This window comes from Sipha flava, unplaced genomic scaffold, assembly GCF_003268045.1.
Source record: "Sipha flava isolate LNK unplaced genomic scaffold, YSA_version1 50189_pilon_pilon, whole genome shotgun sequence".
Lineage (NCBI taxonomy): Eukaryota > Metazoa > Arthropoda > Insecta > Hemiptera > Aphididae > Sipha > Sipha flava.
Genome location: NW_020273371.1, coordinates 1 through 52,937, shown reverse-complemented (window position 1 = coordinate 52,937; position 52,937 = coordinate 1). Strand labels below are relative to the sequence as shown.

At 27.9% G+C, this 52,937-nt stretch overlaps 1 protein-coding gene across 1 annotated transcript; it reads right to left on the bottom strand.

Moving 5' to 3' along the window:
- Positions 1-2,546: 2,546 nt before the first annotated feature.
- On the bottom strand, positions 2,547-48,515 carry LOC112690379 (rap guanine nucleotide exchange factor-like). The gene is made up of 5 exons (XM_025564388.1): positions 48,101-48,515; positions 24,992-25,121; positions 21,932-22,059; positions 20,189-20,272; positions 2,547-2,646 (listed from the first exon to the last, which is right to left on the bottom strand). The coding sequence occupies exons 2-5, from the start codon at positions 25,052-25,054 to the stop codon at positions 2,547-2,549; spliced, it is 375 nt and encodes a 124-aa protein (XP_025420173.1). The 5' UTR covers positions 25,055-25,121; positions 48,101-48,515.
- Between the last annotated feature and the right edge of the window lie 4,422 nt (positions 48,516-52,937).

Below are 52,937 nucleotides of genomic sequence, written 5' to 3'. Positions count from 1 at the left end.
ATATATATATATATATATATATATATATATATATATATATATATATAAAATAGACGACGAGCTATAAATAATGAAATGCTCATGGAATTCCTATCTAAGGACTCCATTGTATAATATTTATCATTCTATACAATATATTTTACGAGCGGATCTGTTGGACAAGAAATATGAAATTTGGTTCAATAAAACAAACCAAATTTAATAATAAGAAACCGATTTAGTCATATGACAATATTTTTCACTCGAAACTTTTACAAGCGATATATATTCATAAGTTCACTAAAAATCCATCTATTAATATAAAAATTAATAACATATTTACAAGACGGTATTATAGATCATCATTACATCAAATATAAAAATCGACATAAAACTATAATAATTATTAATTCGAACAATTAGAATTTAATGACAGCTATTCAGGACACATGCCCGATTTTCAATAAATTCTTCAAATCAAAAGAATAAATATACTTTTATATACTTGAGTTTGGAGAAAACATGATATGAAAATTAGGAGCGAGGATAAATAAAAAAATTAATATGATATTATATACAATAGCTACCAACCAGTGCTCTCACAATATTCATCTCTCGTGATAGCGCACACTATTTCAATTTTAATAAAACAATTCAACGGAAAAATAGACATATAATAATCCCATTATCATGTATGTTTTAGCTAGTCATACGAACCTCGTGTAACCAGCTAAACTTTTTCAATTCTTCTTGTGAAACCAAAGTCTCGTAAAGTTACAAAAAATACAATAGGTAATCAATTTTCATAGCTTGCGTATCAGTTAATTACTTTATTGACATAATAGTCATTTAGATATTTCATACAACAATAATATAAGGACAAGTTCCTCAAAACTCTAAAACGACGGGCGATGGTCGATCACTCATTACCTCATTCAAATATGGTACAGATACCGATCGTGTTATATTTGAACGTTACTAATGGTGCAAATTGAGTACACGCCGTATATATTACACGAGTTTACTGACCAAAACGAGTAGCGACGATGCGGAGACAAGTCAACTGATAGATACGACGACGATTTTTCGGTCACGGAATCGGCGCGGATCGCCTTAATCCGGGGCACCGCGTCTTTGCACACTATCGGAGTATCGCCAACGGTAATGGCAAACGGAATTTTCGAAGAACCGGTCGCGTCCAACCCACTGCAACTGATATTAGATGCTAGCTGTTGTTGTTGGACGTAATGGTGCGGAGGAGGGGTTTTAGGCCGCCTAGCAGACCGACGGGGCGAATTCGTCAGGCTATTGCCACCGCTACATCCTGCACTCGCAACACCCTGTTGCCGGCGATCGTACACTAACAACAGGTTAGGGCTGGAATTTTGTTTTTTGGCCGGACATTCGGCAGCGATTTGCTGAAGCGACGACAGTGATTGAGCTTCGGCGGCCGAGGCACTAAGAACGGCCGTGCTGTCTACTCCTCGTGGCATTTTGGGCATCACCGATTGCGCGAGTCGGGCACAAGCGCTCTTCGACTCCCGCTGCAGATTGACCAAGGTCTGCAGGTACGGCAAATTGCTAACCGAGGACGACGAAGACGACGACGCGGCGGGGGTAACCGTGCCCGCGGAAGAGCCGGCTGCGGTAGCGGCGGTAGTGGACTTTCGTTCGCGGCTGTTGTGAAACGAGTTCCACCGGCGGATGGGCTCCAAGAAGTACTGCCTGGACTTCCGAGACGCGGGTCGTGACAGTTCGGGACTGGACTCGTTTTTCAGTATGCCGTTTTTGCATTTCGAAGACCTCCGTCTGTCGGCGGCGGCGGCGGCGGCGGCGGCCACCGCCACCGCCGTCCCCAATTTTTTTTGGGCTTCGATGCGTTCTTCGAGCTGCTTGGAATGTTTTTTCATCGTCGTCACCGGCACCCCGCATGTGTCGTGCGTAAATAGACAACGACGACGACGACGACGAACGCGACCCCCAAAAACCGCACGGACCGACGACGACGCGAACGCCACGCACGATTCACCACTGTCGGAACACAACGGTGGCACTGCGCGCACTGGCCAAAACGCATCCCCGGCGACGCCGTGCGAGTGTGTGCGGGCCGCGCGCTGCGGGCATGCTCACGCCAGATGGTACGTAGTGCGCCGGCGGCGGTGGCGGTAGGGTCGCCATATACCACCCCCGCCGACCCGTTTCACTCTCACGGATAATTTCGGCGCGCACTCTTCCCCTCTATTCCGGACATCAACTGTATTCATGTATACGTAAGGTATATATGTGTGTATGTGTGTGTGTGTGTGGGTGTGTGTGTATTCGATATGAGAAAGAGCTGAACAAGCGCGCATAACTGTATAAATTAATGAAATGTTTTCTGTGAAATTAGGTCGAAAAACCAAATATTATCAAAAAATGTGGCTATACAGTATCAATTCAATACATTATGTATCTTTTATTATACGTTAAATAATAATTGACTGCGATTTTAACGCGGAGTCCGAGGGACGAATAGTAGATGACATATCCGAATGGACAAACGGAGGACAGCCGCGTGATGAATCGATTTACTTGTCGTGCACGAGCCATGACGAGAATTTCGCGGGAAACGCCACAAATGAACGTATGTCGTACGCGGGACCATTTTCCCGACCAGGATACTGAACACTAAGAATTAAACAAGCATACATAATAACATTAGTGAATGTCTACAGTTGAATCTTATCACACCATATAAAAGTGTATACAAACGCGATGATTTTTATTGGTATTTTAAACGCGACACTCGCCCGCATCGATATCCCTTTTTGTAATACAGGGGGAATTACATTGTTTACATCTGTCAGTGTGGCTGAAAAAGTAATCTTTTCAACAACAATTATTTACATATAATTTTACGACCAAAACCAACGTATCTACGTTTCGTGGTCAACCTGGCCCTTATAATCAATCGTTTTTATAACATAGAAATCAGAGTAACATAGTAACCACTCTATTTATTATAATGTCAACATAATTCCCTTCGGGTAAGGAATGAGTAATCAATACTCTATATCCAATTCTATTAACTATTTTGAGTGTATAGCTGGCTATTTCTTTTTACACTAACAAGCCTACGGGTCCGATTAAATGGACTGACTTATAAAAATTTAAGTTATACCATTGATTTGCTAATAAACTTTTACTAATAAAATGTTATTTTAAAATCAATGGTTATACTTAATAGATCTTTGAAAATATGACTTGCTATGACTATTGAAATTTGCTCTAACTAAATAAAACACATCGCTGCAAATGGATGATTTATTTTTATAAAATATAAATTACACAAAAATAATTATATAAACACACTTTTACCCAATCGACCCTGTTCTAAATGGGTGAAGTGCGGTAGGAGTGAGCGATTTATTTTAAAATACTAACTCTAGTGATCGGATTGGATCTTAAACTCAACTAATTAAAATAAATACCTTATATACGTATTCTTATACTTCGTGTTTTGTCTGCTTTATAGGTGAAAAACTCCGAGAAAATAATATTGACAAATCAAAATAAATGTAAATTGTTATACAGTATACAATGTTAAAATGTGGGGCCTAAATCATACGACCACAAGTCGAATGACGTTCGTTTTCTTATTACGATATGGTCGGTCGACGTGCAATTCAACAAAAAAAATTTGCAGCGGTATTTCGATTCCACATCCACTTCCACCTCACATATAACTGTACACACAAGAAAATTGATATAATTATTGTGATATTTAACTGTAAAGTTAGAACACTGTATAATGAAAGCAATGGTAGTGTCGGATACCCAAAATATACATTTACGAAATAAAAGACCTTGGTTAGGTTAACAACTCGGATAACAATTAATTTCGTCCAATTTTATTGAATTAAGCATTTAATTCTTTTTTTTTTTTAACTAGCATTTTCTCAGTAATAATTAATAACAATTAACTATATAAACAACAGTATTAGATATAGTTTTTAATTTTAAGTATTACTACTAATTTTATAAAACGTTTATATTATATTTTAAAATAATAGCATTACCCAATAGAACGGGGTTCAGTAGTATAGTTATCACACGATGACGGTCCCCGGATGTTAGTGACATGGCGTGTTTTTTGTAGATAAAATAAATAAATATACTAATAATGGATGGTCTTTGGACATTATAAACATTTGTAGTTTTTAATTTAATATAATTTTTTTTTACTCAATTGTATGTGACAATGCGATTTAATTTACTATACATATTTATATTAGGTATCCAGAATAGTGATTATCAACTGTCTAACAGCTTAATTTTAATTAAAGTATATTTAAAATTAAAATTATATTACTGTTATAATGTAAATAATTTTACGGAATTAAAAAAATAGCACTAATTATTGTTTCATCGAGAGTAAACACATGAAATAGATTGTTTAAAACGACCCAACCAAACCAATATAATGATAATATGATATCGATAAAAACCTTGAGCAATATAAAACAGGAGTGTAACAAAAACTAACTATGCAAAAAATAAGTTGAAATTTGATTAGAATATTGACTACAATTTATTCAAAGTAATTGTAATATAAACGTTTCAATAAAAATTAGTAAATAATATTTAATAATTGTTGTTAGTATATTTGATTTTTCATAGAAAAATAAATTTCTGATCAATTTTCCATATTTTATTTGTACATGTGCATTATACTTAAGATCGAATACTATTAATTTTTTTATATATTATTAGGTCCCACATTTTCGCACACATATTTTTAATACCAAATATACATACATATATATTCGATTTCTTTACATTTTGTCGTTTTGTGGACCAATCTCATCCTAAAAAAAGAAAAATAAGTATAGATCGTATATTGTGTTTAAATTGAATATTACGATTACACACTGCGATTTAAAATCAATGAGTAAATTTGATAAAAAAAATAATAATGAACAATATGCAAACAATACAAATACGCACCCGACGTACTGATAATTTACACATTTAATATCGTCAAAAATTGCGTTAAGTGCGCATCAGAGCTGGTGTATAGAAAAGTACAAATTGTGAGCACTTAATAACATCTTTACAAGACAAATTTGTCCAAATACCAAAGACATGTAATTCTATAGATAAACATTACGTAAAAAATTATTATAAACATAAAACTTTATATATTGCGTGGATCACGTTTTTTCGTGCACATCATGTCCATTCACATTTATGATATATACAAATAATATGTGCATAATATAATACATTTACATACATCTACATAATATTATTAATATTATAATAACTACTGTTGGCGATAATACTTCCTTATTAGCGAAAAACCGCCCGCCAGTAAGATCTTCGCTAGTATTCAATTATTATAATTTACGACAAATAAAACGCTTTCTCTTGTATCACATTCTCCAGTTGCCGGGTTTCGGGGGATATCGTTTTTGAAAAAGTTTGTCAATTAAATGTATAACGCACGCACGCTCACGTGTGTGTGTGTGTGTGTACGACAATGGGTATATATTATTATATTATTATTATAAAATGAAGAATGCACTGAACGATCCGTGACGCCTCACCCAACAGTGCCATACTGGTGTCCGTCCCATCATTAGAACAGTAGTCACACACGTACAACACAATAATAATAATAATCATAAACATAGCGCAAAAATGTACAAGGAATATACGTACGTAAAGGTATAAGTAGACAACAATACTACAAATCAACAACATCGCGTCTATAAAAACTATTTTTATACATAATTGGACATTTACGCAAATAAATTATAATTTTCATCAAAATAATTATTTTTGAAAATATATTTTTAAATGATAATGACTGAATTATATTACACAAAATTAAATATACTTACAAAAACACATTAATTAAAAGATAAAATATAAGTAGAAAATAAATTATCACGTATAAAGTAAAAATTATAAAAGTCAAATGGCAACACGAAATATTTATGTCTAGTGACCTCAGATTGAAATGGGATTTTCATGGAGAGACAAGGGATACTGAAATATATTATTTTTTATGATTTTAAAATTTCTAACCCGTTCAGTGTACGCATGCGCAACACAACTTGCATTTTTTTTAAAAATAACAATATGTATTTTGACACCATATTTCAATATTTCAATGCTTTTTTTTAATTATACATTTTATACATAAACTATTTTTCTATTACAATAATAGGCTAATTTACAGCAAGTGAAAATTGAAAAAAAAAATTTCTCAATTTTTAAAAATCTAAAAATATCAGTATTTTGTCATCATAAAATTATTTATGATTGAAAACAAGTCACACATTAGAAGTATGTTAAGAATATAATGGACAAAACTTCGAACAATTCGTAAGATGATAATAAATATATTGTACCAAATTGTTTAAGATAAAAATGTAATTTTTACATTTTATTTTACATTTTAAATTGTAATTTAAGTAATCATAACAATTTATTTTTCCGTGTGCCCTGTTTTAAATCATAAATAATTTTATAATGACAAAAATACATTTTTAAATTTTTAAAAATCGTTTAATATATTTTTTTTTTTCAACTTTCACTCACAGTAAGTCTGCCAATTTTTGAGATAGGAAAATAGTTTATTTAAAAAAAATTAGATCTATTCGAACTTGGTGTTAAAAATACGTATTGCTATTTAAAAAAATGTTTTGTTAAAAAAGTTGTGTTGTGCATGCGTACAGTGATAAGGTTAGAAATTTAATTCCATCAAGAAAATTATATTTTAGTATTCCCTATCTTCTTCTGAAACTCCTATTTCAATCTAAGGTAATTTGAAAAAAATATTTCATGTTACTATTTGAATGAAACATACTGTATATATAAAGCAATATTATATTGCTACGTGTAATACAGAGAAGAGTACATGATGGCAGTCGGACGCGACATTTTCGGACCACGTAGATAGCCGTCGACCGGAAAACGTACGAGCACGTACGAGACGAGAAATCTCGATGAACAGATCCGTTATAATACAATCGCTACTACTTCATATATAGTTCATAACATACTCCGCAGTAATATGCAACAACAGCAACACAATTGCACTACAGCACACACGTCGATACGTTATATTATAGGCTGCCACCCAATTGAATTCCATAATTTTATTTTTTATTTTCACACGGTTGACCAAAGAAGTCACGTCGTAATGAACGAACAAAAAAATACCGTGCGCGGTATATTATAATAATATACTCGGCTAAACAGCGAACACACACGTCGGTGAGAAAAAATAATTTCTTGGCGAGGCTGTATCGTAAGATATTCTTGTACATCGGAAGAGCCATACTTTTTACTTGTAAATATTGATCTGTCTTGTATATATTGTCTTTAATGACGGTGGATCTTATACCACTTAACCGGCTTGTTACGCATGAAACGACGAGCAGAGCTTTTGTGTGTCTATAAAAATACACCATCACTATACGTTGACTGTTTTTTTTTTTTTTAAACAAATTGACCCACGTCGTAAAATAATGCCAGCCGCTTTTGACTATTCAATACACACGATCGTGTTTTTCGATATATAAAACAATTATAATTCTTAGTTTCTTTCGGAAATTATATACACATCATGTGGTCAGTGCGAAAACAATATTATTATACCCTAGTGCGACGCGGCTATCTTATATATACATATTATACGATATATGCGCATTAAAAACAATGATCGGTATACTTCCTAGGAAATCACCAAGTTTAATACACGTTTGCAATTTGGCAAGAAGTAACCTAACACATAAACAATGGAACAGTAACCCTTCTGAATACAATCATGCGTGTTATCTTTTATAAAAGAAAATGTATGTTTCATGTTTTTTTTTTTCAAATTCTTAATTCCTTAAAAGAAGTATAATGGCGACACACACAGTAAATAAAATTGAAAAATGTTATTCTTGCTACTACTCCAAAACAAATTCTAGGAGGCAAATATGAGAAACACAAAATTGCTTTTTGTTTAGTACGCAACTGAGGTTATTTGGAATTTAGGTTCCTTATGTATAATAAATTTAAATTAAAACGATTCAAAAAATTTGATACACCTAAATGTTAATTATACAAATGTTAGTATTTAATTTGGGTTGATTTAGGTAGAATGTGAGAAGAAAAAAAAAAATAAAATATTAAAAATTATCAACAATCATATTATATTTATAATAGCATTAACAAAATATATAGGTAAAAAATAAACGATTCACCGTGGAATTATAAACAATAATAATTATTAAAATAAATATACATAAAACATACAATTCTGCAATAATATTTACAAATGTTAATAAGTAGAAAAATATTTCCATTTATACAAATTAATTACCTACTATAGCTGTTCTAAATATAATACAAACATTTAAATATTATTTTAATTTTAAATGCATAGTTATAGAAATAAAATACTATCTATAGTTGAATGAATTTCATTCCTACATTATTATATTATTTATTATTTTCGTATATTTAAGTGAATACAGAAAAAAACGTTATTATGAAATATAAAACATAATATTATTTCCTCAAGTTCTAATAATTCAGAAATAATACTAACAATATTAGTTTATTTATATTAATCCTAAACACTTAATAATTATATATTCGATTATTGTAAATATGATATTAACTAACAAAAATAAAAATGTTACCCCAATTACTAGATCAACATTTATTACATGTATCATGGCTTAATACATGGTTAGCGATTTGCTTGTAGTATGTATAACAATAATTACAAATAATTATTAAAAAAATTTTTATACTATGAATTAAAAAAAAAAATGATGTAATGTAAAAATAGTAACGCGAAAATATAGTAGTCACATGTTTCAATCATCTGTATTCATATTAAATTTTATGTATTTTTTTTTCAAACAATAAAAGAAAAACATAAAGTTATATAATTGTAGAGTTTATGCTAGTTATTTATATACACACGAACAAAGAAAACTGCATCAACATCTAATTTTGAGCGATACTCGTATTTTAAAAAGTTAGCTGGCAAATTTTTTTTTTAATTTTCATTTGAGATCAAAATATAGAAAATACGATGCAGAAACCATGAATGTGCTTCAATATACAGAAACTATTAGAAAGTACGAATTACGATGGTTATTGGCGCAATCCACTTTCCCCCGACCACAGCATCATAATTTTACTGAATTCCGATACGAAAGCATATTGAATTCGAATTCGCTACGCATCCACAAAACGAGTTATGTTCACTTCCGCACTTAAAACCCTAACTAGAATCGATATTGACCGTATAAACCAAAGCAGTGGCAATACTATGTACGAGATTGAGTTAAATACTTAGAGACACTTTGTTCTCGTCAAATAGCAGTCTGTCGAAAAAGGGAAATGAGAGAAAGCACAATAAATGTGACAAACACTACCTATATGTTGACACAACATCATTATATTGATTTCTCCATTTAACAAAAACATTCCTTAACCCATCAGATATAAGTATCAAATTATAAATGGGATAAGAACAAGATACAAAATACAGAATACGTGTAAAAGTAAAATTTAAACATTTTTAAATTTTTGAATTTCGAAAATTATTATTATTATTTTTTAACAAAATAATTGGTATTCAATAATAAAATTAATCAATTATATATAAATCAGCACTCATCTAATATCGATCGACTTCTGATATTTCAAAATCTTTATACCTTTACTATTATAGTTCACGATTTTCCGATAGCTAGAATTTGTTGTATCTATAATGTATAAAAAAAATAAAACTTATTCCCATATTGCCAAACTTAATAACTTAATATTATCAATAAATCGTACCTATTATTTAGGATAAGAATATCCAAATTCATAGAAATGACTAGATAAGAATAATGATGATTATTTTTTATCAACGGATTCTTGCTTATTTTTCGTAAAAAAATCGAAAGTCAATAGAAGTAAACACAATATACAAGTATTTATATACGTGCATAATTTATGTATACGATATCACATATAATTCACACATGGTGATGCAGTTATGACTGCATTACATAAGCAAGAATAACGTGATCAAATTTATGTTTCAAACTTCGTCTATATTCTAACAAAAAAAAAGACTATGTTAGTATTTGTGTCATTCATTACTTACACCTTTCTACAATTAACGTGAAGAGACATAACTAATGCGTGAGAGGTTAGTTACTCTGTTAATTACATTTCTATCACATGCCAAGAATTGAAGAATCTCGAGCAATTGGTTCTCAGACTAGTTTGAAAAAATAAGAAGTAAGAACCGTTATTATAAAAGTACTATTTACTCTTAAATTTATAGTTTGGTAATATTTTAACTATATAGCTTATAGACAATAAACACAGTATTGAACCATTAAATTTAGTCTATTGTTAAATGGGTTTTCAGTAGAATAAATTACTCAAAATACTTGACGATAATAATTATTATAATATGACGAATCCAAGAACAAAAAAAGTTATGTTAATATACTATAATAAAGGTTTATATGTAGTTATATATAAAATGCATGACGTTTGTAACCGGTGTCGCGTATTTTAATTACTTACTATTTAGCATGTATTCACAAATATCAATTTTTCAAGTAGACTATATTATTAATTGATAAGCAACAAAAAAAAAAAAAAATACTTATCTAGTTTCAAATTATTTTCAGAATCTGAAATTTGATAATATAAAAAAAATGTTGATATTAAAATTACTTTTTAATATTAGCTACCAAAGGAATAATTCCTACCAAAGTTTGAAAATTATATTTACATTTAAATATTAGTATTATTTTTATTTAGAAATAGATGTTTAAAACTTGTATATTTTCCAAATAGTAAGTAATTCAGTGATCGATGTTGAGTATTTATTTTAAGTGATATTCTGTTCCGTTTCTAGTAAATTATTAAGCATTATAAGTAAGGCTAATATATTGTTTGTATATTAATCATCGTCATTTAAGTATAAGATAATGGCTTATAATATAGAAGTTTTACTCAGTACAATACAAATTAATAGTTAATAAGTAATAGCAATTAACGCTATGTTAAAGCGATCATATCATTTTTTCAAAAAGCCTCTGTAGCTATGAATTGCTGGGTTACTTTGAAAATCGTTTTTTTAATCTTATGAGTAATATAACGAAATACTAGCCTTAAGTGAAAATGTAATTAAAATAAACCCAAGTATAGTGGATCTGAATGCAAACGATAAACAATGTGTTCGGGTTGATTAATTTGAACTTTACCCATCATTGGTTTAAGAAAGTGATGCAATGTAGAAATAGTTAATAAAATTCCACTCTCAAGTTGAACTGATGATTCAAAGATACTATTTTAGTGCTCGCGTGTCCACATACTTAGGCGTAAACGGTTTCATTCGCATGGCATGTTCAACGCCATTGAAAATTATTAACAAAATCTTATATGAACGACTGAACCGTGTACTACCACGACAACAATGTTGAAACGCATACAATAGATTTTTGATAAAAACTAAAATAACATGTGTAAATAGTATCACATATTATTATTATTATAGTTATGCCAACTACTGGCCATAATAAATAATAATAATATAATAGCGGTTAATCGCGAACATTGTCAATATTTTATCCTATAGTAAACGAATGACGTCGATTCTCGGTATATAACCCATTTAACAATGATCAAAGCGAATTTTTCTCATTCGATGGTCATTAAATATTTGCTTTTCACCAACCAACACACATATACGTGTATAGTAAGTAGATATTGTGTATTTATGTGACGGAGAGAGCCATTAGCAACATTAAAGAACAAAATCACCAGCAACAACGTATACGACTAGCGTAGGGTGACCCGTCCTGTTTTACACAGTTTTTTTCATTAAAAAGTGATTTTAGCGATTAATTGATAGTCATCAATAATAAATAGCTTTAGATACTTTTATCTATGAAATCCAGTCATGTTAAGATGTTTATTTTTAGTTCAGGAATTTAATTTATTTTCCCTGATATTACGACGATTTCGATCGTCGATAATAATAATATTCATAACACTAGAAAGTCAATTATTATTGAAATTATAATTTATATTATCATAATATATTATAATTATAATGTAAACATATATATTATTTATATAAGTTTCTTGTTTTGATGACAATCAATAATCTTTTTTTACCTATAGCAAAAAATAGTGTCCCGTTTTTTTTTTTTTTTACATATAGTCACTCTGAGCTAGTGTATCTCGTAGGGCAATGGGTATATTGTATCTGTATGACGAAATTTGGGTACAACGTGTAACCCAACAATAATGTAATACAATATAAAACTGTTGTTTCTGTTAATGATTACACACGGCGCACGCAATACCACATGCGCATTGCACACGTCTTATCTTAAACGTGCACCGTTCAACTGTGGAACATTGATAAATCTAACTTCATCAATGACACTGCGGTGTACACGGTTTTACGAAATGATAAATAACACAATACGATACGTTATGTAAGAAAAACGCAAAGATCAGCAGTAGTACACAGATCACAAATCGTTTACCTTTCATTTTCCGAAGGCGACCGACGTTTATCCAGAATTCCACAGATCGTGAGTTTGTAAAAAAATGAAAATACGACGTATGTTTCGGTACGTATATGATATTATACACACAGATATGTGATATTATCTACGTACATATGTATTTATATATATGTGTATGCGTATACCGCACATGCACGGTCAAAATCCTTTCACCGTCGTCGACGTCGTCGAGCTGCTGCGGCGGCCGCAAACATTATTTTCGCATGTTAAATCACCACACGCAGCGCGCGCACAGTGTTATTATAATACACGCGCGCATGTCGGAATATAATAATATGCACAGCACAAACACACACACGGACGCGCGCGCGCGCACACACACAAATCTAAATGGTGTTTTATTAGGTTAAAAGTATTAATACGATTATAATAACACTACGAGAAGGCAAAACGACGGTAATCGGTGTGAAGTTGATAAAAAAAAAAAAAGTAAAAAAAAAAAAACCGATTTGTTGCGTTCACGGGAAATAATAATTTATGATTCACGTACACGCACGGCGAACGCGGAGAGTACACTAATTCGGTGAATACGCGTACAACGGAACGGAACGCGACGGACGGCCGACGAATGATAACGATAACGAAAAATTTGTCCCGTTCGGCTCCGTCGATGATAATAGACGAACGCGCGCGCACGCACGCACCCCGACCACGATAAACAAAGACGACGACGACGTGTTTTTTTTTTTTTTTTACATTACAATAATGTTGCACCGTAATAACGATACGATTATTCCGCGTTATTATCGTCGTGCGAAATTTACGTTTTGTCCACCGCACGGCGCACCACTGCTGGTATCTCCTCACTACTATCTACACTGCTGGCACACACTACGCCGCGGTCGTCGTCATTTCCATCCGAGTGCGTGCGTGCATGTGTGCATGTGTGCGTGCGTGAGTGCGCGCGCACGTGTGTGTGTGTGTGTGTTCGTGTGTTCGTGTGACAGCACACCGCCGCCGGACTGTTGCGCGTGCGTGCGTGCGACGGCTAGCAAGTCGTGTCGCGGCCGCGTGCATGTGTGCGTGCGTGCAACAGCCGGCGTTGGTTGATGGGCGCGACGAACGGCGGTGGGGATAGACACCGCTACGCGGTGGTGTTGTCCCGTGGCCGTGTTGGTGAGATGTGGTCCGTAAAACAACTCCCCACTTCACCTCCTGCTGCAGTAAATCACCTGGCGCACCGGTTGACGTCGTGCCCCATTCATTGCCGAAGGGCCCCTTCTCATGGAAACGCGCGCGCCGTCGCGCCGCGCACCGTGACGGGGATGACGTGTCTACTACAACTACTACTGCTGCTCCTATAGAATGATTACTATGCTACAACGCGGTGCTTCGGAGCGTGTGTATACATCGCATTTCGCGAGTTTACACTGCTGCTGCTACGTGAAGGTCGAGGTCGTTACTCGTGCACTACACTTTCTTTGTTATAAAGTTTTCCCGAACCTTTGTTGTAATTATATGTAACAAAATATTGCTTCGTATACGAGTTGAGAGTTATAAATCCCTTCAAGATTTTAGTATTTTTCAATATTAAACGTTATAAAACATTATCGACATACTTGACCATGACGTATGCCTATGGAGTATATCTTTTATGGTACAGTGGTGCGTTGAGACACACAATACTTTGTTGTCCAGTCTTGTATGGTATACCACTCAGTTGTCATAATACATACAATAGTTTTATAATCGTAAAACTATTTTTTTATTTTTTTTAAAACATATGACTCATGACATTTTATATTTTTAACTAATGTAGTAATACAGTAACTACCAACCAATTTTAAATTTAAGTGTCAGCCTCTGTTCAGCATGCCACTTATAAATGCATGTTGCTTACACACACACATATGTACCCGCACAGAGGTATTCACAGAAACATATACTTAATAGTAGGTATGATTTCAACGCATGCTCAATAAATCCTACACAGTAAAATTTTTAAATCTACTTGTCATAATATCGTTTAATAACACCGCAAAGCAGCCTTGATACAACGAATGTTTTGAGGGACGAACTACTGCATAAGACTATAATCATCACGTGAAGTTGTTTATTGAGACTTAGTATTGTATATGAAATCAAATAAATAAATAAATGTGCGAGAAATATAAGCGCGTTTTTTTTCTTTCTGACATAAAAGCAAAACTGTTCAAAAATTTTACAACTAAAGTAATATGGTATTGATACGACCAAATACAATGTAAACGATTTCGTCTATATGCTTACGTACTCACGCACACACACACACTAACCTATAGCTTTAATATAATGTTCAGTAGAATCCACTTAAACAATGCCGTATATAACGATATTCAGGATAAAACGATTTCCAGTCATAAATTGGATTGGTTTTATATCTCACGTGTAGTAATTTTGGACGGATATTACGATACCGGTTACAACGGTAATTCGGATATAACGATGTTATTTTTAAATAAAAATTTGTGTTTTTATTCGCCTATAACAGTAAAGTGGATTTGACAATCGTCCGGCCCATCATTCTGTACAAAATGTCGATTTCATGAAGCTGTTTTTTCCCTCCAAACACCATCTCTGTATTTCACCCTATGGATCAAGTTATTATACAATCATAACTAGTAAAATTTCGAAAAAGTTGATATTCAAAATTAAAAATTGAGAATAACATGAAAAATAATCAAAAATGTCATTATAGTTTTCAATTTTAATGCTCTCTAATGTATGGAATGACGTTTATACTACTACAATAAAGAACTGTTTTTACCATGCTGTGCTCCGGGCCGCAGTATATAATGAAACTGAATAAGAAACGATGTGTGATAAAATAGAATGATTTTCTGAAGAAGACTTACAAAATTTCATCGAGGTTGACGCTGCTTTATGAAACAAAGAAGAACCAAAACCAAGCAGAAATTGTCGATTATATTTTAAAGTATCTAGGGCATTGAAAAATATTGATAACTATGTTAAAAAATCTTATTGTTTCAGTTATATACAAAGTACTATAACTGACTTTTTCCCAAAAAAATTGTACGTACATATACATAATACATACTTTATTTTTAATAAATCAATTTTTAATAAATCAATTTTTAAAAAAAATCAAATTTTTTTAATTTTTTTTATTATGCGGATATAACGATCCGATTTTCTAGGTCTCTTGAATATCGTTATAAGCGGATTCTACTTTATTTTGAATTTATTTCTTAGGAAATTATTATTTCATCCCAAAGGATTAACTGTAGACATAGTTCATTGTTAATACCATATTAAATTCTTTACACATCTATGTTCTATGTAATTATTTGTGTATATAAAAAAAAAATAGAAATTATACCGATAATATAAGAATTATACTATATACTTATTTTGTTTTGAAATTGTTTTATCTCAAACCACTGGCGCCCATGTAAGGTACCAAGTGGTACAACTGCATTGAGTTCTCGTGGGTCCCGGGGCCTACATACATTTGAGGGCCTCACACTGATCTCTGGAGCAAACACTATAAATGCATAACTTTTTATTTGGATCTTTAGATCGTTTAATGAAACGTAAAGAATTGATAGTGTGCAAACAAATATAAATATAAAATAATTAATATAGATAACTATAATAATATTGATTGTGTTTGTAGTTACTGTCAGGGCTCAGAAAACCACCCCAAGATTTATACGCTACTATGTTAGTATGTTATGTAACTACTATATAAAAATAAATTGTGATGAAGTAATAGATATATTTTGTAAGACAAGTCAACACATATTCAATGCCTTAAATTAAATCACTGATCAAAATTATTACGAATGTTGTAGTATCATCTTTGAAATCTTTAATAATTAATAAGTTATTGTATTTGAAAAACTACCCTAAGCAATACAAACCTCTAAAGATTTTTTTTTGTAAAATTTTAAATTCAAACCCCTATTAAAATAATGTTTAACAGTAATTTGCAATATTTTTTAATTTATTTAAAGTAAATATGCATTTGAGAATGCTTTTGGAATAAAAAATTATTTTAATCAAACGAATATGGTCGTATGGATGTAGAACAAAATAAATTTGGGGTATCTATAATTATAACTACACTGGTTCATGGTAAACTTGTGGGCACCACTGTTCCAAACACCTATCGTATATTAAATTTTTACTTTTTTAATTTTATTTTAAGTAATTCAATACATCAAATAAAAGGATAATAAATGGTTTATAAAATGTTAAATACGTGTTTATGACCATCATTTATACAACATACTAAAAATATAAATCAATAATATGAAACACGATAATTTTTGTTGTAATTTTAATGATGAATAATTCTGCTTCGCAAAATATTGCTTAGAATTATTGTAACATAATAAGAATACTTAAATAAATAAATAGTTTATATATTAATTTACGAGTATTAACCATTTAATCATTTTTAATTTTAATTTAATTTTTATTATTTTATTAACATAATATGAATTTAATAAATATCTTTATATTAGAGTCCAATTATATTTAGTGATTTAAATATTTAATAATTATAGAAATACTGGCCCAAAATATAGAATCTTCTAATTTAAATAAATATAACTAAATAATAAATTTAATTAAATAATGGGTACCAAAAAAATATAATTTATCTAATATCATCGCTCATCAGTCATCTTCAATATGACGTGTCCATACATGACTAATACCTTAAAAGTTTTTCCTGATAAATATATGTAATAAGATAAAGTATAATAATTAACCGTAAAATATTAATTGTATTATATTTTTATAGAAACTAATAGCATTCTTAGATATCTATAAAAATGACATTTGTATGTCTTACTTTATGGTCTTACTCACCTATATCATATCATTAACTATATCATCACCCTGGGTATGAGTTTTTAAATTTTTACCATAATAGTATAGTTTTATTCAATAATGGAACATGTATACAAGGTATCGAATGCATGACAAGTAATATAATAATTTCTATATGCTAAATTTCAATTCCTTATTATATAATACTATTGTATGTAATTGCATTGTCTACAATGAATAATTATAATTTAATTAGAACAAAAATAAAAATTTAAAAACCATCGAATTTAAACTTTTAGTTTGAATTTTGATTGAATTAGATGTAATAATATACTTATAATTTACATTGAAATAAAAAACCTATATATAAAATATTTAAGTTAGTATAATGGGACATATATTTTATTTTGAATGCTACTTTCGTGTTAACATGGTATATATTAGTTATTTATACATTTATATATTTGTGTCTTGTTAATAATATTTCCGTGTGCCCATGAACGTTTTTTAACTCCCTTTGAAACAACACATGTAATAAGTTCCACATTACTTCCCACATGTTTTCCTAATGCATCGGAAAAAGAGACAAGTTATCTGTTGTTCTATTGCGTAGGAAGAAAATAAAAAAAATGTATTAACAGAGGTTGGTTTATCAGAGGCGTATTTTTTGGCCCGAATGTCAGTCCTACTTTGCACTCTTTAAAATCATTCATAATCTACATCCGCGTCGAGTGTTGATCCCTAAGTGGGCGAGTTTTTAGTTCACTTTAAGACCCCTATTGCACGTGTCTCATCACGTCAAGGGGATGCTTAATTAGATTCGATAATTATTCAACCGCTTATACTTGCATAAATTGATACTGATTGTAGAACGAATTAATTTAACAATATGAAAAAATTAAAATAAATACGAGTATATTTCGATAAAATTTAATGATTACAGTTTTAATTAAGTTTTAATAAACGTATTGATGAAGTATAATTCCATTATAATCACTAATAAAACAGGGATAAATATATATTTAGAAAAAATTAATAACCAAAATAATATAAATTGTGTGATAAAATAGCGGAAGAATTCTTAAACTTATGAAAAAATATTATTAAATAACATCTGAACTTTTCAACAAATACGTGCATTTTTTTTATTATTTTAATATCATCCGTACCAAAATAGTATTTCTTATTAAAAATAAAAATAAATTACTTAAAAAAAAATGTATCGTAAGTAAATCAAATATTGTGTATTCAATTATACCTAGACGTTTCTAACAAAAGAATATGTTATATTATAGCACCGCGCATGCAATTTCCGAGTACTGTAATACGGCGGTAAAATTTGTGAACATACATGACGTAATACTAATATGAGCTCCACAAGTTTCTTATTGCAAAAAAAAAAAAAAAATGAATATCTTTAAACATTACATATTAAACATTTAACATTAAACATTTAATAGTATATAATATTTTGAATTTATACATTTTCAAAAAATCATTATTTGCTTGATTGTTGTAACTCAAATAAAATTATATAATAAGCATAATTTCATACTATTGATTCATACATGTATATTTTTTATAATTAAATTATTTGCGTTTTAAATAAACAAAAGACAGAAGATTGTCAAATTCGACAATTTTTTTTTTATAATTATATACAATTATAAACGCAATGAAATAGGATTCTATTGGTGACAGTACATACAAGGGCGTTTTTGTTTGACGTATTTATATTAGCAGAGGGAATTGCAGGACGTCAGAACCAGATAAGAAAAAAACGGTAAAATTCACAGAATACATCAAATTCTAATCTATCTACACAGTTCACAAAATATGAAACATATAATATAATTAATATTATTATAATAATATTATAAATAAATATTATTAAAATATGTAATAAATATGTTCAAAAATGAATTCTATTGGTTTCGTTTATTGGTATATATGGAATAAACTATACATACATCACATGATTAGATGAAATAACTACCTAGTATATCAAATAGGATTATTTTTAATTATAAAGCCACTCAATAATAAGAGATTTGTATTATAAATAATATTTATTAAAATCCCTTCCATAATGATAGTTTGTATTGTAATTATATTACTAATATTAGAAATTAGGACTAACATTAAAATTGCAAAATACCTTAAAATATTTTTTTTTGAATGATGTATACAAAAATTAGATGGGGACTACATACATCAATAATTACCGAATAAAAATTAAACATACTTATATGTTTGTTTTCCCCTTAATATTTATACGATGCATCATACATAACATTACTGTACTACATAGCGGAACGCCTAATCTTTGCACTAGCTAGTATTGTGCTTGAATAAGTTATTTTAAAAATAGTTTATTATGTAATTAAAAAAAAAGAAAAAGTTAAAATCATTATCCAATTCATATTTATTATTCATTAAATAATTTTTATTATTGTTATGTATTAATTTAAATTAAAAACAAATCAACGATTTCATTCAAAAAATAATGAACCATAGGTACATCTATATATAGATAAATCAACGAACCTGATATATAATGTATGATATAATTTCTTTATTCTACCACTACTATACATAACCAAAAGATTCATTGCAGAAAGGAAATGATCATAGAGATTTTTAGAATCAGTACATTAATCGCTTTAGTATGAATCAAAGACACTAAAATTACAACACAACTACAAGAAATGTCACCATCAAATTTTAAAAATAAAGTTCGAAAGAGAACAAAAAAAACAATGTTGGTCAATGAAATTGATGACTAGAGATTTCAAGATAATCAAAATTTTTTTCTACCGACTTACCTGGACGTAGGCAGAAACAGTTTACCGTCAATGAACACAGAACCTGAGAGCAACACATACCAACACATTGCCAACTCGCCGGTACTGAAAATCACAAGTGAAAAATATAATACAATTTAAGTGTTTTATAATATTTATATAAGCTCTATAAAGGTATTTGTAACAAGTTTATAATCTATTTAGGTGGTAATTTATAATAATAATAAATATAAAATATACATATTTATTCATGAATGAAGTAATAATTTTACTTTTCAACCATTGAAGATTTATACACCATCTATCCATAAACATTTATATAGAATATATAATGTATATTAAATAACCTAGATGGCGGCACTAAGCTTATTTTCCAAGTAATATTTATTTTAAAATTAAATTAAAATTTATAAGAACTTTTAAATATACTTTATAATATAATTAATGTAAAATTTTAAACGTTAAACAAAAAATAAATATAAATATACAAAATTTATAAATGAAAAATCGCCAACTGATAAATTTAATTACTTGAAAATATTTTTGACACTAATAAAGACTACAATACACAGTGCCGTATTTAGTAATTTTGCGCCCCGGCGCAAAAAAAAAAAAAATTGGCGCCCTTCTAAGGGGCTTATCCACGGAAAATATAGGAAATACATCCTCATGAACCCTTTAGATATTCTAAAATCAATGCTATTTTTGCGTAGTAGACATGCCACCGCATGCCACACGCGATAACATAATACGCCGTATTATTATAAATCACTTATGTTTATTGACATTATCTCAACAAATTTGGGAACTGATATTAGGTATATTAGTTATATTCTGGATCGTTGATAGCTATATGGCTATAAATACATTAATAATATATATTAATAAATGAAATACATTAACATTAATTTATGAAATTGTTATTAAAAATAAAAATAAAATAATAATTTCAAAATGATTTTAAAAGTTCAATAATTCACAAGTGATCAAATTTTCGATCACAAAATTTTAGCACCCCCTAAAAACTGGCATCGGAGCAGTTGTAGCTAATGTCCTCCATTAAATGCGGTCCTGACAATACAATATTTATATTATAATATTAAAATAATAATTATTGAATACATTAGTTATTTGAGTCCAAAGGTATATTTTTAAAAATACCAAAACTTTGTAGTTAAATTTTATTAAGATAATACCATTACCTGAATTATGAATAAATCTAAATTAAATTATAATTCACTCATTTATTGAGTAGTTGTACGTGTGGTGTGAATTAAGGTACATCGCATTTATAGTCAGACAAGAATACCCCGATAACAACAAAATCAAGTAGTCATCATTTTTTTTTCTGTTTGTATTTAGGTTTTAAAGGATTGCCATTATACCAAATAGTCATTTAAATAACTTATGTAAAGTATTAAAATATGAAATAATCATAGAAGTTCAATGGACGTTGCAGAAAATTAATAAGTATGATACCATAAACTACTATTAGGTTCAATTGTTTAACTATTCAGAAAATATTATATATTTTAAAATGTCAACAATTGTTAAAAATATAACTTATTTGAAAAAAAAAAACCAATTTTTTTTTTAATTAAAAAGAACATAATTAATTAATTCAAGCTTTGTACATTTTTTTAAATTCTGAATATAATTTAATTAAGGAAAATAATTTTAACTAAATACAATTTAATAAAATCTGTTAAAGTCATAACTTATAGATTTTAAATATGAATAAATAATAAGTGAATATTAACTTACAAGTATAATACATCGTTTGCTTCATGGCGCTCATATTTGACTGTTTTGCATAGTGTACGCAATGAGGAATCTCTATAGGTATACAATGCTTCCAGACTTTGAAGTCCATAGTAAATTATTTGAAGATCCTAAAAACAAAAAAAATTATCATATGAAGTATAAATAATATAAATCAATGTATCATCTAATATGTATAAAATCATACCCAAAATATTTCTCTATATAACAATTTATAATTTTTATTTTAATTGTCACTCATCATATTTAGGATTTGTATGATACTTAGGAAAATCAGTTTTAGGCATGTATTTCTTTAGAAATATAGTATAATTAATATAAAATGTATATAATAGGTAATATTTAATATACATGAACATACCAGGATACCTAAATTTTATTTAATAAACGAAAAATTACTTCTAATAATATTCAATCAATACAATCAATCAATTATAAGGACCGTAAAGAAAACAACCCAGCAATAATAAACGGGTTTCTCTATGCATCCCTTGCCCGTCTCAGTCTTCCGACTAAGATTTATTTTGTGATGCTAGGTCGTTGAAAAAAGGTTCTGGAATTCTTGGTTATGTCGTTTCCTCAATTTACCAGTTTATTCATTCTTATACGATCAAAAAATCATTCTTAGAATTTATCTTTCGAAAACCTCTAACTTCATTTGTTCCGCTTTTCTGAGAGGCCAAGTCTCCGAACCGTATAGTACTATTGGACTAACAACGTCATGTATATCTGTATTTTAAGATTTTTTGAAAAAAAACTTTAGCGCTTAGTATTTTTCCCAACCCATAGTAGCAGTTATTCCCATTTTTTAGTCTAGTATCAATTTCTACTTTTATATTATTGTCATTAGTTAATATTGAATCTAAATAGTTGAAGTGAGACACTCTTTTAAAGCTGTGTTTTTCTACTTTCATTATTTCATCTTTTTGGTAACTGACCTCACTATTATTTACTATTATTTATTCCGTTTTTTTCATCATTGATTTGCAAAAACCAACTTTTCCCGCAATTTTTATGAGTATCATGTAGGCTTTCGATTTAATTTTTCTCTGTGATAGGAGTATCATCTGCGTAAGCTAGAAGGCCAACAATTATCTGCCCTAGCAAAAAACTTCCAGTGACATTTGATTCTCTGACGACCTTCTTCAACATTAAGTTAAAGAGAACGGGTGAGAGTGCATCTCCTTTTCTCAATTCCGTTATTACTCTGACTAGTTCTGAAACTCTTTTTGCTGTTTTCACTTTAATCTCGGTATATTTTAGGGTAGTTTCAACTATGTTTACTAATTTCTTGGTGAAATTAAATTATTTCATCATATTTATAAGACTAGGTCTATGGATCGAGTCATAGGCCTTCTTAAAGTCTACGTATACGAGACATATATATGCATATATTTTTATCGAATTCCCGTTTCCCTTTTAAAAAATTTGTCTTAAGTTGATAATCAGATCCGCGGTTGACCTGTTCCGTCTAAAACCAATAAATCCACCAGTAGCTCTTCTGTACGAGGTTTGATTCTATCTAGAATGTAGTACGCTAAAATCTTGTAGCTGACGTTCAGCAATGCAATACCTCTATAATTATTGCAGTCAAGAGGATCCCTTTTTTGTGTACTGAGCAAATTATTACTGAATTCCAATCCTGTGATATTATCTCCTCTTCCGAAATTTGCTCCATAAGCTTATGTATACCCGTAATTGTTTCATTATTTAGTGCTTTTAGAATCTCACTCTGAATCCCATCTAATCCAGATGATTTATTGTTCTTTAATCTTTTAATCTGCTATTCGATTTCTTGTTTTGTTGGTGGAGGGCAGTTGTCTTCGTTGTATACTATCTGTGTCTATATATATATATATATATATAATATATAAATAGTATAAAACAAAGTCGCTTCCAACGTCTGTCCCTATGTATGCTTAGATCTTTAAAACTACGCAACAGGTTTTGATGCGGGTTTTTTTAATTGATGGAGTGAAGGTTTTGTATATAAAAAAAAAGAGAAGAATGAAGACTGAAGACTGTATTATTGTACTATGTTTGTGGTACCATGACATAAGATTATATTATTATTATCATTTATTGAAATGAGTAAATAGTAGGTACTTTGTACAGCAATTATAGAGTCATGTTTAGAAGACGTCGTTATTAGAACGTTAGTCGTAGTATAGTGAATAACAAAAAAACACGACGTACAACCAAAACTACCATACCGATTCATTTGAACTTTCGTTTTATTTGTTTTATAATCAACAATCACACTAAAATTGACTTTAAATAGTGTAAGGTAATAATTCATTAAAACCTATGTACCTGTCAAGAATGTTTCGAGCAAAGCCGAGTAATTAAGCTAACGAGTGATCATCCGAAATCCAAAAAAATTGATGCGCAATATACGCCGTTATAATAACGTATTTCAAATGGCATCTTTCAAGAGTAAGCAAGTCGTTGAGCCAGGCGTGGATCTAGAACAGATTTACGGAGGGGGGGGGTCATCTTAAATAAAATTTCAGCCTGATAAAAACAGTGTACATACTATGTAAACTAATAGGTAAATATTATTATTTAAATCCCAGTTTATCATTACAAAAGAATAAATAAAATTAAATATGAATAATTCTTAGGTTAAATTAATTTTACATGAAATATAAAACATTGCGGGGGGGGGCATGGCCCCTTTCCCCCCCTTGAATCCGCGACTGCGTTGGGCGTGGTTTTATACGTACATTTAAAATTCAAGGGCAAGTATATCACTTAGCTGAGAGCTTGCTACCACATCGACCCGATGATCACAAATTTCTACAAATTTATTTTATTATAGGTCCAGATAATACCCGTGCGGAGCTGGGGCAGGTCGCTAGTATATATATATATATTTTTGCATTATGAGAAATTAAGGTCCTTGCAGTTTCTTTCTAATACATAATTGAAATCTATATACTATAGTTATTTATACCATTCTATTAAAATGCACAAAACTATAATTATCATTTATTCCGGATTATAATCGACTACTGTAGGAATTATTGTTCTGTTACATACTTGCAAAGTTCTTCTGTCTGGATGTCGTTTGAGAGCCTTTAAAAAGTGAGGATCACTGGTCATATTTATGATAGTTTGTCATTGCTGCTGTAGTATTTTTTCGTAATCCATTTATAATTCTCAGCAAAATCTGAAAATGTAGTATACTTATTAGTACATTGATTAACTGGAAATTATCCAAATTAAAATACATTAAAAATTATATATATATATATATTTGTATCAAATCCCAAAATGTGTGGGAATATTCCCATACATAGTCAAGTTATAACCGTTGAAATATGTAGACGTCATTTAGATAAAGCATTCATTAGAAAAGTAACCTTACTTAAGTATTAGTGTGAGATCCTCAAGTTATATAATATTAATTTAAAAATATATACAATTGTTCGGACAGCATATATTTATTCGTATACCGAAAATAATAAAAAAAAAACATCAACATTTCTTCAAAAACATGTATAGGAATATTAAAAATGTAATTTATTTTATTCTTCTATCATTAGCCGGTGAGATACAATTACAATATAAAATAGCTACTTTTCACGAACAAAACTTGATAAAATAAGAGTCTGAAATTCGTAGAATCATCGAAAAGAAATAGGATAATTAACACATCAATTAATGGAAATCTTATAGTTAAAATATTAATTTAATTGTTTGGTCTATTTTATTATTTAATATATTTATATTAGTAAATAAACTTTAAACATTATTTATAGAATAAAATTAATTTATGTATAGAATGTTGTCGGTAATTAACATTAAACCTTGATATTTATCATATACCTAATTGATTTAAAACGCTCACTTTCGAAAATTACTATAACTAAATTAGAATATTGTGAGTAGGATATTATTATTATTTTTATAGAATTTGTATTGGTAGAATAAAATCTGTATAATTTATTATATAATTGTATAATATAATTATTGATTGAAAATATTTATTTTCTAAGAAAATTTAAATAAAATTAGACTATTTTGAGTAATTAAATAATATTTTTTAGAATATTTTCATAAAATCTCAAAAATATCATACATTACCTGTCATAATTAACAAAAGTAATTTAATTTATATTATATTTTTCCTTATACCTTATATTAATTATTTAAAATTTGAATATTTATGAAAAATAATATATTTAAGTTACTACTAAACAATACTAAAAATAAAAAATCTTATAAACATTCAAAGTACAATTTATAACATTTTTATATCAAATCGTAATTTAATACTTTGTGAAAAACAGTTAAAAAATTTTTTTACTTACATTATCTATTATATACGTAGTGATGGGCAAATACCAGGTAAATACATTTATCCGATATTTACAGGGTATTTAGCCAATAAATTGGATATTTTATTTAATTTTTTTTTAATGCTAAAACCAATCCATGGATATCACAATACTTTTTTATGATTGTTTCCTGACTTTTTCATGTTTTAACACGACTGATGATTAGAGTATATAAATCATATTTATAAAGTTTTTGTTAATTTTATTCACTTTGAAATCAATATCACTTTTAATGGAGAAACAAATAAATCTAAGAATTTAAAAACTAACCAAAATGCTTCAAATTTTAAAATGAAATTTATTTATTAAAAATTATTATGTTTGACAATAAAAAAAATAAAATATTTACCCAAATTTTTGGTAGGTAAATAATATAGTGGTAAATACCCAAAATATTTACCTACCCGTCGGGTATTTACTCACGGCACATCAATAATACACACATCATAATACGTCTATTAAAATGATGAAAAATTGTAAAAAGTAATTTAAACTTTTATAAATGATTACTAGGAGAAAATTATATTCCATTAAAATCTGATTCTGGAATCATTAGTGTAGGGGTGAATCGTGAATGCATTAGTACTTTGTGCATAAATGTATTCATTAATTAAATTGAATTTCAAATCTATTTCCAGAATAGATTAGATTACATAGCAAATATTCCAGTTTTTAATCAATGTTTTAATTTACTTTCGGGACGATATTAACTAGAAGGCAGGAGAAATAAGCTTAATTTTCCACTTAAGTACTTTATATCTCATGACTTGGACGACTCAAAAGATTTGGCATTGAACTAAAAATTGTAGAGCATTTAATTGCATAACATAAAATTTATATAACATGTCAGCAATGATGTATAAATGTAATTATTGTAAAGTTGCGTTTAGAAAATGATCCGAATGCAAGCGAACGAGAACAAATGCTGCCGAATGAACCAGTGTAAACGGTCGAACCAATTGCGAATGAATGGATTCGGCAGAGTTTGGTCCTAGAGTGGTAATATCAAAGAAAATCATACTGGGGAATATTCAGAAGTAAACACGAACGAATAATTTGTATGGTGTGACAAAATGGCTAGCGAATGTACGAACATATTAGTTCGGTATCAGCATTTGGCAGCGTTCGAACTATAATCTAAACGCACTTTTATACTTGCCTAATATTGTTCTTTATATTTGATATATTTTATTGAATTTGCGAAAAACAATAAATTATTATATTTGCCAATTTTTTATTCAAGTAAACAATATAACTAACAATTATCTAGGTCTCATACACTTATTTTCTGAGTACATTTTAAATAGTTAACTAAATTTATGAATTGTAACGATTTACATAAATAGTATTTTAATTATTATTTTTAGCATCAGAATTAAATAGTATTTTAAATTTAGAAACATCAAAAATAATTTTTTTATCTAATCCTTGTTAGTAAACCGTCCTCCAATCACCAACATTTTATTAACATATCCATGGAATAAATGGCACGAAATTAACATTAGATAACGAAATGGTAATTACAAATTATTTACAATAATGAAATATTTTTTACAAAATAATTTATAAATTTTGATGGTATTAATTTTTGAGTTGTGCACAGTGGCGTAGCTAGGATTTTTTGAAGGATTATATATAATATGTACAAACTAAAACTTTTATTTTAATTAATTAATATGTATACACAATGTCTGTAATAGAGATGTAATGTATATTCGAAATCGGATAGCTTTACCATAAATTATTCGAATACTTGACTATTCAAATATCAGTATTCAATGCTACAATACCTATTATTATTAAACGTTTTGTGTTGCACGAAAACGTAAACGAATAATTTTCGTCACGTATTGTCGCAATCGCGATAATGTTAACCTGTATGTATGTAATTAGTATTGTGCATTATTTTATATTTCATATTGTATTATCGATTTACCTATATTCCTATAATAATGTAATATATGATACGGCTCAAGGGGGGTTAGGTTATATCTACCAAACATCCCCTTGTATACGCCACTGGTTGTGCATAACACATTTTATAATAAAAACTATTATTTTCTTTACCATAAATAATGTTGAGAATCATAATATTTATTTTATTTATAGGATTCTTATTTCCAGATATTTCATGTTAAATCAATGAAATACTTAGACCTGCATTGAGGATGGAGGCTTCAATTTACAAATTTTATTTTATTTATGTAATAACATAACTATTTATAATCCATTTATACTTAAATTCTTATGATTTTTATCTCTTATAATATCATATTGTATGGTTTTTAAATCACAATTTAAATGAATTCATTAATCTATATCTATTATTTATATGGATTTTTGGTGGGATGGATACTAAAATCAACTTGCGATGGTATTAATAGTGAAATTCAAATTTGTATATGTGTATAATTGTTTCCATTTGTCAACAATATTTAACTATACCTAGTTATTACCAAGAAACTCCGAACCGATTGGTTCGGGTTTGAAACCCATTCAAGATATTTGTTCGGATGCTGATAAGGTGTGTTTGGCTCTCATTCTACTGCAAGCATGTTATCACGCGTAATATTTATGTAGAAAGAACGTGTTTTTTCAATGTTCATATTTGATTTACTAGAGTGTTTTTTTAGATAAAATGTAATATAATTTAACATTCATAGGTACAAAATTGTATACATCTTAATGAGATCAGGCCAATATTTAATATTTTACATTTCATTACAATCATATTTGTACACATTTTCATTCATATACATAGGCATATTATTCAAGTATTTATTTGATATTGTATAGTTATTATTTTATTAGTAATACATTATTATTTATTAATTTATAACTCTTGAAAATATTACTCTACTACTTTTATTACGAGGTACTTTATAATTCTTTGGTTATTGAAATCCTTAAGATCTTACATACCACTGATGGTCATTATAATTAATACATTTAATTCATTTACATTTCTATGCATCGTATCAATTTGATACAATTGGAACAAAACTATGTACACGCACAAAAACATTCCTGCTAATTTTTCATTATATAAAAGTGAAATTCTGTTGCAGTGAGTCGGAAACACTCTTTGTTTTTACGGTAATTACACGGTCTCAAAACATTGGTCGACCGTTATTATAGCGTTTCCCGTCGTATGCAATCGTGTTTGTATACTACTTCAACATTCACCGTCTCAGTTCGCCAAACACACTGGGAATATTTTCTTTATGAGTTCTCAAGCATTTCCATGTATCATGTACGTATATGTATTATACATGTATCATCACATGTATAAATCTATATATGTATATATATATGAAATTCCATCCCTACCTCTTTTAAAATGATGGCTTCTTCAGAGGGATGCCACTCGCAAGACTGTATTAACCGAGGTATAATCTATTCTGTACATTTGAGAGATGTTTTAAAAACGTTTACCCAGTAGATGAAGATACGACATGGGTTGTCACAATTATCAGAATGCCAAGCTTTCAAACTGCTTATCTTTAATACGTCCTCGCAGTACAATGATCCTTATACGGTATATAAATATATATTAATTTTATTATAAAGTAAACGTGATATTCTATATATATATTTTTTTACTATAAATCAGCAAATTCTATAAACGATTCTGTAAATCGAATTTTTCATTAGATTTACAAAAATTTTATCTCAGTACAGTGATCCTTAATATTATTTACATAATATTTAAAATTTATTTAAGTTACTTTATATCAAATAATGTAAAGGTTTTATTTAAAAAAAAATTGTAATTATTTTTAATAACTTTATGTTATTATACAAGTACTAACTATTGAACATATATGCAAGAATACAAGATCTAAAAAAATTTCATTGTAATAGTTTCTTTTCGTTATTGCTTTCGTAAATGGCATATTTTTTAGTTTCATAAACAGAATATTTTTTTAAAAATATTAATGTATACAAAGGGAACATTCAAGTATTAGGTTAGCAGATGTAAAGAAGGAAGGGTTCAAAAAATCTGACAATACTTTACGTGTGGAGAAGGGGCTAAATCACAAAACTGATATCCTCATCATATCTATCAAAATTCGAATTAATGCGCGAAAAAAAGTAAGTCGATGAATTACAAAAAGCATTGAAGATGTGCCATCTACTGAGAAATATGAGTTCACCAGTTCCGTAGGTTGTCGAACTAAGCAAAATCCTCTAACGTACTCACCATTATGGGTCTACTACAGTGGCATGTTGAAGTCATTTGTGGAGAAATTAAAAGACGTATTTTTATTTTATATTATGTAAATAAAGCATAAATATTTATCAAGAAATTTAGAAATTTATTTTGATAATCGAAGAAATTAATTTTACTAATTAGAATAAAAAAACTAATTATATAAAAAATGTTGACATAATATAGGATATAGTCACTGACGAACGCTGATATGGGGAAGAGGAGTCGAACATGTTAAAAATGTGCTGACGTAATATTTTAATACTCCAAAATCCAATATAATATCTGTAGTTAATTATTTAAAAGAATTTAAAAATGTAGGTACAAGAGTGAAGCCAATATTTTGAAGAATTGTCTCTGTTTTCATTTTGATTTTTCAAATAATAATGATTTTCTGATTAAAAGTTTTGTTTTTATACATTTATGTTTACAGATAAATATTTTTCTTTAAAATATACAATTCAAAAAAAATAAAACCATTATGATATATAATTATAAAACAATAAATATATAAAACTTAGTCATTTGTATTGTAATTATTTCAAAGTATAAAAAATTAATTTATTAGAAACAAATTAAGTGAAAAAATTTGAGTTAAATATTGAAAATCATCTTGTAAATCAAATTCGTAATAAATAATAAATAAAATTATGGGTACATTACTATATTATTACTCGTATATTGTATGATAATTAGATTAAATAAATTAAATATTCACTATAAATAATTTGAATATTCAGACCAATGTGACGTTGAGTGTATATATGTCGCATCCACATAGTGAAATCATTCATTTCATGAACTGGATATCCAGATAGTAAAATTCATTCCGATCGTGAATTTTGACGAAAGTACATTATATGGACATCCATTTCATGAAACGGATAATACCTTTGTACTATCTCTATAACTAATATTGTGTGCTTTGTCCAATTGTTATAAAACAAAATTGTTATATTATTTAGTAATAAATAGTTATATTATATCATAATATTATAGCTACTTTTCTATATTGTTTTATGAACAAAAATATAATAATATCATATTACATTACATTACTTTTTTATTTAATTTTTCATAAACCATTATACTTGTATTATATTTTATTATATAAATAATTATACTTTAACAAAATAATTAATTGATTGATTTAAACATTTATTTATTTTTACATGACAATTGTTTATGACATCGACTGTTACATACCATATTTTTCAATATCAATAAAGATAATAACGTTTTATCCGTAATATATATTATATGAGAGAGATATCAAATTTAATCTCTGTAATTCCACATCCGATATCATATGAATATTTCCTTATCAGACATTCGGATGACGGTTGACGGATACCTGTATATAACTCTTAAGTTGTTCAACAAATAACATTTAGTGTTTGCGTGTAACACAGGTACTATTGTTTTTGCAGTTTGTTGTATAGTTAATATTTTAATAGCAGTGAAATGGAAGGAAGGAACGTATTCTATGAAAAACTAGATGAATATTATACATTGAAATCTAAAAAAAAAAAAAACATTCACTAAATGTACTCAATTACAGATGATGGTTAAAATAGAAATAGCACGTAAGGCAAAATGTACGCATTGGATTTAATTTTGTCCAATTCCAAAAATATAGTTAATTTTTTCGAATAATTAGACGTAGCCCTTATAAAAATTTATTTGGAAATAACCCAAAAATTAGACTAAGAACATCAAATTTGTCATCTGATCTGTTGAAGAAATTAACAGTGGAAGAAGATCTTGAACATACTTGTATATCTCAGATAAAGGAAATTGAAAAACAATCAATTGCCTGCAGCATTTGTAAAGTTGAAGGGAATTAGCTACCATCGGATATTGCTGAAAATGAAATTATTTGTAAACTATGCGATTCAAGTAAAAAAAATACAAATTCAACGTGAACTTGGACATAAAGGTCAAATTATAGATGCAGAAAAAATGATCAAGGTAGATAATAAAATACAGTTAAAATGTACTATTCTTTTTTAGAACGTAATTTAACTTTATTTTTAACAAGGAAACAACAAAATAACTGACGATTTTGAAATTAATCATTGTATTTTATTTGAAGTACCAAAAGTTGATAAGGGATCTACAGATCCTCCAAACATAATTTGTATGATAATGGAACAAAAAAAAAAGAAGGTTGTACAAACTTGCAATAAAATATGGTTTATTCAAAGGGTGGTTCAGTAGTGAATGTTTGAAAAAATCAACAACTCAATTTTTCACTATAAAAATGTTGAATTTTCGGTACGAGAAATGATTAAAAAAATGTCAGGAGGCCAAGGATTTTTATCTTGTTCGTGTAAGGCAAAAACTCCTTGCCAATCAAGTAGGTGTGCATGTTTTAAAAATAATATGCTATGTAACAGTTTATATCATTATTAGGACTGGGATTTCAATGCACCTTGCATTTTTTTTCTGTAGTTTTCTGTACGATGCTCGTTTTATTACAAATATGTTTTAGGTATTTTTAAATTAGAATAAGAAATTTAATTTTGCATTTTTTGATTTTAAGGTCATTTTTCTCATTTTTTATGAAATTTTTGGGGGATTAAAGTCATATCTGGTTTTTTTTGAATTTAAAATTATAGATTATGGATTTTTTCTACCGACGGATTAGTGTTGTTGTGTAAAGTATGTAATATCTGTTGAAAAACAATTGCTGTTGAAAAACGTTTTACCATACAACATATATCAAGTGACAAACATATAAATGGAGTACAACGAAGAGAACCAATTGAAGAACAAAAAAAAAAAATATGTACATTTACAAAAACTTATTTGGGAACAACGGAGGCGTGCTCTCGTGATTTAGTGTAACAATAATGAATATATTTTATTTATTAATATATGAAATAAAATAAAATATATATATATATGTACATTTAATGTAATTTTTATAAATTGTAAGCTATTTTAAATACAGTTTAAAGGCCTTTTTTTTTTTTTAATTTTTTAAGTCATTTTGTATTTTTTTAAGGTCATTTTTCGCGATTTTTAAGGTCATTAAAATCCCAGCACTAATCATAATCAATCGTCATGTAAAATTAAATAAATGTTTAAATCAATAAATTAATAAATAATAATAATATTATAAAATAATATAATTATTTATTGCTAAATAACAACAATTTTGTTTTATAACAATTACCCAAAGTACACAATATTAGGTATAGGTATAGTATTTAGGTATTGTCTATCTCATGAAATAGATGTCCATATGATGTATTTTCGTCAAAATTCACGATCTGAACGAACTTTACTATATGGAAGCGACATATAAATTAGAAAACCTTAGTAAAAAATAAAATACCAAGTCAAACAATACATAACTTTACAAAAATTAGTTTCATATAGTTTCGTGAACGAAATTCACGAGTATATATAATTTTAATTTACGGATTCAATAATAAATAATACTGATGTTATATTAGCTCACCAGATTTTATCTTGTTTATATAAATAGTCATTATCTAGTACTATGGAATAAAATATTAGAAATAATGGAGAAAAACAAACATAACAAACCAAAACGGCCTGAATTCTTGTTAAACAAATAAGATTTGTACACATTAATCCATCTAAAATCATGTATCTTAAACCGAAAATTTCACTTTATCACTATTTATTACTTATTTTAATAGTTTTATACCAAAATAATACATTATCTCATAAGTTCATATAAAAATGTTAATACTTGAATTTGAATATGTATTATATGATATTAAAACTAATATATTTTAAGTTTTATAAATAGTTTGCTCTACAATATTAAATAATTCAGCATTAGTGATTAGTCATCAGTAATCATTCATAATTTGATGCATTATAATATGAAGATATATATACTACGAAATACCTATTATCTCTACTAAGCTACGATTTCTTTAAATTTATTATGGTATTGTTACTGAGAAAAACAGTTATAAATTAAGAATATTTTGAGAATATTAATTTTATTTGTCTAAAATATAACACACATATTTTAATATTTCTGAGTAATGTATATTGGTTTTAACCTGTCTACATAAGATTAGAAGCCATTTCATGATTGGTAACACACCCTATTTTTTTATTTTTTTATAGCGTGATACAGTGTTATAAAAGATTATTCTGTAATTTAGAGAAACCTTTATAAATATTTTTACCTCAAAAGAAAATAAACACTGTACTACCTATTACATTAAATCTTATTACTTTTACTAGGAACTGAAACATTATATAAGTAATTAAGAATATTGTTGAAAATGTACTCATTCTTCTCAACAACACAATTAATAAAATAATCGAAAAAACCTATGAATTAACGATAAAAAAATTGTGATCGTATTATGATGTACTTATTCGATTTCGATATAATACATGTATATCTATAAATCATTATTCTAACTTTAATGCCATAGGTGTATACCACTTCACCTGTTATCATTATGTCGATAATAATAGTATTTTATTATTCAAGTAGTTAGTTTCATTAATTTATTGTTTATCACTATATTTTATAGTTCAGTCAAAGTTATGTAGTATAATTATTATGGCTGGTTAACCTGGGATTTATATGCAATAAAAAAAATTGTATAATAAGCATTTTATTTACCAAAATGAGCAAAAATATGCAATAACAAATTTTATTATTTTTAAAATTATTATTATAATTCTAAAAAAAATATTATTATTTATCATAAATTGTTATTATTACATTAAATATTAGTTTATATTAATAAAGTTTATAAGTCGTACTATTGAAATGAAACACTTCTGTACTGTCTCACAACATATATATATATATATATATATACAAGATACCTATATGTTTAGAGACCATTAAAATTTAAATTAAATCAATCAACCCACTAAATTTAATAAGAGAACAGGAGGTAATACTAAGAATAAGATATTCCTGGCATACACACAAACATTTCATGGAAAAAGGAGAGTCTGAATAATACATCACTTAAGGTTTTGAAGTCTCCATCAACTACTCTACCTACTGTTAGAATATCGTCAATTCAATGATGAAAGAAATAAATAAAATACCTATAAAAGTGGTGCCAATCTGGGAGTCACGACCCCAAAGAGGTCATCAATATTTTAACACCAAATGAAAAAATATATAATATGTATGTTATATAACTTTATAGTTATATTTCAGATTTTATAAAACTCTAATTTTGTATTTTTTTTACGTTTTGGATAAATTAAATAAAGAAATATTAAAATTTTCCAAAATTAACAATTTAATTTATATAAATAAAATGTTTGTATATCAAGTAACCATATATTTTACACTTACATAATGTTGGTAGGCGGGGGGGGGGGGGTCGTTTCATCGAAGTAAATTGATTTGGGGATAGCTGATCAAAAAAGGTTGACCACCGCAGATCTACAATATACTAAAATTTATTAAAGACACCAATTTATTCAAAACCATATATTAATAGGTAGAGGAGACTGGGTACAATTGTAACACTAGCAATAAGTTGCTCCACAATGAATACAAAAAAGTCAAATAAATACATCTTTTACATTGTTCAATAATCAATATTTTCTTATCAAAACGTTGATATCATAATTAATACCGAAAAAATGAAATAACATGTGTTTTTGATAATTGAAAGTAAATAAAATTTATGGATTTTTTTTTGTGTTTACTGTATTTTATTAATTTTTTTTTGTTTTTCATGCTAATTTGATGAGAAACTCGTGTTATATATTTATATATATTTTTTAAAATACACTTACTAGTAATTATTTTTCTTAGTATTTCAATTTTTTAAATAATATTGAATGGGGAAAAATATATCTAACAATTTATCAGGGGATAATTATTATATAATTATCAATTATTTTAATATTAAATTTTTGATCTATATTTCATTAGGTTAATAAGAAAATATTAATTTACATTTTTTTTTATTATTATAGTTATGCAGCGGATAAGAAAGATAATTTTGAATTGTAGAATTGACGAAGTAATTACGAAATATGCCTAACAGAAAAAAAAAAATGAGTACGATTAGACTATTAATAAAGACTTTAATATTTGTCATATCAGTTTAAATCGATACATCAACAAATTAAAAGTTCTGGAGTTTGGTGATTCTCCACCAAAATGTTATTATTTATAATTATTTGTGTGAAATAGTTCTAAAGGATAAAATAAACCATTGAAAATTGAAAATTACTTTTGTCCCTAAATGTGTTACAATTGTAATTTTTTTCTTATAATCCTAATTTATGCAATAGATTTTGAAGGATAAGATTTAATTATCACACAATTATAAAGGTATCAAATAATTTTAATAATTAATCAGATAAAAGTTTAATCAAACAAAAATAGTTTAAATATTGGCAAAAATAATTTTATAAAAAATTTACAATCGTATCCAGTATCCTTACATAACAAGATATATAAACCTATTTTTTTCCTTTTTTGTCTTATTGATTTAAATAATGTCAATTTTTTCTTTGTATTATCAGCAATTCATCCTTTTATTTCATTTATTTAAAAAAAAAAAAACCGTACCCTGATATATTTAAAAAAATCATTTTATAACTATGATAGCGGCTAATAGGTCATTACCAGGGCTCATAATTTAAAGCTCTAAAAATATTTGTTACAAGCACTATAATATAATCTAAAAAATGTTCACATGAGCGCTTAAATATGCACTAAAAATACTAAAATATGCGAAAAAAATTAATATTATATATAAAACAAAATTTTCTCTCATTAAAAAAAACTTATCATGATAGTTCGCTCATCAATTGCGTCGCTAAATAATATAAATAAATTTATAACTTATGAAGAAGAATTATTTAACTAACATGAATTAATTACAAATATGAATAATTAATACCACTAAACCTAATTAATTACTTATTATTATTATTAAAAAAAAATGTTTTAAAGGCTACGAAACTGAAAAAATGTTAAAAATCAAAATAGCACTTATATTTGAAATATACAAAAATTTGCAACATAAAATTTCGTATTTAGCTTCTTAGTTATATGTAACAAATTTATAGCTCACATAGACATCATTAAAACCTCTAAAAAAAAAAAAAAAAAAAAGAAAATGCAAATGCTAGAAGTTATGAGCAATTTGTCCATTTACGATTTATTAATAATTCAGTGTAGACAATTTCCCATGTTTCCAAAAGCACGTAAACAAAATAATAACAAATATTGAATTTAATCTACGGTCGATATATGTTCGATGTTTCAATTTTCAATATAATCGACAAGAAAAATGACTTTAGTTCAAAGTTTAGGACTCGTAAAAGAAAATGCATAATGCATAGAACAAATACAAAAACCATTGGGCGTTGCAGTAAAAGAAAAACAGTGTATTAAACAAAAATCCTGGTTTAAACTGTCTAAAATTAATGAGAGATATACATGGCGGAATGAATGGGGTAATAATATTACCGTAATATTGCAGAATGAGCTCACTCCTTTGGACATTGGAAATATAAAATGTGTATCCATAACCTCTGTTGAAGTCGAGCACTCTTTCAGTTGGTATAAATCTATGTTACGACCAAACCGTAGATAATTTAACTTTGAAAATTTGAACACGTATATGGTATCTCATTGTTATCAAGATCAAGGTTCAATTTCATAATAATTTTAATTCTAGTGTCTTGATTTTTTGTCATTTATAAAGCGATTTTCAATTTATTTACAGTCCATATTTTCATTTTACTATCACATATAAAGCGATTTGATATTACACATATATTTGCTTAATATGTAATAATATATAAAATAACATAATATATTATAATGGTTTTTTTAATACATATAAATCCGAGCCCTAATTATTACCTAAATTGGGAGGCCTTTATTTAAAATAAAAATTAAATAACAGACATTAAATAATTGAATTATTAATATTGTCCATTGTGGCTATTTAGAACTTTATACTTATATAAATTATTTAAGTAGCCTATAAATTTTACGATTTTTATAAAAACTATAATACTATTTAATAGCTACACAAGATTTTTGTTTAATATGAATGATTAAATTAAAAAGAAACTTAACACTAAGTCCATTTTTACCTCAGTTTTTACATACAATGTATAATCCCATAACTCTAAGCCTGATAATAGTTTTCAATCCTTTGACATGTACCTATGTGTTCTTATATAAATCATAATGTTTTTCTTAAGCATACAATTGTACGTATGTTTTTTAACATTATATCTTGTTGCATGACCATTTTACTTGTAAGACTAACCAATAAACCGTAAAGTAAGTGAAAGAACTTTTTTTTCATCGCATTATCAATTTAGTTCCATAGAACGCTTAGATCGAATAAAACATAATATTTGCCGTCTATTGTTAATGATAATTTCTGAAGCATTACAAATAAGCTAGATTATTATCATATTTAGTATAAAATATTTTATTGTATATGGAGTAGGTATACTTTCTAATATCTGTTTATATATTTTTCATAATAAACCAACTAATTGAAGTTTTTTCTCTTCAGATTGTTAATTTTTTTATGGATATTTTCAAAAAATTTAGTAGATATGAAAAACGGAACAATTATTTTTAATATATTCAAACTTTTAAAATAAACACTAAAATAAGCTTTTATTCATTAAATTCCTGAATATTTACTATACACACACTCAAACCCAAATAAGTGACTAGATATTGAAGTATTAAAAGTTCAATAAGTAAAAAATGTATTCATATTAGGGATAAAGTTCGGATTTTACGTAAATTCAAATAATCTAGATTTTCGGCTATAAATTCCGAATTTTGGAATCTTAAATCGGAAACTGGATTTTTAGATTTTGAATTTTGTATTTTTATACTTAATTTAGATTAACTATTTAACCTACAACATGTAAAGATTTTGATATTTTATTGATTGTATAATACAATTTTAAATGAAATTCTAGTTGTGACTAGTTTTTGAATCGAATAAACCTTCTTTAAATGTATTAAATGCATTTATTTAATTAAAAAATAATGCATGTAAGTGGCTATTTTAAGTAATATATAGAAGAATTCTAATTTAATGTTTCAAAATTCGAAATTTGGGCGTAGAACAGTTTTAAAATCCAGAATCTAGGCACATAAAAAAACCTAGATTTTGGGTTGCAGAATTCGAAAACAGGATTTTTAAATTACGGAAAAATCATATATTCTTTTCACAATATATTATAATTGGTAAATGGATAATAAAATCTAGGCCTACGTAAACCTAACACAAGTGTAAATTTGTATTAGTATTGTATTACAACCTAGTATATAATTTAAGAAATATTACATTTTATATTATTTGGTTTTACAGTTCTAACAATAAAAGTTTAGTGACGTTCTTGTTGTTTAAATACGATACTTTGCTGTTTTGTAGTGGTCATTCCGTAAATGACCGTGATAAAAAATACAAATACATAACATGTTCTTCCTGTTTTAATATATAAAATATGTAACAAAAAGTTTTCTTTTTTTTTTTTAATTTTTTATGTACATTATTCGTCTATTTATACGGTTGCTGTTGAATATAGGCTAATCGTAGCTTATAACATTTTTAAAAAATCATTCGAAATACATTTAAAAAGCTGTATAATAGTTAAATGGCTGTGAAATATATGGGTTACGTTAAAACAAGTAATAATGATAATAATAATTTCATGAACTGATAACATTCGGACGTAGTAAAGGGAAATCGTTTTCATTATAATAAAATTCACATTTTTCGTATATGCGATAGCTATTTTACTATATTTAAGTGCCCATGTACAAAAAACCAGTTTCCAAAACGATGTTAATATATAAAAAAAGCAGCTCGATTGAGACGTTCAAAAAGAAAAAATATCGAGTATATATACATTACAACCTACATATAATAGTCCTGAACCGTCTCGTATTATAAAACCGACGCCCTTGGAACCGATTTTCCTCATCGATATTGTAAATATACGCGCGCGCATTATCCTCTATAAAAAACGCTAGGCAAATCACTGCATAACAAACGGTTTTATGATGCGCGTGTATACATACGTCTATACATAATATTATATTATAGTCTCACTCGTAATAATATATCTACTGCCGGGTATTGATCAAACTTTTTTATACACACATAAACACACAATAGACACACTAGACACACTAGACACAGGCAAAACGAACAGAAGCACGTTGTTGTGAAGCTCTATATGTGAATGTTATATGTACTCGATAACGCATGGCCGCCGTTGCCATTGCCATTATACATAGTATGCGCTTTTACAAACTTCGAAAACGATGACATTAATCAAGATACCTTAATACGGCTTCCGGTGACGGGCAATTACGATTTGGAACAAAACTAGGTGCATAAAATGCTGTACTGATACACCTGTACATAATTTGAATCAGCTGCAAATACATCGTGTCAGTCGGATACACGTACCAAAAACACGTATCTGTAGTATACATTGAGTTTAAATTAATAGAAAATATGTTATTATTTATTTATATAATTGTATATTTTTATTAAAGAAAACGCAATCGCTGTGGAAAAAACGTTGAGTACCATGTAAAATATAGTACACGAATAACAACGGCGAAAAAATAGAAAGTCTCAGAGCCGAGTAGATGGGATGGAAAGGGGTATTTTTGACGATGTATACTAGTGAACCCTACTTCACCGTCGAGGACGACGTAAAATCATCCTATAATATGATAACCGTACGCGTGTTGTATAGATCCGGAAGAAGGAATGCTGTATTTCCGGTAGATTTAGCGTATAAGTAGGTTGACCGGACGGTTGTGCCGCCGTCACTGACTCGCCTCCGGGCAGCTATGCACACAACACACATGAACTTTCTCATGCACGTCGAACTGGTCATGGTAACGGCGGCAGTGGCAGGATTAATTTATCCTCGAGAGTCAACCTCGCAATTTTCATGATCGATTTATCGAAATTTATTTTTACATATTAATGTATACATATCGCGACATAAAATCCATGTGGTATTAATGCAAAATTATTTTTAGAAATTAATCAATTAGCTTCTGCTTCTAGTGGTTTGCAGCTGACTAATGACCGAATTGCGTAATTTACGAGTATTATCATTATCAAATCGCTACCAACAGATGCATACACAAAAAAAATATTTTAGGTATGGTTTAAAGGTTTTCAAGGACTACTACAACAAAAATTATTGAACAGATAACGACGGAAAATTTGTATCACTTATCTTTCTAAAATCTTTAACATGGAAAAAAGCTACTGATTGGAAAGTGTGAGTAAACTAATATAAATATACATTTTCTTATAATTTAAAAGGAAAATTGTCAAAATCCTAAATTCCTTTGGTTATAACCGTGTAATAAACATTAATATATACAGAAAAAAGATTATAAATCCACTTAAGGCCATTGGCCAAGTATGACAAATGCAAGTGTGTATATATGTAGTACGCTGTAGTATGTAGAGTAATTATATGTGTGAATTTAGTATCAACGACATAATATCACAACAATTAACACAATCGGTTTTAATGGAATGAAATATTTTATAATTTTGTTCATTTTTATTTTCTTATATAAAAAAAGTCTTAAACTATTATATTGGTTAGAAATAAAATCATTACAAGATAATTATGAAAAATAATACCACTACAAATAAAGTTTAGTACCACAAAATTGAAGATTTAACGAGTGGAAAAATCAAAAAATATGAAATGAACATGGTTTATTTAACATTGATATTAGTAAGTCGTTCTTTTAAATATTAGTTTATGTATCTGTATATGTTTAAACATCATTAAACAGACTATTAATACGAAAGAGTATGATTGCGCTTTGTTCGAAAATTAAACTAAACATGACAGCATTAACTATTTGCTTTTAGTTGTTGTTGGATGCGTATTCAAAATATTTAGTAATTTATTATGTCGGTATACAGATTTTATTTCTTTTAAAAATGTGATATCACGAATTCTGACTCAATAATGACGATTAATATAACGGTAATTACACACATATAATATATTTTCACACATATATTATACTAAAACATCAATATTATCATACTGGGTTGAATCATTGCCAAAACGCTTCGTTGAAAGTACTTTAGTGAGAACAAGAATATATACGATTATAATATAATACTTATTAATGAAATAATTTCCTTTTATAATCTAAACATAATTTTAAAACATAATAACGGTATATACACCAATAATACATACATACTACATGTGAATAATATATAGTGTTAAATAATTGTAATATTTTTTCCGAAAAAAACATAACGAAATCGATACTTGGCTTTTGTATACTTTTACAATTCTGTTCCTATATAAAGTAAACTACTTCCTATATAATTATATCAAAATTAATAAAAATACATGATGTAATTGAATTATAGTAGGAATTAGATGTACAAATAAATGGTCTGAAATATTATTTTTCATTATCTATTCACGTGATACCTATATGGCTCTCTATACGAGTACCTACATATTTTTATGTTATATATATATATATTATTTTAACTAAAAAATTGTTTTTCTAATATAATTACCTGTTATTGGAATCAAATATTATTCTACATATGGTTTCAATTTTATTATAAAAAAGTTGTATACTACAATAATACGATACAATTACACATTTTCACCCTTTTTTGGTATAAGTACATCCACGTATGATTATATTATTGTGTACAACACTATGACTTTATATTCAATAACATTTCTGATACTTTGTTGTGTTATGCATTATTTTCTATTTATATGTTCGTTATATTAATAAACAATTTATAGAACATCGTAAAAAAAAAGTTAAATGTAATACATGTATTAAACCTAGAATTTGTCGAGAAATATTTATTCTATTATTTTTAAACATTTTAAGAAAAATAATTTCTGACAATTACTAATAATCTTACAAATTTTTTAGATATGTATAGGAGAAAACAAAGCATTATTTTTAATAAAATTACCTATTTTACCAATTTGAAACGTTGGAACAAAGTAAGTAAGAAAAATGTATGATAATATACATATATGTCGAAGACCATGAAAACAACTAGAAAACAGTAATCCCTTATTAGTAACAAGGTAATAACAGTCTTAACAAAATATTTATTTCGGTTGATTTTTTTGTTTTCATTAATCTCCTTTTTACCTTTACCTTGGATATAAATTAACAAAGTGATAAATGACTCATGTATTCCAACCAACTGGTCGGCATATCTAGAGTAACATGAACAATGGTATACACTATTTACACAACCTAAGTTATATATAATAATTTTTCCCGTTACGGATATACAATTATATTTAACTGCAAATTTACATAGAGCAATGAGATTGTTAAATACAAAATATTATACAGTTGTTGTTATTCTATTTGAAGGAAATAAAATAAAATCAAGACTTTTTCAACTAGTAATTTTATCGTCTACACAAGTGCATGTGTAACTTCCGTCGTCATTGTATTGTTGACAATAAATGATTTGCGTTAAATATGTTTAGAGCGATTTAACGCCACAAAAATTATTCATAAAATATTAAAACAAATTAAATACATTTCCTTAATGTTCTTTTTCAAAATGTTATTATTAAAAGTATTTACTGTATACTTTTGTATAATTTTGGTTTGATAATGAAATACTGAAATTACCGTGTATTTTGATTTTATGCTCTACATAACCGCAAGCAGATTATAAATGAATACCAAGCGAAGAAGAAGTAGGTTACAATTTAATTCACTTACATGTTTTTTAATGTTAAAATCTATATGCCCACACGTGATAAATGATCCATAATACCTGTACATATTTTAAATGAATAAAAATGTTAAAAAAAATTGTTTTTTCTTCCATAGAATTACAAAAATCGATAACTGAAGTGTTGTTTTATTTTTATATCGCGAAATTATTACTCAAAACGTATTTAGATGATGTAAAAAGAAGTTAATTACATTTTTATCTCCTCATTTTCACTCTATAAGTATTGTATTTTCCAATATATTATGTTTATTCATTGTTTCTTATTCACGGGTCATAAATTTATATTAATGTAGAATACTGCTAATGTAGTTAGACTGCTTATGACTTATATGACAAACTAAGTGCATTATAGTATTAAAAAATTATTAAATGTGCTTAAAAATTACAGGTAGAACCATTTTTTTTCGTTTCATACATACATGTGCTTGGTTTATACACTTTTTATAATACTTTATAATACTTCAATTTTAATTGATATTTTACACACTTATTAGTGGTCAAATACAGAATGATTAATTTTTAAATGTTACTATAGCAGTTCCCTACAATATTTAAGTACCTGTGTAATGGTGTATAATATAATGTTATTACAAACAGAACTAGCAGATACATTCAGGAAAAAAATACCTAAACGATTAGATAGATATTACTCCATAATATCTTACTGGGAATTACACGTTTAACAATAGAAAAAATATAATGGAAGTTTTAATTTCATCAGTTTAACATTATTTATAAAAGCAAACTAAAAAAAAAATAAAAAAATAAAAATAAATATTACTAACTAATAACTAAGTTCATAAAAAGTATTTATAAAATATTTAAATAAAAAAATGTATGTATTCATAAGATAAAAATAAAAAACAATATTATTAAATAAAAATCTATGACTCTTTAATTTAAAATACAAAAAAATACTTATATTCATATCTACCTATATATTTAATATTTTTATAGATATAGTTATCTATTAACAATGACCCTCGAATTCGGCGATTGTAAACTGCAAAATACAAGTAAACACAAAATCACACATGTTAACTGCGCCCGAGTTTTTATCAAGTGTAAAAAGGTGACATGTAAACTGCGCACGGGTAAACTTCCAGGTAAAATACTTAATTCCTTACAGCCATATAATATAAATGATTAAAAAAAATATAATTTTGAAAAGCAAAATAAATACAAATATTACAATTAATAACATATGGTGAATACATATTCTTTAATTGGAATTTGACCACTATTATATTTATTAATTAAATTTTCTAAGTTTTCGCGTTTTTTTTTTTTTGTTTTAGAGTTTTGGAACCTAAACGGTTCATTTATACTATTTAGTTTAATGTATACTTCTATTTAAATTTCTTTTGACTTTTCTATGAAAATATGGAAATATTTGGATAAGTTGTAAAAAAGCTGGAATTAAAGTGAGAATGAAAAGACTCGCATGCATTTGTGGTTAAAGTTGGCTCTACTGATGCTGGAGTTAAATAATCCGCAAATCGTGTCACTCTTTGATTTCATTAAATAACTAACAAAATATTCAGATACACTTCCTGGACTAAGAAATGGTAAACCGTAACATTGAATTAACCATCTTCTAATATCACTATTTTTATTTTTATAGTCATTACTTAAACCATTTTGTTGGATACTTCTATTCCAAGACTGTGCTAAATGAAAGCGACATACATAGAGACTTTAACAAATCAAAATTTAATAAGTTAATAAGTCCGACGCAGTTTACACTATACCTTTTTAACATAGATAAAATTTGGGGCGCAATTTACATATGCCCCTCAAATTGCCTCCCAAAGTTAGCTAAGTAACCTTTTTTCACTCGAATTGCTTCCGGAGGCAATTTGAGCATACCTAAATAAATTGCCTCCCATAGCATACCTAGATTATTAATTAATATATCGATAGTTGACGTGTAGGTAGGTACTATCGATTATTTTATCGATTTCCGTTATGTTTAAAAATATTATTTTTATGACATACAGTATTTCCCAGACAGATTAAATTGTCGAATTTCAATATTTAGATTAGATATAGATCTATTGGCAAATAAATTTAAACCTCGGAAACATATAACAAGCCTAATTTAAATTTTTGACTATAAACGTATTTTTTTTATTTTTTTTTTTACTATTTTTATTATTATTAATGACTGTTGTATTGTTGCTGTAAAACATAATGCTATTTTATATAATTTTTTTTTGTTTTATTGATTTTTAATTATTTTAATTATCAACCTTAATTAATATTAAATCTAATGACTTATTACTCAATTTATTTAAGATTATAACTCCCTCCTGTCACATTTAACAACCTAGTAATTCCTTCGTCAGACGAAGTAAAATACCTAGGGCTAATATTCGACAAACGCCTTAACTGGAGCTCGCATCTTAAACAAAAACGTAAATCAGTGAACTCCAAACTTCATCTTTTGAGACCCCTATTAAAATCAAAACTTTCCTTAACCAACAAACTTACGATATACAAATCGATAATCTGCCCAGCTAGGCTTTATGGCATCCAACTATGGGGGCCAGCAAAACCATCAAACACCAAAACCCTCCAAGCATTCCAATCCATATGCCTACGCCTAATAACCTCTGCCCCTTGGTATGTTACCAATAAAAACCTCCATAAAGATCTGAACATGCCAACCCTTAACGACCTAGCCAAATCCTATTATTCAAAATTCCACTCAACGCTCCGCGCTCATTCAAACCCCATCATTAAAAGTTTATCCTCTACCTCTATCATTCCTAGAAGATTAAAAAGGCAATGGCCAATCTCCTCAACACCTAACTACAATAAAAAAAAAAAAAAAAATCATTAATTAAACAAATTTAAACCCTAATTTCTGGTCAGGTGGCACTGCTGGGAGCCTTCCTTCTCTTTTCTCTTGTTATTTTTTCTTTTATACATTACTTATCTACTGTCACCACACTTACTCATTATACACTTATGTATAGATTGTAAATATACTTTATTTTTAATAAAAAAAAAAAAAGATTATAACTGCAATCATGTACCTAATACCTATGTATGTCTTTAGTTTTAAAAAAATCGAAACAGAAATCGATTCCTATGCAAAAAGGTCATTAAAAGGTCACCTAAAATAGGAGACAATTCGAGTGAATGATATTTTTTAAATCGGTAGGCGATTCGAGTAACCTTTTTTAAAAAAAAAAAATTATGGGAGGCAATTCGTGTGCGCCCCTATTAACAGGAAAATATTTAAAAGCTATAACCAACTAGAAGAAAATGATCATTAATCATAAACTTTCGACCCAAAAATGTTATGTACATTTTATAATATTTTTTTGAATGTATACCTACATACAATTTGAATTACTTTTATATAAGTATTTTTTTAAATTAATATATTTAAGAGTCATACCAAACTCGGATTTATTATGATCACCTATTTTCATATTGTACGCATTCTATTTAGACTTAAAAATTGGGGTGAACCAAAAATAATTAAGAATTAAAAAAAAAATTAAAATGAATAACAATAATTAACAAAATGTAATATTTTGCAAAAACAATAGAAAACCACTTATTTCTGACAATTATAAATTCTTTTTTGGATTCTTAAATAATTTAACATGAAAATAGAAAAAACATTTTTAAATTATTTTTACTGTCGAATATACAATCTGAAATATATTAAAACTAAAATCGTTTATAAGTATACAAATGTATAATATTATAAAATGTCATATACCTATTTATAAATGTGTATAAGTAGTGTATAAGCAATGCGCATTTAACTCGACACCTAATGACGACTTACTTTACAAGGATGAAAAAAAAATCCAATTTTTCGTTCAGATAAATCCAAAAGTAATCCAAGTGAAGAAATGAAGAAAGAGAAACCAATAACGCGACACTTAATAAAAAACAAGAACACGTATAAATTCACACACAAAAGAGAAGATTGAACTCGGATTCGATAAGAAAATTAAAAGAACTCCATTTGTCGTTAGAGAATATTAATGAATTGACAGACTGATTCAACACGAGAAAACGAATGGTGAAAAATAATTGATCGTCACACGCACAAACACGATGGCTGGATCGACGGTGATCATAATACGGGCGACGGGCGGACGCGGACGAAACGCACTAAACCACATACACGCGCGCACTGCCGTTCTGTGTTGACGGACACCGGCCGTCGACGAGTCATACACAACAGTACTGGCGGTGGCCGCCGCCGCCGTAACCGTCTTTCCGGGGCAGGTAGGTTTACAGTTTTTAAAAATATAATGCGGCAGTTATTCACGCTGCACCGGTGCGGGTGCGGGTGCGTGTTATTCACATTTACTTCTTATGCACCGGTGTGCGTGAGTCGCGGCAAACGGTGGCCACTCGAGAGCGAGAAGGGGACCGGACACCGGTGAGTATAAAACATGCATACACACGCTACGTAAACGTATATTGTGTGTTTGTGGGTTGATAATAGTCGGCAGGTGGCGTCTTACCTCCGTTATTGAGGACTATGACGGTTTTACTATCCGTCTTTAGGGACGTGAAAATGGGAATTCAAAACAAAAAATACGAAACTTTATTTTGTAATCTTTATACAATCGTATGTTCATACACATTTATTTTTATTCATTCGTATAGCACGGACAATGTTATTTAATGGTGAATAGATTTTTTTGTAATAAGCCGGTAAACAAATTATTAAGTAATATGTAAACATACTATGAAGAAAGATAGAGAAATAATAATTTAATAGGATTTAAATTTAACTATAACAGCAATAGAATAAGCAATTATAAGATAATATTCAGATTTTTCATCTCATTTATGGGTTCCCGTTGAACTTTCTCTTAAAGCACTCTCGTATGGTATGAGTATAATCTATATATTGGTTGAGAGCATCACAGTCACATCCTGGGTTAAGAGTCATGCTACATTTATGCAGGGATAACCCGTTTGGGCTCAGTAAAAGAAATTTACCTGAAAATTGTTGACACGTTTGGGCGTATATATGAAAACACTTTTGTGCACAATAGGTACTGTAACTAGTAATCGAAAGTCATGTGTAATCGAGTTGGTTTCGTACAATAAAAAATTGCAAACATTTGTTGAAACATTACACCGAAGATACAGATACTGGAGTTTGACTTTAACATTTTTTGGTTTGAGTTTTTTATCGTCTGATGAAGTTAAATTTGGTTTTTTTGAGCTTATGTCTATAGCGCCGCTTATTGTAACCGACTTTACTGATTATATACTTGACAATTATATATCTGAAGATTCACAATGTCCACCTTTTATTTGGACTGAAGAGCCAACAACATACCAAAGAACAACTAATGGACCGGAATATTTCCATTTAAATTATAACCAACAATTTTATAAGCAACATCCAAATCATCAAAATGTTATGAATGTATTGATTGAAATTCAAACGGAGATCAATTTAAAAATTAACAACATTGAAAAAAATTAATAATAAATTAAAAAAAAGAAACTGAAGACATAGCAAAATCGTCAAAAGAAATGACAAGACTTTTCATATGATATATTAAATGTATTTATTTTATACATGCATTTTATTCATGCATAAAATATTTTTTTTATAAAAGTTGAATACTAAACGGTAAATTTAGATTAAGAGAATTTTTAAATTTATTCCTTTTTATTTAAAATAACAAATATAGAATTTATATGTGTTACATTTTTATGATCACTTTACATATTTAAGATTTATTTAATTTAAATTTATGAGTAATAAATAAAATTTGTAGTATGGGGGTTGGGGCCCTTATAAATAAAATTCTACCTGGGCCCTTTAGAACCAGACCGACACTGCCTCCAACCCTCCTTTAATACACCTATGTACATCAGCGCAATTATGGATACGTTTGCATGTATCTAAGCAACGGAAATGTACCTACTTTCAACAATTTAAAGACATTTTCAGAAATTATTTTTCCTAAATTGCTATACATTTTTTTTTTTATCTTGTTAAAATGTTGTTACATACGAGTTAGTATTTACATGTATCTCAAGAAATGAGTAATAATTTCAGTCGTGGATAAAAATAACATTTTATTCATTTAAAATGACATTATACGCTTATTTTTTACCCGTTTCTTAATACTCACTATATTCTAGTATAGTCAGATTTTTCAAACAAACCACCTGTCGATTTCAAATAAAAAATAAAACGGTAATTTCCAATTTTAAATGAAACCCAAAGTTATTATTTAATACAATGCTCGTCGAGTTTTAAATTAACATTTTAATGAATTCAACCAAAGGTATAGCTACAAATTTCATCAGAAAAACTACCAATCACCAAACATATTTAGTGTTACTAAAAATGTAGTGTATTTTTAAATTTTTTTACATGTCAAACTTTTTATCTTGTTTTATGATCTTTAATTAAAATTTATGAGGTGAATACAAAAAAATTAATTAATTAAAACTAGTGTTTGATAGAAAAAAATCTGTGTCATTAGTAGAAAATAACAATTTGAATACTTAGAATATAATTAAAAATATATATATATTGAAAAAATAAAAATTTGAAAAGTTATAAGCAGTATTGTATTGAATGTATTGAATCATACATGGGTCAATTTAAAATGTCGTTAAAAATGAATATATTTGTTAGCTAAGAATAAGTGGAATTACCCCTTTAAACCACCTTGAACTTCACAAACGTATAGTAGAACGTTACAAGATTGTTGACATATGATCACTTCTATACACACTGATTAGAATAGTATCTAATTCAGGTGGTATATCAAGAAATAACATTGCCAACGAACAGGCAACGGAAATGACCGGACCGGATAGCCTGTGTAAGAATAGAAGTAGTTGTTATTAGATTTGTTAATTTTCAAGTGCTATTGGTGATGGGTGAGTCTCTAGACCACATAGTTTTACGCATTATATATTAAAACCAAAAGCCAAAACTATATAACAATTTCAGTTTTTAGTTTTAATTTTTAATTTTTCTAAACAAATACACTACCAATATTGTAATAGGTAGTAATTTCACGAAACATTTCATATATGTATTTATAAAAATTATTAAAGTATAAATATATTATAGGATCATCGACTTGACGATATGCACATTCTAAATCAAAGATATACAAAACTTTCAATTTATATAAATTTATTAAATGTGATTAGCGATGATAATAAGTGTCAAGGACGTACCCGAGGGAGGGGGGATTTGGGATCTAGACCACCCCATTGAAATTTTTACATACTCAACAATTTTATAGTAAATAGTATAATAATAGTATATAGGTAGTGAATTTTAATTTCCCATTATCTTCAATATACAAAGTATATAGATTATATATTATACCTACCTGTAAACCATACTATAATATATTAACATTAATTTGTTGATATTGAGTTAAACTATAATTATAATTAGAGAACAAATAAAATAAAAATTTTGAACCCCCTCCCCCATAAAAATTCCTGGGTACACTCCTGGGAAATGTATTTTAAATGTTATTAATTATAAGATCCATTTTAATAAGAAATATTAGGTATCTATAATAAGTGTTTATAGATACCTTACAAATATAGGATCAAAAATGGACCATGAATGCGAAGTAGGAAAGTTGTTCAAATGTTGAATGTAATTGGTTAAACGAAGTCTTGTAAAGAATACTATTATTTTATAGGTACTTGGAATACATATTCGAAAAAAAAAGAATTAATGTATTCAGAATACGTATTGTAATACTTCTTAAAAAAATAGATTCAGAATATATATTCGAATACTTGAAAAAGTATTCGAATTTTATTAGAATATTTTTTTCTCATTAGTTTTTGTCAGTATTGAAATGATTGGAAACTAGCGTTTATAGTCAATAAAATTAATACAAACATAATAATTAATAATACATCAATATATTATATTTAAAAATTGACAATGGTTGTTGTATTTAAAGTATTTACTATTTAATGATCTAATATATTTTTTTTACATTATAATTACGTTACCTTATAAATTTGTCATCTCTCATACACCCCATTTTTTTTGTAAACACAGCACTTACAACACTTAACACCCTTTTAATGGATACACTACTTGAAAGAGAAATGTTAATTTTTTTTAATACCTTTTTGGCTTCATCTGAATTGGGTCCCGAATTATTTTAGGTACTACACTAGTTGGGTCCTGAATATTTTTTGGTAAGTACTACATTATACTAACGTTTTCCTTCCTATTTTAACAGACTTAGGACTGTCTATGATCTATTTAGACCACAGGTATGGTTAAAAATGTTTTTATAGTTTTTTTTTTTTTTTGTTTTTTAGTTTCTTTTCCATTAATTTTTATTTATAATATATAATGATTTTAAATTTTTTAATTACCTATATGGCTATAATTATATTATATAATATGTATTTTAATACTTGATTTCTAACATTTTTAACTAGGTATACCTGTGGTCTAAATAGATCATAGACAGTTTTAAATCTGTTAAAATGGTAAGGAAAGTATTAGTATGATGTAGTACTTACCAAAAAATATTCAGGAACTATTGTAATACATAAAATAATTCAGGACCCAACCAGTGTAGTACCTATAAAAATCCGGGATCTAACTAGTACACTACCTGTGATTAGCCCCTAGT

Excerpts from the sequence above, each read along its gene's own strand:
- LOC112690379 (XM_025564388.1), bottom strand. The coding sequence starts at position 25,054 with ATGACCAGTGATCCTCACTTTTTAAAGGCTCTCAAACGACATCCAGAC. Across the intron at positions 22,060-24,991 it reads CAGACAGAAGAACTTTGCAA|GATCTTCAAATAATTTACTA; the intron begins GTATGTAACAGA and ends TTTTGTTTTTAG. Across the intron at positions 2,647-20,188 it reads CTGTTTCTGCCTACGTCCAG|TGTTCAGTATCCTGGTCGGG; the intron begins GTAAGTCGGTAG and ends TTTAATTCTTAG.